The sequence below is a fragment of the Balaenoptera ricei genome, chromosome 13 (assembly GCF_028023285.1).
Source record: "Balaenoptera ricei isolate mBalRic1 chromosome 13, mBalRic1.hap2, whole genome shotgun sequence".
NCBI classification, from domain to species: domain Eukaryota; kingdom Metazoa; phylum Chordata; class Mammalia; order Artiodactyla; family Balaenopteridae; genus Balaenoptera; species Balaenoptera ricei.
Window position 1 is genome coordinate 73,970,209 of NC_082651.1, and position 72,089 is coordinate 74,042,297.

A 72,089-nucleotide genomic window follows, 5' to 3' on the forward strand; every position below is an offset into this window, starting at 1 on the left:
TTGCCTTGGAAGACTGGGCTATTATCGGAAGGAACATGTCTCTCCTGGGAAAAGCCGACACCACTGAAATACTCAAGGACCAACTAATGCTGCTTCCTTAAGCCTGGTGCTCATTCAGGGGGAGAGCCCTCTTTGAAGTCAGTTGGAACTGTGCCAGAGAGCAATGTGAGTGTGGGAGGTGTGACCAGAGGGGATCAGAAAAGTCACATTCAGGCACATCCAATAAATTAGTTAATTAATGAAATTTTATAATAATTTGTTTAGAGACAAGCAAAACTTTAGTACATGATAAAGGAACAGATCCAAGCTTTCCCCTCCTGTATTAAGGTGGACCCAGTTGTAGCACTGAGGTTGGAAACAGTGTGCAAGGAGACTTCTAGCTGATTGGTACCCAGCAGTGTGTCTGAGAGTGGGGAAGGAGAGAATTCTACTCTAAAGCATCATGACCATATGTGTTTGCACAGAAAGCTTTCTACTACAGACTTCATCATACATGTGATGACATGAGTTAAATGAGTGTCAGAAGAGAGATTTTTTTGTTTTGTTTTGTCTTTTTTTTTTTTTTGGCTGAGCTGCATGGCTTGCGGGATTTTATTTCCCTGACCAGTGATCAAATCCTGGACCCCTGCAGTGAAAGTGCCGAGTCCTAACCACTGGATCATCAGGGAATGCCCCTGAGATTTTTAATCTTTTTTTTTTTTTTTTGACATATATCATTTTACTGAAGTTACAGATTCTCTCTCCAAGAAGAATGTAACTAGGCATACACATGAAAAATTTCCATACCATGCCAAGGATTCGTGGACCTCCGGAAACTCATCTGTAGACCCCAAGCAAAGAATGTCTGCTCTAGAATAAATATGGCAGGACCTGGAGATGGAAGTCAAGGAAAGATAGGTAATTCAATAAAAATCAGGCTTTGGTTGAATAAAGCATTGACTTCACTCTAGCCTCTCTCTGGAGCCAGACTACTTGGTTCAAATCTTGCCTCCTTCCCCATTCCTCAGCTGTCACACTTGAGGTAGTGGGCTTCCCTCCCTTCACCGTGGCATGGTTCCACATTTCTAAAATGAGGGTGATGACACAGATATGGTTACTGTGAAAGTAAATGAATGAATATGTGTAAAGTCTTTACCTGGCACATAAAGGTTTGCTGATGCTATTATTTAATTCCCTCTCTCAACAAATGATATCAACATCAACCACTTATCTCGCTTAGTGTTATCACTTAAATTCTTACGCTTCCATACGTGCTGTATTTTGTTAAATAGAATAAAGGCTTGAAGAGGATTGATTTTAACATTTTAGGCACTGCGTTTCATACAGAGTACATACTTTATAAAAATTGTTGAAATAAATGAATTTGTGGAATGAATTTTACTAGGTCTCTAAAAGTTCCTCTAATCTTTCCCTTCCTTTACACCTTCATTGCCACAGCTTTAATTCAGGACTTCTTCATCACCTATCTTCTCAAAGCAGCCATTGCCTAAAAGCATTTCTGAAACCTGCCTATACATTAGAATCACCTGGGGAGATTTTAACTATGGATTCCTGGCCTCTATGAGGTATATAGGATTAGCAGCTCTGAAGTGATAGTATTGAGGAAAGTGGACTATGTTCAAAAGTTTCTCATATGATTCTTTTTTTAAAAAATTTTTAAATTGGAGTATAGTTGATTTACAATGTTGTGTTAGTTTCAGTTGTACAGCAAAGTGAATCAGTATACATATACATATATCCACTCTTTTTTAGATTCTTTTCTCATATAGGCCATTACAGAATATTGAGTAGAGTTCCCTGTGCTATATAGTAGGTCCTTATTAGTTATCTGTTTTGTATATAGTAGTGTGTATATGTCAATCCCAATCTCCCAATTTATCTCTCCCCCACTTCCGCTGGTAACCATAAGTTTGTTTTCTACATCTGTGACTCTACTTCTGTTTTATAAATAAGTTCATTTGTACCATTTTTTTAGATTCCACATATAAGCAACATCATATGATATTTGTCTTTCTCTGTCTGACTTACTTCACTCAGTATGACAATCTCTAGGTCCATCCATGTTGCAGCAGATGGCATTATTTTGTTCTCTTTTATGGCTGAGTAATACTCCATCGTATATATGTACCACATCTTCTTTATCCATTCCTCTGTTATGGACATTTAGGTTGCTTCCATGTCCTGGCTATTGTAAATAGTGCTGCAATGAACATTGGGGTGTATGTATCTTTTCGAACACTCTTTGGCATAAATCGCAGCAAGGTCTTTTTTGATCCACCTCCTAGAGTAATGAAAATAAAAACAAAAAAACAAATGGGATCTAATTAAACTTAAAAGCTTTTGCCCAGCAAAGGAAACTGTAAACAAAACAAAAAGACAACCCTCAGAATGGGAGAGAATATTTGCAAATGAAACAATGGACAAGGGATTAATCTCCAGAATATACAAACTGCTCATGCAGCTCAATATCAAAAAACAAACGACCCAATCAAAAAATGGGCAGAAGATCTAAATAGACATTTCTCTAAAGAAGACATACAGATGGCCAAAAAGCACATGAAATATGCTCAGCATCACTAATTATTAGAGAAGTGCAAATCAAAACTACAATGAGGTATCACCTCACACAAGTTATAATGGCCATCATTAAAAAATTTACAAACAATAAGTGCTGGAGAGGATGAGGAGAAAATGGAACCCTCCTACACTGTTGGTGGGAATGTAAATTTGTACAGCCACTATGGAGAACAGTATGGAGGTTACTTAGGAAACTAAAAATAGAGCTACCATATGACCCAGCAATCCCACTCCTAGGCATATACCCGGAGAAAACCATAATTCTCCTGTGATTCTTAAGTAATGCTAGTTTTTGGAACTACTTGGTCTATGTTAAAAAAAACAACTAAATTCCTTGTCCTTTCATGAAAGACCATTCACTCACTTCCATGTCTTTCCTCAAGTATTGCCCCCCCCCCACATTTGTATCCTATACTCCAACCATGCAAAACACCTGCCTTGTTTCCTAGTGCGCCATTCTCTCATGGATGTGCTTTGTGCACCTCTGAACTTTGAATAGAGGCCAATTTTTGTTTGTTTTGGTTGAAGTCAGATGTTAAAAAATATTTTCTTTCCCAGATTCATACCCCTTTAGTAATCTCCAACAAAGTTGCAGTTTTTGGGCTCAACAAAGTTTGCAGTTTTAAATTTTGGGCTCATCTGGTAAAGCAAAGATGATTTTCATCCCCTGAACCAAGTGAATCATTTCCTTTCCAATTGAGATATAATTCATACACCATATAATTCACTTTATTAAAGTATAAAATTTACTTGTTTTTAGTATATTCTCAAATTTGTAAAACCATTACCATTATCTAATTTCCAGATAATGGTAAGGTTTTTATCATTTATCATTTTTATCATCCCCAAAAGAACAATTTATATTAATATATTTTATATATTTTATATTAATATATTGCAAATCACTCCCCATTCCTCATCCCCACCTTGAAAACCTCTGACAACCACTAATCTACTTTTTGTCTCCATGGATTTGCTATTCGGACAGTTCATATAAATGGAATTGTACAATATGTGGCCTTTTTTTGTATGGCCTCTTTCACTTAGCATAATGTTTTCAAGAGTCATCCATGTTGTAGGATTATCAGTATTTCATTTGCTTCAATTGGCAAATAATATTCAAGTATGTGGATATACCACATTTTGTGTATCCATTCTCCTATTGATAGACATTTTGGGTTATTTCCGCCTTTGACCATTATGAATAATGTTGTTATGAACATTGTGTACAAGTTTTTGTGAAGATATATGTTTTTGATTCTCTCTGGTATACACCTAGGAATGGAAATGCTGGGCCATATGGTAACTCTATGTTTAACTTTCTGAGGAATTGCCAAACTGTTTTTCCAAGTAGCCCTATCATTTTACATTCCCACCAGAAATGTATGAGGGTTCCAACTTCTCCACATCCTATGGACACTTGTTATTTCTATCTTTTTTTTTTTTTTACAGTCATCCTAGCAGATGTGAAGTGATATCTCATTGTGGTTTTGAGTTGCATTTTTTAAATGACTAATCATATTGAGCATCTTTTCATGTATTTATTGGCCATTTGTAAATATTCTTTGGAAAATATTCAAATTCTTTGCTAAATTTTAAATTGGGTTATAAAATGTTTTTTTTATTATTGAGTTGTAAGAGTTTTTCGTATATTTTGAATACACATTGCTAATCAGATATATGATTTGCAAATATTCTCTGATTCTGTGGATTGTCTTTTTACTTTTTCAATAGTGTCTTTCAACTCACAAAATTTTTAAAGTTTGATAAAGTCTAATTTATTTTTCTTTTGTTGCTTGTGCCTTTGGTGTCATATCTAAGAAACCATTGTCTAATCCAAGGCCATGATGATTTTGCTTATGTTTTCTTCTAAGTGTTTTATAGTTTTAGCTCTTACACTTAGGTCTTTGATCAATTTTGAGTTAATTTTTGTACATGTATGAGGTAAGAGTTATTCATTATTTTGCATGTGGTAGTGTACCAGGACCATTTATTCAGAACACTATTATTTCCCGATTGAATTGTCTTGGCATCCTTACTGAAAATCAATTGGTCATAAATAAAGGAGGATTTATCTGAATACTCAATTCCATTCCATTGATCTATGTCTAAACTTATACTGGTATTATACTGTCCTGATACTACTTATAGTAAGTTTTGAAAACTTGAAGTGTGAAGGGGTTTTTTTTTTCAAAATTGTTTTGGCTATTCTGAGTCATTTGCTTTTCCATATGAATTTTAGTATCATCTTTTCAATTTCTGCAAAAAAGGCAGTCAGGATTTTGGTAGGGATTGCACTGAATCTGTAGATAAATTTGAGGAGTATTGTCCTCTTAATATTACTGTCTTTTCATGAACATGGACAGGCTTCTCCATTCATCTAGATCTTCTTTAATCAATTTCAATAATGTTTTTTATATCCAGTGTATAAATTTGGCACTCTTTCTGTTAAATTTATTCCTGAATATTTTATTCTTTTTGATGTTGTTGAAAATAGAAGTGTTTTCTGAATTTCATTTTTGGATTGTTTATTATGAGTGTATAGATTGATTTTGTATATACAAATTGTATATACAATTGTATATACAATTGATTTTTGTATATTGATTTATCCTGCAACTTTCCTGAATTCATTTATTAGTGAATTCCTTAGTATTTTCCATATACAAGATTCTGCCACCTGTGAAACATGGGCTTTTAATTCACGTGGAGTTTTGGATAACATGGGTTCTGTATCATTAATTGTTTTACTGTCTTGATCAAACCAATTAACTTTCATGAGAATAATTTTCTTTGTAAAATGACAATAATAATTCCAAAATCCATAGTTACTGTGAGGAATACGTGTGCTGACACTGGTCAAATAACCATTATTTCAATTATTTAATACGTGAATCAAAAGAATTGGCTCTTTTTAGCTAAGAATGAATAAATCATTTTCCAAATCATTTTCTCAATCCTTTTCACATTTGGGGTATTTTAGTTAGATATGGAGCTGAGAAAGAGTATATTAGGTATTGTCAAACCTTTTAGGGTGATTAGAACAACTGGAAATGAAGCTTCAAAAATAGATTGAAATTCTGTTTAAATACTTTGCCAGATATGATGAACATTATTCTATGGGAACAAAAAAACTCTTAAAGGATTTTTGTTGGAGAATAATAAAATCAATGTAGAGATATAGTGAAGGATTGAGAAATTAGGAGTAGGGGGGAAAAGGTGGGAGGCTATTATAAGAGATCAGTAGAGAATTGATGAAAACCTCAACTAAGGCAATATCTGGGAAGATAAGGGAGAAATAATATACTTTGGAAATATTTAGTATGTTCTGGTTGGAGGATAAGAATCATAACTTGCAGGATTCTGGACTGTAAACATATTTCCTTTCTTGGAAGTGTTGCCTAAGGTACCTACAGAGTACCCACATAGATATGCCAATAGGGTAATAGAGAATCAATTTGGAATTTATGAGAGAGAGTTGTTGAGGATTCTAGAAACAAAATTAAAAAATTTTCTTTGTATGACAACTTCTGGTCTTCACTTCTATTCTGCCTTTGAAGATTCTATGATTCATAATTATCAAAACTTCCTTGTAAATAACCCCCGAACCTCAACTCTTCTCTCTGTCTCTCTCTTGATAACTTAGTTGTCTAGCAAAACAAAACCCCTACTCTAGTAAAACCTAAACTCTTTTCATTCCTCACATCTGTACCTCAGACCTCCTTCTCCCATAACCTTTCTTCTTCTGCTCCAGTCTGAACTGATGTGCTCTCCAGGACACTTGTTGTCTTGGAATTTCTACTTGCTTTCTTCTTGTTGGATCTCCTGTTTCTTGGATCACATATATTCTTCTTTCTTAAAATAGCATGGAAAGTGAATTTTTAAATCTTTGCTTGTGTGAAAATGACTATTTTACCACCATGATATTTTGACTTGGTTTAGAATTATAGGCTGAAAATCAGTTTTCCTCAGAATTTTGAAGGCATTTTAGGATCTAGGATTATAGTTGAAAAACCTGATATCATTCTGATATCTGTTTCACTGTTTATGCCCTGTAATTCTATGAAGGGCGACTGAAGTTCTTTTGAAGATCTAAGGATCTTCTCTTAATTCCTTGTCTTCTAAAATTTTACATTGATATGTAGATCTTTTAGAATTTATTCTCTTGGGCATTCGGTGGTCCTTTCAAACTGGAAACCCATTTCCAACACTTTTGGGAAATTATCATGTATTATTTATTTGATAATATCTTCTGTTCCATTTTCACTTTTGTCTTTTTCTGAAACTCTAGTAATATGGAAGAAAGACATCTTTGAATAATCTTCTAATTCTTTTATCTTTTTTCCTATCGCCTTTTTATTATAATGTCTGAAAGATTATTTTGACCTTATCCTCCATTCATTTAATTAATTTTTCCCATATGATTAATTTTACATTTTTTGAATATTTTTCATTTCAAAAGCTCTTTCATGTTAAAAAAATTTTTAATAGCATCTTGTTCCTTTTTATGGACGTAATACTTTTCTTATCTTTCCACTTATGTTAATTAGATTTTTTAAGTGATTATTTTTCTTTTTATATTATTCATGACTTCCAACTTCTTTCTTCTGTTTGTTTATTTTATCTCTGACATACATATTGAGTCTGACCCTCAATTTTGTTTGGCTTGTATGATATTTATAAAACAACATATTTCACATTATTAAAAAATCAGTAATTTTGGCTTCTTTTGAAAAATTGAAAGATCTGGCAATACTGGGGCCGTGATTTTTTCCTGGTGAGTAGACATTGTACATTTCAGATAGGACATGTATTCTAATGCTATCCTGTTTTATTCATTTATCCTTCAGGTCCTATAAGCATTTAGGTATACCACATTCTCCCTCTGTGACTCATAAGACTACAGTCCACTCAGAAATCCTCTGACTTATACTTCTGGACACAGGGCTTATCTTTGAAGGTAATAATATTTTTTCTGTTTTTCTGTTTTTCTGTAAATCCTCTTCTGTCACCAAATCCTTTTGGAATGTAGTTGTTCTTTTAACAGAACAGTGAGAACAAGTTTTACAACCATTGATATCCACGACAGACAGTTATTATTTGATATATTCCAACGACTCTCATTAGTAGGGATAATTTAGAGTGTTCTATCTTGTAAATGTACTCTTGGACAAATTAAAGAAAATTTAAAGCTTTAAGTTTCTCATGTATCATTCTGTGAAGTTTGAGTCAATTAACACTTTCTAAAGGCAGGGTTCTCTTTTTATACATGGATATTATGACTTAATTAAATGTTGACAATTTGGTGTTTCTTTATAATATGGTAAATGAATTTTTCTTTAGTTTTTTTAAATGGAAGAATTGATGTAATTCAGTCAATGTCCATCATGGTTAAATAAAACAGTTTGCCATATCTTATGGGGAGATCACTTGGCTGATCTAGTCACAAGAGCTAGTTTTTAGTTCATTGACTCATCATACAACCACCAATATTAATTGAGTACCTACTATATGTCAAGCACTCTTCAAGGAATGTAAGCAATTAGTCAACCAAATAAAGTTTCTGTTTTCAGGAAGCTATAACCTAGTGGGGAGAAAATAGGTAGTAAACTATACAAACAAATATGTTAACTTACATTAATTTCATGGCTTTGGGAGAATTATTTTATATTTCTGAGACTCAGTTTTTCTATGTGTAAGATTAGTATGTTGAGCTTTAATTTTTATAGCCATAAATTAATGTTCTGATTTAAATTTTAATTTTTTTAATCATCTAAGAGTCTGAATGTTGCATAAGGATAACATATAGTGGAAAAAATAACCTCTTGTTGTGATCTGTTTGAGAAGGTATCCTGAGAAACAGAAGAGTCTCATCTATTTTTAAATTGTCTGAGACAGTATGATGGAAGTAGCTTCGTAGTCCTCTAGGATATTCTATATTTTTAAAAAATGTAAGAAACAGGGACTTCCCTGGCAGTCCAGTGGTTAAGACTCCGAGCTTCCAGTGCAGGGGCACGGGTTCAATCCCTGGTCGGAGAACTAAGATCCCACATGCGGCGTGACCAAAAAATAAAGTTAAAAAAATGTAAGGAAGAAACAGGTTATGTTCATTTTAACATAACTGTGTGCCTTTCATTCAACCATTCAATACATATATTTTAGCATCAATTACATGCTGGGCATTGGGAATAGGGTTTAATAAAAGAGAAATATTTTGTCCTTATGAAATCTACATTTTTAGATAGAAAGATTTTTCCATAAACATTACAATTAAACAATTAAGTAATATTTCAGGGAGTGATAAGTGTTATGAAGAAAAACAAGGTAGGGTAGGAAATTAGAGAGCAACAGAAGAAGAAAAGGGTCTATTTGACAGAGAGTACCAGGAGGACCTCTCTGAAGAGCTAATAGTAAGGTTGGCAGATCAAATACAGGATGACCAATTACATTTGAACTTCAGATAAATGGCAAATAATATTTTAGTATAAGTATGTCCCATGCAATACTTGGGACATAATTAGAGTATAAAATTCATTGTTTATCTGAAACTCAGATTTAACTGGGAATCTTGCAGTTTTATTTTCTAATCTGCAACCTTACATTTAAGCCAAAATCTGAAAATAGTGAGGAAACTGTCTATATATTGGATCCAAAGGGATAGATTTCAAGATAAAAGAAGCAGCAAGTTCAAAGTTTTGTAGCAGGAATTAGCAAGACTGTTCAAGAAACAGCAGGAAAGCCAATGTGGCTGAGTAGGATTGAGGAGGAAGTGAATGGCTGGCTGTGTTGGAGATAGAGGCAGAAGTCAGATCATAGGGTTACTTTAAGCCATGGTAAATAATATGGGTTTCACTTGATGGAAAGCCATTAGAAAGTTTTGGGTGAGGAATGATGATATCTAATTTAAGTTTAAGGAGACCATTTGACTGCTATATGAACAGATTCTATAAGGGCAAGAGATGAAGCAGGAAGACTTGTTGAAACAGACCATGGCAGAGATGATGGTTTGGAACATGGCGTTAGCAGTGGGGATGGTGCACAGAGGTCTGAATTGGGTTACATTTTAAAGGAGGAACCACAGGACTTGCTGGTGAGTTGTGAGGTATGTGAGAAAGATAAATCAGGGATGCATTCTTCATCTTTGGCCTGAGCAACAGGATAACTGATCATAATAAGCAAGATTTAAGACAATTAAAAGGAAGTAAATAAAATTTGCTTAAGCAGTTGTTTATTGAAACACACGCAAACATACACTCACCTCCCTTGCCTATCCCTTGCCAGGGTTATCAAGTCAACTTACTGTTCTAATGCATCAGCAGTAGCAGCAGCATTTTCACGTGCATATTATACCAGGTAATATTACTAGCCCATTATATCTATTACTCAGTTAAGTATGATAGAGGTACTATTATTATAAGCATTCTTATGTTACAGATGAGGAAAATGAAGCCCACAGAGGTTAAATAACTTGCCCCAAGGGATACAGATAGGAAATGGTGAAATATGGCTCTAAAGACAACCTGGTAGACTCCAAAACATTTTCACTTAACAGATGAGTTTTGCAAAAACAAAGGAAAAGAAAAATAAATGATGTTTTGAGTCATTCTAAATATTAAAAAATTCATTCAACTTTTAGACTTCTAGTCAAAGTCTCCAAAAAACTTAAAATTTTAAATAAGAAAAGTGAGGAACAAATATAAAAAAAAAAAAACTTTACTAAGTGACAAAACAGAAGATTTGGCAAATTAAGGATCAGGTCTTTGTTCTTGGATGAGAAGATTGAAATTATAAAGAAGTCAGTTTTCCAAATTAATTTATAGTTTAATTCCCATCAAAATCATGTATACACACAACACACACCCTTACAGACATAGGTATATACATATATGTATGTATGTATACATACGTATATACAACATATGTGCTTATTGGTGTTATTTCAATAAATCATAAAACAGATAAACCACAATCTAACTTTATCAAGAATAAGAAAAAGCACAAATATAAAACACAGGAAATAAAGGAGAAGTATTCTGAGGAACAGTGGAAATTAGATGACTCATAAGAGACTAATTTTTCCCCCAAACTTATTCACATATATATGAAAATGCTGTTGGTATGAAAAGATTATCACGATATGTGTTTATTGATGAAAGCAAGGTGAAGAACTGAAAAAAATATAATTTTTGGTTTGTAAAAGGCAGAAAAAACAAGACTGTATATTCATATTCACCTTTTTTTTTTTTACATTTTATGGAATAGCATTTAATTTAATTTAATTAATTTATTTAACATCTTAATGGAGTATAATTGCTTTACAATGGTGTGTTAATTTCTGCTTTATAACAGAGTGAATCAGCTACACATATACATATATCCCCATATCTCCTCCCTCTTGTGTCTTCCTCCCACCCTCCCTATCCCACCCTCTAGGTGGTCACAAAGCACTGAGCTGATCTCCCTGTGCTATGCGGCTGCTTCCCACTAACTATCTATTTTACATTTGGTAGTATATCTGATAACTCTGAAAGGATACTTTTATTTGAAACTCTGAGAGGATATACAGGATACTCATAAAAGTTGTACCTTGGTGAGAGACAGCCATGGTAGGAAGAATTTTCACTAATATAGCTTTCATATTGAACAATGTGAATGTATCACCAATTCAAAATTTTAAGAAATAGTATAAACATGCTATATTTTGGAAACTGAAAGGCAGTTACTTCTGTGGTGAAAAAGGCATGCTTTGAGCACTGACCGTATAAAATTTGACTAGTTTTACTATAAAGCTGCCTTGGTAAGGAAGCATATGGTTTCAATCAAATAAATCTCTGGATGATTTTTATGTCTTTCATCACCTATTGATTCTGAAGAAAAACTCCTTTTGACATCATAGTCTACGTTTGGTCCAATTCCATATTACTAACTAGATTTCCTTTCTCATAATCTCTGAAGCAATTTGCTTCCAGGCCTGAGCAGGGATTCAGTTCAGAGATAAAATAGAAAAATTATTAGCTAAATCTGATGAATTATTTATTCTATTCGGCTTCTTAATCTCTGAATCTCCAGTTCTGTGTTTGATTTAGTTTTTAAAAAAAGGAATATAAGTACTCCTAGGCTTAATGCTTTGAAGACTGAATTTGAGACAGTTTTACATGTTTAATTATTTTTTTCAACTCCATAACGAGCTGCAAAATAGGTTTGAATAGGTTTTTAACAAACTTGATAATATTGTTCTCCTCCAGAGCTGTTATATTTTACATAATTCTCTCTGTAATTCTGATATCTGACTAGTATCTGTAATTTATTCCAGACAGTTTCACTTTTATGCATATTTATTAACAATATTTTTTTATCTTATACCTTCTCATTTTAGTTCTTCAGTACTTCATTTTGCAGAATTTGGAGATTGCATACTTTATCTTATTTATTTTTACTTTTATTATCCATTCAACGAAAGCTGATAGTTTGGGAGATGATTATTATTTTTAATCTCTTGCAACATTATAGCATCACCATTAGAGTTGTTTCTTTCTTTGAATAACAGAGAAATCATTCTTTATTGTGTTCCAAATCCTTCTTTCCTATAGGGTTTCTTTTCCCTGAACTCCATTTCCAACATGCTAGCTCATAATGCTTCTAAAGTTCATCTGGGGCTAACACACTCACTACTTGCAGAAAGCTGATAGCATTTGTGAGACATGGGGAAAAAATCAAAGCAGTTGATTAAACTGACATAGAGAACTATTTCTCTTAAGGAAGTGAGTTCTACAGTTCATTTCAAATACTGATGGCATTATAAGTCTTCTCTGCTTAATATCAGCAATAACCTAAAAATTGTTTTTAGATGTTATAATATAAAATGCCTTTCTGAGACCTCTCTTTGGTGGAAAATGTAGGATCCCAGTGGTTTTTATCTCACATAGATACGATGAGAATTATAATGAAATAAGGCTTTGCTAACTAACTATGATTTTCTGAGAAATTTGTCTCTATTGAAAGACAATGTAGTGAGGTCATTTAAGAAAATCCTCAGGGTATTCAGATTTGGACTATATGGTTGCCATTAAAGAGACAGATATAAAGCATAGTGTGAATATTAGAGGCATCTCTCCTACACTGGAGGAGAACAATGTCAAGAGAGGCTTTGCAGAGAAGGTGACCTGAATGGATCATAAAAGGATGTGGAGGAGTTTGCCAAGTGGAGAAGGTATGAAGGGCAATGAAGTATATACAGAGGAAAGCACTGTGTATAAAAACATGGAAGCATGAAAGACTCTGGTACTTTCGGGCAAATGAATGGAAATATGATGAGATACTGGGGAGAATAATTGAAGATGAAGGAATTCAGCCTCATAAGGGACAAATCAAAGAGGTTCTTGTAATCCATTCTAAAGATTTTTAAAGTATGTTTGTAACCACTTTTTGCTAAATAAAAATAATAGTAGATCTGCATGAATTTTAACCTTAGATTGGGATTTATACTGTCTTAGAGAAACAACTAACTCTGGATTAGAGTCTACAACATAGACTCTAGAAAAAGTATGGATACATCAGTTGAAAATCATGTCCACTTGAGTGTCTGCTTTCTTACCTTCCATTCACTCCTCCAGTGTGGTTTAGCTCTGCTTTCCCTACATCATCACAGTCATTTAGGTCACTGTTACAGACTGAATTCTTGTGGTCCCCCCAACTTCATATATTGAAATCCTAACCCTCAATGTTATGGCATTAGGAGGTAGGACCGCTGTGAGGTAATTAGGTCATGAGAGTGGAGCCCTCATGAATGGGATTAGTACCCTTTGTAAGAAAAGGCACAAGAGAGTTTGCTTCCCTCTCTCTGCTGTTCTCCATATGAAGAAGTAAGAAGATGGCCATCTGCAAACCGGGAGGAGGGCCCACACCAGAATCCAACCTTCCCAGACTCCAGAACTGTGAGAAATAAATGTTTGTTGTGTCTGCCTTTGGTAGTTTGTTATGATAGCCTAAACTGACTAAGAGAGTCATCAATGACCTTTATTTATAAATTAAACACATATATTTCAGCTCTGTTCTTGTTTGGTCATTTGGGAGCGTTTAACGTTATATGCCACTATCTACTTCTTTAAACTCTCTCTTATGTCTTCCCAAATGCCCTACTTCACTGATTTTCCTTGTGTCTATGGTCGCTCATTTCAGTCTACTTTGAGAAACCCTATTCTATTCAAATTTTTAATTTTGATCTTCTTGGGTTTCTAGGTCTTTTTCTCTTTTCACTATGTCCTCTCTATTCACTTCCATGATTTTAGTTACAGTTAATATCTGTATGCAGGTATTTCCAAATCTTTATCTCCATCAAAAATTTTCCTCTTGAGATTCGGATTGTCTTTTTTCTCAGCATTTCTACTTGGACATTCAATAGTTCAGGCTCAACAGGATCATGAGGTCATGAAGTCATCATCTTCCTCCCCATATCTATTCTTTTTGTTTTTTCATAAATGTTATGTTCCTCCACTCAGCTGTTCAAGCTTAAAAACTGCATGCTGTCTAAGATTCCTGTTCTTATGTCCAGGGCTGTGCCTGTTGATTATACATCTCGAATGTTTATCTGATTTCTTTGCCTCTTTCCATTCCCACGGCCGTTAGCCAAGTCCAGGCCACCAAAAATTCTAGCGTGGCCTATTGCTGTAGCTTCTCCATCTCCACCAATGCCCACAGTAGTTTTTAAAAATGTGACCTAATCACATCTGTCTCATGGATAAAACCCATCAGTCGTTCTGTATTTTCTCTGTGATAATGTCCATGCTTCACCCTAAAAGTATTATCAAACACATCGTAATTGCTCATTTCATTGGATCTTTATCCTACCAGACTATAAATTATTGTTTATAGAATAGAAACCAAATAAGATAGTATCCTGTGTACAGTGGTAGTGATGGATATATTCCTGTCTCCTATTCAATGTGTATATATTCAAACTGCAATATTCTCTCCACTGTAATGGTTTCTGTAGATAGAGGACTAGAAACTCTAACCTTTTCCCTCTTTAATTTTATTGTCTGGTTGGGAGCAAGACAACTACTAAGGTATTAATTAAACAAAAACCATTCAGGAATAAATTATGTAGCACTGCCTGTGCGTGAAGAGATGAAGAGAGAGAAATCCAAGCTAAAATATTTGAAGAAATTTCGCCAGAGATGGGATTGGAGTTAGGTCTTAGAAGATAAGTAGAATTTGAGAACATGAAAGAAGAATAGAATCTATTTCACAGAAGGAGAATATTGTATAAAAATTAAAAGAAAAAAAATTTAAAACAAATATTTTTTTGGATAAAAAAGCAGTAAACTTGCAGAAGCTTTAACCTTGCTTGGGGTTTCAACTGCCTTAGAGAGACAAGGTAACATTTATTTGTAAAATTTTCCCCCTAGTAACTATTACTTAACTTGGTTACTAGTGGTGGTTAGGGGCAGCTGATGAAACCAGTGTCTTCATTTCGATCTCTGTGCAGTCTGCATTAGTTCCATGGGCCAAAACCATGCCTCCCACATACTCCGCCTGCTCTATTGCAAAGGCGTGCCCTTCTTCAGAGGTGGGGTACTGGATGCTGGTTGAAAGACATAGGCAGATAGATGGGTGGAGTGTTTGGTTTTCTTATGACTTTACAGAAGCATCTCTCTGGTTCTGTCCTGTTAATCAAGTAGGGCCCTATGGTTTAAACCTTCTGTTGTCAACTACTGCAAGTCAGGAACAGGATCTACTTACTTTTCCTTGAGAAATGTCATGTGCTAGTAGGCGATTGTATAGACTGAATTGAATTGTGTCTTTTCCCACCCCAAATTGTATGCTGAGGTCCTAATCCCAGTACTCCAGAATGTTCACTGTATTTGAAAACAGAGTCTTTAAATAGGTAATTAAAATGATGTCATTAGAGGGAACCCTAATCCAATATGACTAGTATCCTTATAGGAAGAGGAAATTTGGATACAGACAGGTATAGAGGGAAGACCATGTGAAGACACAGGGAGAAGACAGCCATCTTCAAGCCAGGGAGAGAGGCCTTAGAAAAAATCAACCCTGATGACACCTTGATCTCAGACTTCTAGCCTCCAGAATTGTGAAATACATTTCTGTTGTTTATGCCTCCCGGTCTGTGGTATTTTATTGTGGCAGTCCTAGAAAACTGATAACTGATAAAGAGTAGAAATTAATCTTTCAAATCAAATCTCTAACCAATAGCTAGGATAATGCTCTCACTACACATCTTTAGGATAATAATCTTTAAATAACTTTAAAATAAATAATATTAATTTTTGATAGTCAATAAAATAAAAATGTGATATTTAATGCTAACTTATACTTTCACATGAACTTTAAGATGCTGCTTTCCTGAAGGACTATTAATATAGTAAAATACATCCTAATGTAAGTGATGTGATGTGGTCTTGTACATATGTATATGTTATTACATATTCTGGTACAATCTAGAATTCATTTTTCAAAAAGAGATCAGAAAAATGCAGTTTGAAATAGATATAAGCCACAGATGATAAAGTTCTTTTATGTTACCCACGGATGTTAAATGGATTGTACAGTAATGTGAAAGTGCCAATCCTATATTTAAGGTTGAAAAAGGCATTTCCATTTAAAACTTCTATTTTCTCTTCCTCATATATTTTTTTAAACTCCCATTCACTGAATTCTCATGCTTCATCTCAATTTCAGCCATATATTGTGAAGTTACACAAAAATTCATTTGGCCGATTCTGAGACATCCAAATGTGAAAGGGTATTTTTCAGTTAGAGGAAGTTTTTGAAACAGATTAATTTTAGGATTTTGATTGTTCAAAATGGGTTTGGAAATGCTTTTACTTGAAATAATTTGGATTGGAAGAGGCAAATATATCGCCTTTTGAAAACCATGTCCTGACCATGGGGGTGGGCACTGGCTCATGCGTGGTGCTGTCCCAGTGGCCTCCCCAGTGTTTCTCCTTGGGAGATGTGCACCAGCAGCTGTGAAACACCCATCCATGGGCGATGGCAACTCAAATGCCCTTCCTATGGCCAACAGTTCCCTGAAGCAGCTCAGTTCTTCTCCCTGTAGCTCATTCAGGGCTTTCTAACTTTTGTCCAGTTTTCTCCAGCATCACCTATGGCAACAGTTCTCACTCACAATTTCCATTGTACCACACAAAAAAATTTGGTTGAGTTATCCTGTGGAAATGAAGGCATGTAGACATAAACACACACACACTCATGGCCACAGCATTTGGAATCATCTAGGCACCTAAGTCAAAGGCTACAGTATAAGCATTGTCCCGTGATACAGGGAACAGGTACCTAGAGGCTGGCTGGACAAAATGGGGGTGAGGTGGGAGAAGCACTTCCCAAATAGTTTCCAGTTGACAGTAGCCTAAGAGGGATTTGGCACTGAGCTTGATACAGTTTACATATTTACATTCATTCATTCATGTTAATGTAGATCTATCTTTCCCTCCTTCTCTTGCTTTCTCACTTGCTTTCACTCCATCTCTTCTTTCTCCAAAAATGTAATATGTACTTATAACAGTAAATAATTATGAAAATACAGAGTATAGGGTAGAAAATATACCTATTTGTACATATCTATTCCTATCTTTTAATCTTACTAAATCTATCTATCTATCTATAATATAATTTGTCTCAAACTAAATATATCTAGTTTTATATTATGATGTCTAAAAATGTATTATAAGCATTTGACATTTTATTAAATAATCTTTAAGAATTAAGTATTTAATGATCATGTATTATTTTTATCATTTTATCACTTTTTACTGTGAAATAAGTTGTTTAGGTTTAATTTTGTTTTGCTATTATAATTAACTCTGAATAATAATAATAATAACTTGTTGTAACAACATCATAAGTGCCTGAAAAATTCACTGCTTGAACTGGCAGGTGTCTGGATATGACTGCACAGGAATTTTAGTGGGACAACTCTGAGATGTGACGTCAACTCCAGAGTTTCCCTGAGGGATTAGCTGCAGCTTGCCTGAAGCTTTACCTGCAATTGCACCCTTGCTTTGCTTCCTCTCTTTTCCTGCTCCTGCTTCTTTCACTTGCTGACCACTTTCCCTTGGGTGCACTTACTTAATAAATCACTTGCAATAAATCCTTGTTTTGTTATCTACTTATGAAGAACTTGACCTAAGATATCTTTTCATAAATCTATGCTTACTCTCATATGATAATGTCTTAGAAATTTTCAATTATACAGTATATAACTTTTTAAAGTGTTGACAGGTACTGTTAAATTGCCATCTAGAAAATTTGTATAGAATTAAGTTCCAACCGTCAATGAATACATGCATGCTCCTTCCAGTACATCCTCTGGAATATTATCAATTATCATTTGAACAAATCTTTGTCTTGTTGATAAGCAAAGAATATTTCATTGCCGTAATTATTTGGGGGCTCTTTGGTGAGCTGTTTCTGAAAAGAATTTAGTCAAACTCTTTTATACTTGCATATGGCTATAGTATCATGCTTCTGACTATTCCTAGCGCAGTAAGCACTGGGCCAGCTCCCTTTCTCACAAGTTTTACCTTCTCTGGAGGTAGAGGTAGACCCCTAGTGGCCATATTCATGCTATGTATAGACCCTGATCCTACCACAGATGATGGAACTTAGAGTAGGTATCTGATTGATTTGGGCCCATTAGATTCTCTTTCTTATGAATATAAAACTGGGTTTAAAGCCAGAAAATCTAAAAATCTAAAAAGCCGAAGAGACTAAAAGAAGAGACTTCTTTTTTAGAAGTGGGACTATGCTTGTAGCAGCACCCTAAAAAGGTGATCCATTAGCTCAAATAGAACAAAGGAACAGAATATTGGGCTTAAAAATTGACTCATACTCATATGTGGAAATCTGATAATCAAAGAAGTTGGTGTTGTTGTAAAACAGAGAAGAAAATAAAGGACTACTCAATAAATGGTGCTGGGAAAACTGTTTATCCATATGGAAAAGTGAAAATGGATCTCTACCTCCTATCATATACAAAAACCAAATCCAGTTGGAACAAGGACTTAAATGCGAAAGGTAAAATTATAAAAATTTTAGACAGAAGTATGAAAGAAGGAACTTACACTCTTGGGATTTAGAAGGATTTTAAAGCAAGACACCAGTAGCTCTCATCGCAAAAGAGCTGAGTAAAGACTGAGAAATTTGATTACATTCAGTTTAACAACTTCCATTCTTCAAAAGCAACCATTAAGAAGAGAAAAAGAAAAGTCACAAAGTGGGAGAAGCTATTTGATAAGCATCATAATAAAGAGATTATTAGTATCCATACTATATAAAAGTTCCTACAAATCAACAAGAGGAAGGCAAGATAATAGAAAAAAATGACGAATAGGTATATAGAGACATTTTGCAGCAGGGGAAATACATGTGGCTCACAAACATGAAAATATGCTCAACTTCATTTGTAATGAGGAAAAGGCAAATTAAGCATAATGAAATAACATTTCACCCACCAGAATGACTATAATTTATAAGTCTGGCAGTACTAAATATTGATAAGTATATCAAGCAATGGTAACTCTCACAGTCTGCATTTTGGAGTGTATATTGGAACAGACTCTTTGGAAAACTATTTGAAATTATCTTTTAGATTTTAACATTTCCATCCAAAGACCTCAAAAATTCTACTTCTAGAAAAATTCTACTTCTACCTTTTAAGACTTATACATGTATACACCTGAAGACATGTGTAAGATCATCCTGAGCAGTCTTGTAAGAGCAAAAAATGTGAGCAGCCCAAATGTTCATCAGCAGTAATATAGGTAATTATATTCTAGTGTATTCAAATGTTGGTGTATTATAGAAAATGAAATCATAGATATGTGAATCAGCTCAAAAATAGTACTTAGTAGAAAAAGAAAATCCCAGACCACATACAGTAAATATTTCAGTTCAAAATCAGAAAAAAATACATATAAGTATTTTTGTATAATGCACAAAACTAGGAAGAAAAACAAAAGAATAATTAACACAAAAAATTAGAATTGTTGTTAAATCTACTTAGGGGAGGGGAAAGGTGATGAAATCGGGAAGGACACACATGGGTCCTCAAAGTTAATGGTAATGTGTAGTTTCATAATTTGGGTAGCAGGTTAATAGGTTTGGTTTTATTATTATTTTTGTAACTATACAAAATACTGTATGCACTAGTATACATGCATCCATATTCATAAGTATGATGTATTTTATAATAAACAGATCAGCTTGGGATGTGGCAAACAATGGATGACATAAATAGACTCTACAAGGATACTGCTACTACTCGGCATTTTACTGAGCAAGTATTTTACTAAGAATATATAAAGTGAGATTATAGAATTTGTTCACTCATTCTGTGAATAATTTTTTTGAGAACCTCATATATGTTAGTTACTACTCTACATGCAGTGTTTAGAGTATCAAACAATAATCAAAATCTTAGCTCTCTTAGTGCTTTCAATCAAGATGGCATGGGGATGTTTGGATTATTTTAAAACTTTAAGTAAATAGTATTATACTGTACAGATATTTATGCATGTTTTTTCTCTCCATGTTTTTTCAAGATCTTTTTCTTGATGATATCAATAATCTTATTTCATGAATATTGATTACCATATAATATTCCTTTGTGAACATGCGAAATATAGTTATCCATTTCCTATTGATTACCATTTAGATTGTTTCCAATTTTTCTTTCTAAAAAGTGCTGAATAAATAGTCTAGTATGGGCCTCTTTGTGAAAATGTGGACGAATATTACCAGAGTATGTATTTTGATAGAGAATTATTGGTAAATTGCTCTGCAGAGGTTAATAATGACGATCCTATGAGCAGTGTATGTGAAATCCAATTGCTTCAACATTAGATGCTGTCAGTTTTAAATTCTTATCAAACTAGTAGGAGAGAAATGATGTCTTTTTTTTTTTATTTGTTCCTTCCTGGTTGCTAATGAATTTGAACATCTTTCTACACGGTCATTGGCAATTCGAATTTCTTCCCCTGTGAATTGACTATTCATAACATTTACTCATTTGTTTATTTGATTGCCTTTTCTTAGTGATTCATAAAAGATGTCTATAAATTTCAGCTTTCTCAATTATATGTGCATGAAATTAAAAAAAAGATGGCATGGGGAAAGACTCATAAGGAGCAAATAAATTAACAGATATATGATATGTCAAGGGCTGACAGCTATTACGAGAAAAAATAACAAAGTTGCTGCCTTTTCAGTAAATAACTATAAAATTGAACAAAACATATGAAGTAACTGTTTTTAATCATTGAGCAAAAGACAATGTAGGACTATGATCCTTTGGATAAGGTAAGCACACATGAGCCCAGTGATTAACAAAGATATCCCTGGATTTCTACCTAGGATACTTTGCTATTGTAGAGCAGGGAGATGGAGCCCAAGCAAAAGCGTGGGTTGAACTTCTGGGCTGAGGAAGTAGAAGATCAAGGTTCCAAGCTGCTGAAACAGTTGAAATTTGTGGGGCAGCATACCTAACAAGAGGCAGTTGAACAGAGAGGGAACCCAGAAGTCTGTGTGGGAGTTTCTCACGTATAGTTGGCCAAGCACTGAGCTGCCTGTATGACTGCTGAAAAGCTGAGAAGTGAAAGAGGTCAGCTGATATTAGAGGTCATGCGGTTCTGGAAGACATTGGAGTTGCAGCCCAGTCAGAGTGGAGAGACCATGGTAAGCAGCTGTAGCTTGCAATGATACAGAACTTAGAGTGCCTACACTTTATGAAAATTGTCACAAGTTACAGTAGAGGACACACCACAGTTCTAAATTCAAAACCAAAAGAAATCTTCCACAACAAATAATAGAATAGAGTCTGATAGAACCAAAATAACCCTTCAGTAATTTGACTGCTTGCCAGAACAAAAGTCAACATACTTTAAAGGATGAAGTCATAATTTAGACACCTACAGCCCATTATCCACAATCTAATGCATACAATAAAAATTACTAGACCTGAGAAGAAATAGGAATATATCACCCATAGTCAAGAAAAATAGTCATTCAAAACTAAATCCAAGAATTTACAAAGATTTTAAAGTACTATTATATATATATTCAAGGACTGAAAGGAAAATATGGTTATAATGAATGTACAGCTAGGGGATGTCAAAAGAGAATAAAAACTCCAAAAAAAAGAGAAAAATTTAGAACTAAAATACAGTATCTGAGAAGAAAAATTTATATTGCACAGAAAAGCATCAGTGAGCTTCAGGATTGATCACTAGAATTTATCCAATCTGAAGAAGAGAGAGAAAGATGATTAAAATAATAAACAGATCCTCAGTGACCCATAGGATATATTCATTAGTCAAATATATGTGTAGTTGGACAAGAAAGAGAGGAAATAAATAATGGAGCAGAAAAAATTTAAAGAAACAATGGCCAAAATTTTCCCCAATAGGGTGAAAGGCATAAAATTAGACACTCAAGAAGCTCAGCAAACCCCAATCAAAGTAAAACAAAGAAAACCACGCCTAGAAATATAATATGTAAACTAACAGAAATCTAAGATGAAGAGAAAAGCTTGAAAGCCGCCAGAGAGAAAATTATCCATTACTTACAAAATGATGGCAAACTTCTCATCAGAAACAGTAAAGGTCAGAATCAGTGGGATGATATCTTTAAAGTGTTGAAAGAAAAAAAAGAAAAACTGTCAACTGAAATGCTATATCCATCAAAAATATTCTTCAAGAATAAAGGCAACCAAAGAAATTTTCAGGTAAGTAAAACATAAAGAATTCATTTCCAGCTGACCTGCACTACAAGAAACGCTAAGATAAGTTCTTTACACTTAAGGAAAATGACATCAAGTGGAAACTTCAAACTACAGCAAGTAATGAAGAGTATCATACGTGGTAATCATGTGAATAAATATATAATACTATATGTTTCCCTTTATTTTCTTAATTTCTTAAAAGACACATGACAGTTTTGAGCAAAAATTATACCATGTTGTGGGATTTGTAGAATCTACAGATATATATGTAAAGCATAAGACAAAGCATAAAGGCAGGGAGTAAATGGAACCATACTGTTGAAAATGTATCATGTTTTATATGCAGTAAAACAATATTAACTCAAAGCAAATTATGATAACTAAATGATAAATATTGTAAATCCTAGAACAATCATTAAAAAAAGGAAAAGAAAGAAAATACAAAGTATAGCTAAAAAGCTAATAGAGGAATCAAAACTAAATACTAATAATATTTGGTTAACCACAAAGGAGGCAGGAAAAGAGAAATGGAGGAACAAAAGCCAAACTGGACACAAAGAAAGCAAAAACAAAATGATAAATCAAAATCCAATCATATCAATAATAACATTAAATGAAAATGGACTAAAATTGAAGACACAATTTAAAGATAACAGATTGTCAGACTGGGTAAAACCCACAACTCTATGTTGTCTACAAGAGAAATATTTGTTTAAACTAAAAACTCAAACAGTTTTATTTATTCTGTTGTACAGTCTCTGCTTTCAAGATGCTGCCTTAAAGTGTAAATCATCTTTACCTACCCTTAGCTATATTAATGATGACTTCAAAAGTTATGCCTCTAGCTCCGTCCTCTTTTTATGCTGTGGTACTCCCAAATTGTGGTACTCCCAAATGCACACTTCTAGTCTCTTGTCACCTCAGAAGGAACATTTCTAAGGTTGACTTAATCATTCTGTTGCCCCAAGCAAATTTTCCTTTCCATTCTCCCTTGTCTATTAATGGAATTATCACTTTTGCCAATAGTGTAGCTTCAAAAAACCTTGAAATCAACTTAGATTCTATCATCTTTTAATAACTATATCACATTACTTTTTTTTTTTTCAAGATGTCTCATTCCACTGACATACCAGTTAGGTCATCATTATCTGATATATTTTGTAAAAAGACCACAGAGTATTTAAGCAGAGAAGATAGATGTCACCTGTATGTGCTTCTCCAATTTCTGCACACATTTTAATTTTTACAATTTTACTCATGTTCTTCATAACTTCTTTTTCTATGTTATGAATGGAAGTCATTAAAACAGTCCCTGATAGCTGTTCTTAGGTATTTAATTGATTTCTGTTGAATTTCAAACTTAGGGATTTTGTAGTTACTTGGTACTAGAACTTCCTTCAAAATGTTATTTATTGTGGAAAGCCATTTTAATAACATTGAAAGAAACACAAATGTATCTAGCCACTGCACCTAAAAATTACATTAAGTCATAAACTTTCAGGGATACATTTTTGTACTCTGCCTTTAAACCTCACATTTTTCATTTCTGTTGAAAAGTCTTGAAATTAGGAGGAGTGATGTTAGCAAAATGATGGCATAGAAATTTCTAATGCTTGTCCTCCATCAGAAACAATCATTTGAACAACTATATATGCACAAAAACACCTTCATAAGAACCAGAGATTCAGGTGAGGTATTACAGCACCTGGATGAAGCACAGAAATAAGAAAGATATATTGAGGAAGGTAGGAATAATAGATCCACATACCTCCATTATCCATCCTCTAAACATGAGTACCCTGCAGAGACACATACCCCCCTGGTGAAGGAGGAGAGTGAAGTGAGCCTCAACTTCACCACAGACCTTAGAGCCAGCCCACCCCGGCACCAGGCTGATTTCCATGGCCTAAGGCAGCTCCCCACAGGCTCCCACAAACCCAGGCCCAGGGCTCACCCTGGCAGCCTGCTGGCTCCAGGCCCTAGGAGGATCCCATGGCCCTCAGGCTCCAGGCTGGACCCAGCAAAAGAAACAGATGAAACAGAATAAAAACTACATACAGTTTAACACTATTATTTAAAATTATTTTAATAATATATATCATATCTTTTTTAATAATATATATCATATCTTCTTTATTAACATATATTGTATTTTCAAATCTTTTCTTTCTGGGAATTGATGAAATCCTTAATCATAGGTGGCTGAAAGCAGTATCTTGGTCCTGATTTGTCCTGGTTTCTTCTTTCTGAGATCAGTGTATGTTTTATCTGTTTGCTTTTTTGAACACATCCACACTGGTACATTAGGGGAATTCTCAGCCACATGGTCTGCAGTCAGAGAGCATCCAGACCTTGAAAGAGAATCCTTATCACTATATATCCTGGGCTTTATTATGAAGAATTTAAGGAAGTTCTGTCTTTCTACAAAACACTTTACCAAAAGTTTGCCATTTTTTTTCTCCTCCCCTTCCTCTTCTTCCTACTCCACCTTTTTTCTTCTTCCTCTTTGTAATTAAAGCAATGCAATTTATTTCGAAGGACTATTCTTGCCTGCTCTTTCTCTGGCTAGAAAATGAAAAAAGTTGCCCTATTGCTGCCAAAATCTTTGGGCTTATTAATCCTTTCTGTGCAGTACAGTAAGCATAGTTCTTGGATTAAGACTCAGAGTTTTGCATCTTGGCTCTGGTAGAAGCTACATCCACCACATGAAGCTAGGGTACGTACCTTCTGACAAATTTGGGATGCCAGGGTATTCTTAAAATCAGGGACTGGAAACTTGTCTGTAAATGTGTGGTCTGCATTTTCCTGAATAATTTTCTTGTTGAATTCCCCTAATATATGGTAGAGTTATGTGTGACAAAAAGCCAGCCTGTCACAGTTGTGGCAAGGGGAGCCAAGGAAAGGGACTTTGTGTGAGTTGGCTCCATTGTTTTATCCAGTGAGCAGCCCACCCTTGGAGAGGCTGTGGAACCAGTGAGAGCCCGAATGAGAAGGAGAAACTCTATATGCAGAGTCAGGGTCTGGTTTGCTTTTCAGTTTTCAACTAAAGGCAGGGCATGGTCCATGTAAAGAGAGTCCTTACAGGGCCATGTCTTAAAATATTTATTTATTTATTCATTTATTATTTATTTTGGCTGTGCCAGATCTTAGTTGCAGCACGTGGGATCCTCGTTGCAGCATGAGGGATCTTTAGTTGTGGCATGCATGCGGGATCTAGTTCCCTGACCAGGGATCAAACCCAGGCCCCCTGCATTGGGAGCATGGAGTCTTACCCACTGGGCCACCAGGGAAGTCCCAGGGCCATGTATTAAATAAATATGTCTGAAAATAGCTTTCCATTTTCCATAGGAGCTCCAGGTCTCCAATATACATTTTTGATTTTATAGGACTCCCAGAGACAGGCCTTAGTTCTTTCTTACTGTTCCCCTCCAACTAGATTTAAATCCCAAGAGACAACTTTCCCTATACAAAATAGCAGGGGTATAACCAGACCTAGAGCTAGAGGTTAAAGTGGGAGGAGAGGGCTTGGAGAGAAAATGAGAGGAAGAGATAAGATTAAAAACCAACATCCTAGGCAAAAAAGGAAAGAGCCTGGAGCAAAGGGCCTAAATCTCTGTTTCCTCCACTTCTCCATCACACCACCAGGCTAATTCCTGCATCCCAGCTGCCAAGTGCTTTACAGCTGAGCTGGTCTTCCTGCAGAGAAATCTTTGCATTTGAGAGAGAGTCTTTGAACAATAATATATGCTTTTTTTTGAGTTATGTTATTACTTTTATGTAATGGGGAACTGAGTGCCATTAATTCAGTCCTGGATAGGAGAGTTATTAATACCGAATGCGATTCTGGTCTTTTATTTATGACCACTTTTCTTTTAACTTTGCACTAGAATGAACTCAGCACTGCATTTCAGGTACTGATTTGGAATCTGAAAGTTTAATTTATTGCCTTAATCGGAATCTAGGGTATTTAGACAGCATTTGCTTTTCCCCTGTGGAATGTCTCTGTGTGGCTGTCCTCTGGCATCTCTCTTCTTTTCCTTTGCTTGCCTTTCTTCGGGTGTTTAACAGCTCCCTCAGGGCATTGCCAATTATTTATGACATACTTCTCCTTGTAAGATCTAGTTAGAAAACCTGTTCCTATGGAAACTGCTGTTTTCAAACAGGATGGTTCCAACTTCAAAACAATATCATCGAATATGCAACAGCACATAGCTCTTTTAATGGTAAGTGTATTTTAATGATCTGTACAACCAAGTCTGAAAACCTGAACATTTGAAAAAAAAAGGGCAAAATGTGTGGAAAGCCCATCTGATTGAGTGGGAGATGAAGTGATTCTCTGCAGAAAACTTCTGGGAATCAGTTTGACTTGAAATATTTAGGAAAGCCTGGTGAGAAGAGCTAGGCTTTGAAATTATGCTTAGCAGAGACCTGTGACCTACGTGATCTAGATTTAACAGAGATGGACTAAACCTGGGTTTTGACATTTCTCTGTTTTTAAATAGTACATCTTTAACATTAAACCCCTACTGAAATCTACTCATTCAAAGTACAGTGCACTGGCAAAACAGCACCAAACACTACATTTTCTTTCCAGAGTATTTATTGGCTTATTACCCAGCTATAGTTTGTTTTCTTTGTCCCACTGTTCATTCATTTCAATGCAGAAGAAATGAAGGACGATATTACCACTGAATGATACTCCTTACAGAGAGCTTTGTTAATCAGGTTACTAAGGCAAAATCACTCTACGTATATTCTGGACTGACATATTTTCTTTTGTTTGTTGAGAGACAGCCATTTTCTTTCACTGCATTCAAATCCAGATTTTGCTAGTTACCATGGCAATATTTTTGAAGCCAGTATCACTCTAATGTTCCACTGTGACCTATTATGATACAGTTAGGATTTGTTGTAGACTTCATTTTTGCATCAGTCATACCGGAGAATTCTGAGGGTGAGGAGTGGGAAAAGAGGGAGAGAGAGAAAGAGACAGAGGGAGAGAAAGTGATACAGAAAATTATAATATTGCATAAGAATATAAAAACGAGCCTATATAACTTCAAAATAGCATGTTTTGTTGAGGGGGACAAGTTGTTCTTTTAATCCTTGTTCATTTGTAATGCAATTTAAATCCAGGCACAATTAAGTCCATTGTCAGGAATATGCTTGTTCCTTGATTTTGAGCCAATTTACTACCCAAGATGTGCATAAATACTTAGGGAAAAAATCATCATGTTCAGATTAAAGATGCCATGTTAGAATCCCTGCTGAGAATTTCACGTTTAAAGATTTTGGCTTGCTCACTCCAGGACCTGATTCATGATTGGAAGTTTCTCCTTTAATGTGCATCATTTCTGAGTGAGGGTTAGAAGCACATGGGCCTCTGGGAGACAGATGGCACAAAATGGAAAGCAACACAGTAAGAAGATTTCTACCTGTACCCTGATCCCTGGTCAAAAGGCAGTGTCCAGGTTTAGACTAGAAGGAGTCTGATTATATGTAGTCAGACTAAGTTTCGTCTTTGCCCTGATGCTATAATTTTCACTATCAGTCACCTCTTATGAGCCTCACACAGCTCTGCACTTCCCTGAAGACTAAAGCATCATTTGCACTAATTTGTAAAACTTAGGAAATTATGTAATTACAATATTTTGTACCTGGAATAAACATCAACCATGGAATGTATTACTTTGAGTGATGTTGATTCTTGGAGGGGAAAAAAAATCGTAATCTTTTTATGTATAAAATACAGATTTATATGTGTATATATACATATATATATTAGATCAACAAATATACATTCAAAATGTGGTAAAATTTCTTGGGAGAGTGACTATTACAAAATATGCAAAAGGGTTTCCCTCGTGGAGCAGTGGTCGAGAATCCGCCTGCCAATGCAGGGGACACGGGTTCAATCCCTGGTCCGGGAAGATCCCACATGCCGCAGAGCAACTAAGCCCGTGCACCACAACTACTGAGCCTGTGCTCTAGAGCCCACAAACCACAACTACTGAGCCTGCGTGCTGCAACTACTGAAGCCCATGCGCCTAGAGCCCGTGCTCTGCAACAAGAGAAGCCACCACAGTGAGAAGCCCACGCACCGCAATGAAGAGTAGCCCCCACTCGCCGCAACTAGAGAAAGCCCACGTGCAGCAACGAAGACCCAATGCAGCCAAAAATAAATAAATAAAATAAATTTATATTAAAAAAAAAGCTTTTAAAAAAATATGCTCAAATAGCTCCTTAGGGAAATAATAATGAAAAAAAGGCTGAAAAACACTGATCCAATGCAAGTCCTGGGTAGGTTAACTGACCTGACCAATTTCCACGGCTAGTTAGTGCAGATATAGCTCTTGGTCTCAAATCTCTAGACTTACTCAAAAAATTCTAAATTTATTCAGCAAACATCACATATCTGTGATGTGTTACAAACTGTGTTAAAATTTGAGACACAAAACCAAAAATGTCATAGTCTCTAACGTCAAGGAGACACTGAAAAGTGTCTGGTGATTACAGAACAATATGGTAAGGGCTGTGATGGCAGTAAAACATCATACAGATCCTTTGCTCTATCTAGTACTGTGGAAGAACTAATTAAATTCACATATATATATTTTTTGGAGTACAGTTGCTTTACAATATTGTGTTAGTTTATACTGTACAGCAAAGTGAATCAGCTACATATATACATATATCCCCTCTTTTTTGGATTTCCTTCTCATTTAGGTCACCACAGAGCACTGAGTAGAGTTCCCTGTGCTATACAGTAGGTTCTCATTAGTTATCTATTTTATACATAGTATCAATAGTGTATATATGTTAATCCCAACCTCCCAATTCATCCCTCCATCACCTCTTTCCCCCTTGGTATCCATACATTTGTTCTCTATGTCTGTGTCTCTATTTCTGCTTTGTAAATAAGATCATCTATACCAATTTTTTTAGATTCCACATATATGCGTTAATACACAATATTTGTTTTTCTCTTTCTGACTTACTTCAGTCTGTATGACAGTCTCTAGGTCCATCCATGTCTCTAAAAATGACCCAATTTCATTCCTTTTTATGGCTGAGTAATATTCCATTGTATATATGTACCACATCTTCTTTATCCATTCCTCTGTTGATGGACATTTAGGTTGCTTCCATGTCCTGGCTATTGTAAGTAGTGCTGCAATGAACATTGGGGTGCATGTGTCTTTTTGAATTATGGCTTTCTCTGGGTATATGCCCAGTAGTGGGATTGCTGGGTCATATGGTAGTTCTTTTTTGTTTGTTTTTTGAAAATTTTTATTTATTTATTTATGGCTGCTTTAGGTCTTTGTTGCTACATGTGGGCTTTCTCTAGTTGTGGTGAGCGGGGGCTACTCTTCACTGTGGTGCGTGGGCTTCTCATTGCGGTGGCTTCTTTTGTTGTGGAGCACGGGCTCTAGGTGCCCAGGCTTCAGTAGTTGTGGCACGTGCGCTCAGTAGTTGTGGCTCGCAGGCTTAGTTGCTCAGTGGCATGTGGGATCTTCCTGGACCAGGGCTTGAACCTGTGTCCCCTGCATCGGCAGGTAGATTCTTAACCACTGTGCCACTAGGGAAGTCCATATGGTAGTTCTATTTTTAGTTTTTTAAGGAATCTCCATGATGTTCTCCATAGTGGCGCTATCAATTTACATTCCTACCAACAATGCATGAGGGTTCCCTTTTCTCCACACCCTCTCCAGCATTTATTGTTTGTAGATTTTTTGATGATGGCCATTCTGACCATGTGAGGTGATACCTCATTGTAATTTTGATCTGCATTTCTCTGATAATTAGTGATGTTGAGCATCTTTTCATGTGTTTGTTGGCCATCTGTATGTCTTCTGCTTTACCTTAATATGTCCACATTTCTATGAGCTTGACCTTGGCTTCTCATGTGAAATTGTTCTTTGGGAAACACATTATGTACTTTGTTAGGGTATAACAGAAAAAGCATTAGACTTAGAATCAGACAATTTGGACTTGAACCCCTGGTTTTTGTCTTTAGTAATCATCCAGATAAGTTTTAGTTGGCTGTGGATATACTCATGTATTTGAAAATTTCAGTTTTCTCATCTATTGATGTCATAAGATTTCTTTGAGAATTAATCTAATAAAAATATCTATTCAAGCCTAAGAAGGCACTTGGGTGTTCCTCTGGCCAACTAAAATGGGGACATAAATCAGGTGTGTTGTCATAAAACTTAGGGCCTGACTTTTAGAAGCAGGGGATGGACTGTTCTATTTCATCAGCTAAATTTCCACCTACTTGTGCTCTGATGCCTGAGGCCTGCTCCTTGGAGATATGTTTTTGGTCTCAAGGGCATCCATCAGTGGGACTTCAACATGAACTTTGCTGATTGGGATGATGAAGAAAGCCTTGCATGTTAATCACTCACTTCAGGTGAGATCCAGTGGGGAGGAATATGGCTTGTCCCTGTTGAGTGCAGTCAGGTCAATGAAAGATGGAAGGACAAGAGAGAATTAGGGGTTAACACTTGAGTGATCTGTTTAGTCAGTGGCTCTTTGGAAGTAACTGGGGGCTCTGGATTTTATAGAAGGCTTATTGTATAGTAATAAATGAAGACCCCCTAAATGAGAACAAGCAGAGGCTATTTATTCAGAGCTTGCTATATCAAGGGAGTCACTTTGTCTGGCAGAAACTCAAAGACAGGCTGGGGACTGGGAAAGCATTATAGTTAAAAAAAAGGTGGGGGGACTTTAGGTGTGCTCTGATGGGAGGTTTTTGGCATGGGACGTGGGTAAATTAGAAGCGTGGCATCCATATGATTGGTTTAGGGATCATATTTGGCTTTCTTTGGTTCTGATTTGGGGAAAGGCAAAAATTAGGTAAACTGGCAGTCATTAACTAAGTCCTGATTAGTTGGGGCAGAGAATTATTAGAGAATTCTAATAATTTGGGGCAGAGAATTATTAGAGAATTTGTAGTTTGGCTTCCTGAACTGGTTGCTGTAATTTGATTGGTTCTGATTTGGGGAAAGGCAAAAATTTGGTAAACTGGCAGTCATTAACTAAGTCCTGATTAGTTGGGGCAGAGAATTATTAGAGAATTCTAATAATTTGGGGCAGAGAATTATTAGAGAATTTGTAATTTGGCTTCCTGAACTGGTTGCTGTAGAGGTTGTAGGTCAGATTTCTATTGTCATATATGGTCTGGTCACTGTTTATTTGTATATTCAATCTCTCAGCTGGTATGCACATTCCCCTGCTACAGGTAACATATTAAGCTGTTATCAGTAACTTTAAAAAAATATGTGAATAAAATCTCCTTGGAACACTTTCGAGAAATGAGCTGGCCAGGATAAATAAAAGGAAGGCCTAGGCTGAGTGTTTCAATAAATCTGGGAATAACTATGACACGAATTTCCTGAGCTATCTGGAACTTGTACAACTTCCTCATGTCTATTTCCCCCAAGGTGATTAGAACTAAGAGTTTAAAATGAAAAGATCTCATGTACTTATTTCCCCCAACATCCAGTAAAAGAGCAGTTGGGAAGGTTGTGTCATTAGTTACAGCAGACCTAACTAATGTTAGCTCTTCCCAATGTTAGTTGGGAAGCAGGGAAGTGGATAGAGGAACTCTTGGGTTAGATTTAAAAGCTGACTGAACCAGAAGGGTACAAAAGGGAACCCTTATTCACTGTTGCTGGGAATGTAAATCAGTGCAGTGACTATGAAAAACAGTATGGAAGTTCCTCAAAAAATTAAAAATAGAACTACCATATGATTCAGCAATTCTACTTCTGGGTATACATTTGAAGGAAATGAAATCACTATTGTGAAGAGATATCTGCACCTCCATGTTCAATGCAGCATTATTTACAATAGACAAGACATGGAAACAACCTGAGTGTCTATCAATAGATGGAGAGATAAAGAAATGTGGTATATATATATATGTACACAATGGAATATTATTCAGCCCCAAAAGAAGGAAATCCTGCTACTTATGACAACATGGATAAAACTTGAGGGAATTATGCTAAATAAAATAAGTCAGACAGAGAAAGACAAATGCTGAACAATCTCATCTACATGTGGAATCTAAAAAACTGAACTCATAGAAACAGAGAGTCGAATGATGGTTGCCAGGGGCAGGCGTGGTGAAGGGGGAAATAAGTGAAGGTGGCCAAAGGGTACAAGCTTACAGTTTTATAAAAAATAAAATACAAAAAGTAAATAAAACTGGTTGAATTCTTGGAACCAGAGTAGAGAAACTAGGGAAGAGGGAAGGAAAATTAGTATTTGTTGAAGACTTGTTTTATGTCAGGTACTATGTTAGTACCTTAACAAATATCTCATATAGTCATCACAAACAAACTGAAAGGCAAATAGTATTCCCATTTTACAGATGGGGAAAATGAGACATAGAGAGCAAATGAATCAGAGTGTAAGTAAGTTGCCAGATTACAGAAATTGTAAATGTAGGATCTAGTATTCTTACTGTCTATATCAATATGACTTTACTATTCCAGAAGATTCTTTCCCAGAGATATAAAAGTTGCAAATAACTTTATTACTCATTCAGGAATTTCTTGAAAGATTCATTAACTCTTCAATAGAAAGTATCAGTGAACTACTAACTCCCTAACACTCTTTGAACCCTCATCTCAAAATCCTCACCTTGGTCTTTCTACCACTCCTAGACTATTATACCAAGATCTTTACTCAATCCTAATCAATCCCCTCTGCCCCCATCCACACACCCACTGAAAGACCTGCCTTTAAAACAGACTTGAAAATCTTAGTAAATCAGACTTTGCTCCTCTCTTTTCAAGACTCTTAGTAGAATTATCAGGCTTTTAGTGCAGTAAGCAATAAATTCCACTTCATCTTATTTGGTTGATTCCTTCATTCATTACTCATTCAACATATATGTGGGGCTAAATTGTATATGTCCTCTCCTTTCCATGCTTAATTGATACATCCTTTATTGATATATCCTTTATCCTCTACTTTCTTTGTCACTTGAATCCACTTAGATGTGCCCACACTGACGCATAGACACATAGTCAGACAGACAGGCACACACATACACAGAATCCAAACCCTCATCTGCATCTCAGTGTAACTTCAATTATGAAAGTCCCATGCCATTGCTCTCTCTTTTTCCTGGTTTGTGTGGGTGAAGTTTTAAACAACAATGCACCACAGCCTTGGTCTTAAAATAATCCATCTGAGAAGGGGATTATTAAAAAATACATACACTCTATTATTTTATCTTTGATAGAACAGAACATTACTACAAAGAGACATCCAAATTGCAAAGTGGTATTAACACACATCTATTCTGATTATTCATTCTGAGGACAAAATAAATGTGTATACTGAGGTAAACAGTGGAGGGGAGTGAGAAGGTAGCAAGTCTTGATGAGGAAACTCTAGATGAACTTAGAAGGACCTTTCAAATTAGTCCATGAATGACTACTTGAAGACCAGATCAGGTGAGGTAGAATGGGAACAAAAAGCAGCAGAGGAAGAAAAAAAGTGACAATTTGTATCCTAGCTTTTGATGTTTTATATAATAAGTGAAACAGCCCCAGTTCTGTTGTCTGGTACCTTTATTCTCAATAATAAAGAGTGGGAAATTGAGTGGATGTGTGGGAAGTTGGAAACTACAGACAAATGTGGATTAGAACCATGAAAATTACTGGGAGGTGAAAGGTTTTAGAAGTCTAAAGGTGTTTTCCGAGGAAATTGAATGTGTAAACCAAAGAAAAAGTTTCTATATTCCAATAAAATCTATAGTGCTACAGGCTGCATATCTCCGTAAAGTCAGACAAATTAGTCACAGCCTTCAGGCAACAGTGGGCTACTCTTTGCAAGGAAGAAATAGAATATTTGCCTCTCTGGGGGCAGCCTTAAAGAGCCATATTGAATCAGAACAATTGAATCTGAGTTATAACCAATTCCACAGTGTGCAAGTAGATGTGAGTATTGGAAGTGGTTTGTTTATGCTAAGAAATTAAGGACATAAAATTACATTTTGGGTGGAAGGAAATCAGTGGTAAATATCAGGTAATGAGATTCTAATATCACAATATTTCAAAGTTGTTTTGAAATCCATTATGGGCAATGCATAATCCAAACAAGAAGGCAAGAAATTAAGTGTTATAAGGCAGGACATTTCCTTTGAGGCATGTATTGAGATGAGAGAGTAGCCTTCTCCAATTTGCAGTTGGAGAATATTGTTTCCTTAGAGGGATGAAAAAGGGAAAGGAATAGTAAATGACAATCCAAATGTCAACAGAATTGCACAGCTTTGAATCCCTTGTATTTTAATCCTTAACAATTTCAGGATTCTGAACTCAAGAGTAAGTCATGGCATTAACTTCCCATCTATTCAGTTTCTGCTTTCAGCATGAAATTATGCAGTTTGTTTTGAAAATTAGAGTATTTTCCTTTGCATTTTTCAACTTGATATTCACAAACAGTATTGAATATTTGGGGTCCTAGGATAACATATATATTTTTAATACTGTTGTATACTATTTATACTGTTTTTCATTGCAATTAGTAGGCAATTTTTGCAGCTCTACATCTTCTGTCCTTATTCCAACCTCTTCCCTTTCAAAATCAGTATTTTATGAGAAAGATAGATGAGTAAGCTAAAATATACCTGCTAATAACCAAACAGGATGATATTTGACAAACTGATTTCATAATACAATTGGCATTTTAATAAGTTAAATAACTGGGAATACCTACCTAATTTATATTAAAAATATTCCAGTCAGATGTATGATTTATTCATGGTAGAGCTATGAATATTAAACCATTACAAGTACTTTTTGCTCTATTATTTTAAATAATGATAATTATATCACTAGCAACCCAAGAAATCTTCCAAACTAAAATTTACAGACACAATTTGGTTATGCCATGAAAATATGGATTTACTGTAGTACTACAAAAAAGGAAGAATACACTTTTAAACCTTGACCCATATTTGTAAAATTTTTATGAAAAAAAATGAGAAAATCTTACTGAATGTAATTACAGAATTTTCAGGCTTATTTCTCTCTAGAAAATACAACATGATGTCCTTCTCCCTTATTGGAGTTTCTGCAGTATTTTTAGGGTTTATGGATAACTTGGGCACATAAACAGAGGTGGTGATTATAAATCCAATGTCACATCCCATAATTTCCTTTAGCAAAGTAATGGAGGAAGAAAGCTGGAGAAACTTTGCGTTACACCCAAGAGAATTTCTGGTGTATTCAATGTCTACATTCCCAGAGGAAAGGGAAGAGGAAGTTAAAAGGAGAGAATGCAACAATTCAATTCAACTCAGCAGTTCTACATATAATTATTGAGCTGCCTTCAATTCAAAGCATGTACGAAGAATGAAAATGAGTAAGTTTAGTCAGTGCCCTCAAGGAATCCTCTTTTTTCTCCCTAATATGATATAGTTTTCCTTTTGGGACACTCCCCTCTTTCATAATGTAGCAACCATATGGTTTGGTATTGACCCTAAACCCAGTTTCAAGGATTGGTCTAAAATGGTCTACATCAAGGATTACCAAAGTTTTCCTGTAAAGGGCCATGATGTAAATATTTTAGGCTTTGTGGAACCATACGGCCTCTGTCACAACCACTCACCTCTGCCCTTGTACCAGCCACAGGGAAAGAGTAAACAAATGGGTGTGTCTGTGTTCCTATAAAACTTTTCTTTTTAACTTCTTTATTGGAGTATAATTGCTTTACAATGGTGTGTTAGTTTCTGCTGTATAACAAAGTGAATCAGCTATACATATACATATATCCCCATATCTCCTCCCTCTTGCTTCTCCCTCCCACCCTCCCTATCCCACCCCTCTAGGTGGTCATAAAGCACCGAGCTGATCTCCCTGTGCTATGCGGCTGCTTCCCAATAGCTATCTATTTTATATTTGGTAGTGTATATATGTCAATGCCACTCTCTCACTTCGTCCCAGCTTACCCTTCCCCCTCCCCATGTCCTCAAGTTCATTCTCTACGTCTGCGTCTTTATTCCTGTCCTGCCGCTAGGTTCTTCAGAACCATTTTTTTTTTTTTTTTAGATTCCTAAACCCACGCACATATGGTCACCTTATTTTTGATAAAGGAGGCAAGAATATACAATGGAGAAAAGACAGCCTCTTCAATAAGTGGTGCTGGGAAAACTGGACAGCTACATGTCAAAGAATGAAATTAGAACACTCCCTAATGCCATACACAGAAATAAACTCAAAATGGATTAAAGGCCTAAATGTAAGGCCAGACACTATAAAACTCTCAGAGGAAAACATAGGCAGAACACTCTTTGACATAAATCACAGCAAGATCCTTTTTGACCCATGTCCTAGAGAAATGGAAATAAAAACAAAAATAAACAAATGGGACCTAATGAAACTTAAAAGCTTTTTGAACAGCAAATGAAACCATAAACAAGATGAAAAGACAACCCTCAAAATAGGAGAAAATGTTTGCAAATGAAGCAACTGACAAAGGATTAATCTCCAAAATTTACAAGCAGCTCATGCAGCTCAATATCAGAAAAACAAACAACCCAATCCAAAAATGAGCCGAAGACCTAAATAGACATTTGTCCTATAAAACTTTATTTACAAAAACAGGCTGTGGGCCCAGTTTGCCCTCTGTGCTACAGTTTGTGGCAGTGCCTACCCCTGGTCTAAACCAAGCTGCAGTGCTATTACTATTGATTCAGGCATCAGGCAATCAATGCATATTTCCTTAGTTAAAGGGATTCTTGAGAAATGGGGTCAGTCAGCAGGAAACGCAAGATTTCTCTTCTCAGTTATTATGGGATATTGTATTCCTGTGTCTGCCATGTGTGAAGGAGAAAGTTATGGTGGCTGCCAGCTGCCACCTTACCACCATGAAGGAAGCCAGCTCTGAGGATGAAACCAACACATGGAGGAGAGCAGAGTCAAAAAACTAAAGAGTCACAGATATTTGGAACTCAAGTTCTTCTTTAACCATGCCGGAAGTCTGTCCTACTTCATGACTTCTCAGTTAAATATTTTGTTCTCTTAGCCAGTTTGAGTTCAATGTTACGTGTAACTGAAAGATCCCAACTGATACAGACTCACAGGTACTTGGAGTAAAATAGCATGAGTGTTACAAAAGAACTGCCAAATATCATAGAGGCTCAGAAAAGAGTCATAATTGGTTCTGAAAAACTTCTATTAAATGATGGCATTTGAAGCAAACTTCTTAGTTATAATTTTGTAGCAGAGGTGGAAGATAAGAGCCAGCATGATAAAGTGTTCATGGATGGCATATAGTGGGCTGACTTTCTGTATAGTCAAATACCACAGTATGAAAGAGGCATAGGGTTTTCAAAGAAGAACAGTGGGGGATTTTTCTGGAATCAGTGTGAAGAATCTGAGTAAAGCCTCAGGTTGGAAAACTTGAAGGTGAACAGAAGGATTGGCAATAAAATTGAGATTTCCAGTAGGAACTAGGAAATGTCTGAGATACTGCCATACAGTGTGATGATACTGACAATTAATCAGGAAAATAAGGTGGATTCAGAGATGTGCCAGCCACAGGGTACCAATCTATGCAGGGCACATGTAAATCCCTGGGGAACTATGGAAAGGTAAAATAGGGATCCAGTTTTATCTCCCATAGTCCCTTTGAGGGAAAATACAAATGCAATTAGTAGGAATATTAATAAAGTACTTAGGAATGGTTCAGGTGACATTGCCAGCAACAAGCTTAAATGATGACAGATTACCACTAAAACTACTTTGAGAAGGGCGGACTGGCTAACTGAAGGGCTTTTATTTTGCAAAATGTCATATGCAAAATTGAGTCCAGAACTGATTTGTTCATATACTGGAAAAAAACTAGATTACTACCACTGGCTCTTCTCTGTCCTGTCCTTTCCCCAGCAGAGCCTTTGACCTCTCCTCTAAACAATGTCCAGCCCATATTTAAAGTGGCCAGCCCACATAAAAGTGTCTATTTTAAGCTGCAACAAATTATTACCCAGTCCCATGTGCCCATGTCCTCCAGCCTTGTCTGGAGCTGCTTACTTAAAGGATACTGGTTTTCAGGAGGAAAACCCTCTAGAATCTAGATGCATCAGACAAGCCCAGACAAAAAGAAGTTTATCCTGACAATTCAGTCCCATGTGGTAGTTATTGTGAACCCACTCGGTGCAGATTCTTGCTTTGTTAAGTGAGGGGAATTCAAAGATGAATAAGACACAGTACTTGCTCTCAGGAGTTGGGGTACTTCCCTCTTCCTGACTCCCACCCACCTCCTTACACCCCTCATTCTGTTCCATTCTTCTCAGCCTCTGCAATCTGTCCCTTTATAAATTAGCACTCAGCTGTGATCTCGAAAAATACAGTAAGACAAAGCCTGGGGTTAATTCTCCATTTCAGTTGCCTTGTTTAGCCACTAATTAAATGTTTTGTTAGAAAATCGCCCTTAATAAGCAACTAGATTATATTAATTATCTGTTCCTTGGATCTTCTAGAACACTCATTCTCACCCTTGGCTGCATATTACAATTACCCGAGAGGATTTAATAATGCCCAGGCCAACCCCCATGGTCAGAGGTTCTGATTTAATTAGTTTGAGGTGAACCTGAGCACTAGTATTGTTTTAAAGCTCCCCCAGGTGATTCAAATGTGCAACCATGGTGCAGAGGGACTCCTCGACTTCTATTCCATACTGTCAAGAAGTCTCTTGGAGACAGCTTACTTTTCTCTAGTGCCACTCTGAGAAGGTGGTTATCATTATGTGCCAGGAATAGTTTAGAATTTAGCCAAACCTCTTGGCTCATGACGCTACCCATGATCCTCTGGTTTCTGCACCAGGTTTCTTGAATGAAGAGTTGGTGGGTGAGCTGTGTGACGTCTATGGGGGAACTGGAAAGACTGAAGGGTTTCCCTGTATTGCTCTCTTTTCTGAATTACTATCTACTTAGAGTCCCTCTCAAAGCCAGAGTCCAAGGGAAAGGTAAGTGAACTAATACCTTCTGTATGAACAGAAATGAAAACTGCTGAAAACAGGTTATTCATGGAGTGTGGGTGAAGGGGAGCAGTAAAAATGAAGAACTTTTGTTGACAGTTGCATTAAGTTCTAAATTTTATGACAACCTCCTTTGGATTCCAAGGGACATATATTTTTGAAGGGTATGACTATTTCCCATGTTTTATTTATTTTTTAAATAGTCACTTAAAAAGTTAAACCTGTTGGTGAATTTCCTAAAGGTGTAAGTTCTTCCTGCAAAGAAAAACGCTCCTTGTTGGCAGAAAGTCTCTGTTGTCTGGCTTTCTGGTTCCTTTTGCCTCAGTCTTTGTTCTTTCCATATACTTTTCGGGGTTCAACCCTAGGCTTAATTTGAGGGGCCTCCTCATTTCCCTGGGGTTTCTTCCTTCTCTGTCTCATTTCCCGCTTGAACCATACATACAATTGTCATTATGCTAATATTCTTGGTAGCTGATTATAAAAAGAAAATCAAACTGATCATTTAACAACCACCTGTGACACCTTATAAGTTAAACTAAACCCAGCTGGCCCAACATTTTGTTTCAGTTGGCATTTTTTTTTATCTATCACTCCTAGCTCTCTTGGTTGAAAGCAGTCATTTATGGTGCTTTGCCCTTTAATAGAGCCCTCACAGAACACTTTTATAAAAACCATGGAATGTGACATTTTGGCACAAATTTGTACCAAGGACTTAACAACTTTGATATCTGAGTTCTTTATGTAGTCAGATCAAGTGATGTGGTGTATAATAAATTGATATTCCTTGTAGTGAAATAATGCCATTTGCAGCAACATGGATGGGCCTAGAGATTATCATACTAAGTGAAGTAAGTCAGACAGAGAAAGAAAAATATCATATGATATCACCTATATGTAGAATCTTTAAAAATGATACAAATGGGGGCTTCCCTGGTGGTGCAGTGGTTGAGAATCCGCCTGCCAATGCAGGGGACACGGGTTCGAGCCCTGGTCCGGGAAGATCCCACATGCCACAGAGCAACTAAGCCCGTGTGCCACAACTACTGAGCCTGCACTCTAGAGCCCATGAGCCACAACTACTGAGCCTGCGTGCCGCAACTACTGAAGCCTGAGTGTATAGAGCCCGTGCTCCACAACAAGAGAAGCCACCGCAATGAGAAGCCCGCACACCGCAACGAAGAGTAACCCCCGCTCACCACAACTAGAGAAAGTCCACGTGCAGCAACGAAGACCCAACACAGCCAAAAATAAATAACTAAAATAAATTTATATAAAAAATGATACAAATGAACTTATTTATAAAGTGGAAACAGATTCGCAGACATAAAAAACAAATTTATGGTTACCAAAGGGGAAAGGCGGGGGAAAGGAAAAATTAAGAGTTTGGGATTGGAAGATACAAACTACTGTATATAAGATAGATAAACAAAAAGGTCCTACTGTATAGCACAGGGAACTATATTCAATATCTTGTAATAAACTATAATGGAAAAGAATCTGAAAAAAAAATATAAGTGAATCACTTTGCTGTAAACTAACACAACACAAACACAAAAACTAACACAACATTGTAAATCAACTACACTTCAATAAAAATTTAAAAATATATATTTCTAAAATATTTATTAGATTTTTTTGTGTTCTTATTATACAAAAGTACTCTTTTTTTTTTCCTGCTCTGGGGACTCCTAATAAACCTAAAAGGAAAGGGAGACTCAGTTCTTACTGACTTTTCCTAGGAGTTCAACATGTCCACGTTTTCTCAAGAGCAAGAAAGTGTTTGCTGAGAAAGCCAACTTCAATTGACCACTCTTACGCTTTTGTTTCTAGGATCTGGGAATGGCATCACCCTTGTCCACGCACCTAAGCACAATAGGATAAGGATAATTTTGTAGGCAGCAGAGTGTCTAGAGACTGGTAGTCTTGGTGGCAGCAGTCAACCTCTGTATTAGGTTATTTACATGAAATATCTGGAGAATATTCCTTCCATGTCTGAAACATCAGCCAGAATTGCAGAGATGTGCTGCTTTTGTCACTTAATCCGGTTTTACATTCTGATTATCCACACTTAACTCAAACTCTGTTAAAAACGGGAACAAACTTCATTTTAAGCAGAACATTTCTTTTAAGTATAAACAGTAGCTTTGATTATAACAAGCTTCTTTGTTATGAGAAGTAATCACTTATTAATAACCTGTCTTATGACTTGTAATATGATTAAATGCCTTTTGAGAGTACCCTGCCACATTGGAATTCACTGGGAGTAAGAAATGTGATAAAGAATTTACTTTGCTGATTGGAGTGAGGGCCAGCATTAAAGGGAAAACATTTATATTCCAAATATGTCAATGCCAGACTATTCCTTAGGCTACTACTAGAGGCTTCCAAAACTTTGAATTTCTAACTTTATAAGAAGCATGCAGGACTGAACCTACTAAATTCTCAACTATTTTTAACTGAGAGCAAAAGAGCATAAACGTCTAGCAATAGAGAGAAACTAAGAACATTTCTAGGACATGTTTCTAACACCAAAATGTCTGATAAATTATTAAAATATATGAGTAATAATATTTGCAATGCCCTGAGTTTTTATAGCAGTTTGTATCTTTCAAAAGGCACGGTATGTATTATTTTATTTGTTCTTTTCATTTACCCTAGAATATGGATAAAGTATTATTATTGTAAACCTAAAAATAGTCTGTAAAAAATAATAATAGCAAAAAACTTACTACTCCAGTAGAGGTATATCGATACATAAAAAATTGCTTAACAGAGAGAGAGAGAGAGATATGAAGAGAGAGAGAGGAAGAGACAGTGGAGACAGGGAGAAGGAGGGGGAGAGAGGAATGGTGAATATAGGTGAAGGGTAGTCAGGTGTTGATTGTATTAGATTTTTAACCTTTCTGTCAGTTTGAAAAACTTCAAAAAATGAATCTGGGAATAAAAATATATGAACTAGTGCCATTTGCAGCAGCGTGGATGGACCTAGAGATTTTCATACTAAGTGAAGTAAGTAAATATCATACGATATCACTCATGTGTGGAATCTAATTTAAAAAAAGAGATACAAGTGAACTTATTTACAAAACAGAAACAGACTTACAGATATCAAAAACAAACTTATGTTTACCAAAGGAGAAATGTGGATGGGAGGGATAAATCAGAAACTTGGAATGAACACACACACACACACACACACACACACACACTACTATACACACACTACTATATATAAGATAGATAACCAGGAAGGATCTACTGTATAGCACAGGGAACTCTACTCAATATTCTGTGATAACCTATATGGGAAAAGAATCCAAGAAAGAATGAATATATGTATACGTATAACTGAATCACCTTGCTGTACACCTGAAACTAACATAACATTGTAAATCAACTATACTCCAATAAAATTAAAATTAAAAAATATATATATATAGCCAGAGGCAGATGTAATGAGGAAGACATTTGACGAGATGTATTGGCCCAAACTGTTGACTGACACACCTGTTGAACTTATCCAATTCAGAATTGCTCAGCAGGAGGGGTGATTAGAAGCTTTCAAATACATTCCCTGTGCTGTGAAGAGGGTTCCCAGGATATCAAAGAAATGACTTTAGCCTGACCACTAGTAAATGCATCACGACCTTTCCACCCCTTCTTGTTTACCTTCAGTTGGAGTTTAGAAAGCTAGAGAAACTTATGCTCTCATTCATTCTAATATTAGAACCTGAGTAAGGACTCACACGCCACTTTGAAGAGGAGGCTTTCTCACCGCGTCTCTTGGGTGAATAGCACTAGCTTCCTTTCTCCATCCCACTTCATTGCTCTTTTTAAATTCAGCTCCGCTTTGACCACTTCGTATATAATTTGTTATCAACTATTCCAAATTAGAGGGTTAACTTTTCTTTCATCCAAAATTTTTTGGCTGTGGCGGTGGATATGCAAACCTACCCATGTGGCACACATGACAAATTCCCACTGGACTAAACACACACACGGTGAGCACAAGTACAATGAAAGAAATCTAAATAAATGGATTATCTCCATGTCTAAACAAACAAACAAATAAATAAATAAATAACTTTAGCTCCGTAACCCCATCTGTTTCCATTTCCTTCTTTTTCACTTCTTACTCTGGCTCTGCCTCCAAGATTGCAGGAAATTCCTTAAAAAAATCTCTTATCAGGCAGTAGAATTCTCATTATATTTTAGGTTTTTACCATTTAGTACTTACATCAGACTACGCCACCAGCACTATTTGGCTGATTTTTCCCCAAGTTTTAGTGGGAGGCTAACCAAGCTTAAATTAATCACTTACACTTACTCTCTTTATTAGAGAAATATCAGGAGTAAGTGGGATACAAAATGTGAGACTCCGGTGTTCTACGAAGTATCAACATAGGAAACTGCTCGTCCACTTGAATTGTAGAGGATAACTACCCTTCACTAGAAAAGGCTTTTAAAAAATAAAACATAAATTCCTTCTTCTAGACCTTCTACGCTGCCCCAAGTTTTGCTAATGGGACAAAACTTGTTCAAGGATTAATAGACACATACCTTCTTAAGTGACTAGTGGAAGAAGATGATAAAGATACAAGTCATTTGGATCTAGAAATCAGCTATAAGAAGTAACACTAAAAATGATAGGAAAAGAATTGGAAAAAAATGGAATCATCTACTTAGGAACTTTAACACGATGGGACTTAGGCTGGCTAAAGTATGGAAGCAACTTATCTACAAAAAATTTAAATCAACATTGGAATAAGCTTCACTCTTCCATCATTTTTCATTTGAAGGAAAATATGGGAGAGCACATTTGTAATAGTGAGAGAAAGAAATGGACATCAATTTTGTGTGCTTTCTGTTGATTGTTGTATGTGGGTATTCCCCTTGTGAGCATGCTGCCTCAGGCATTTTCATTATGTAATTTATTTAGTGTTTCTTGGGATTTAATTTGACTAGTAATACATTTAAAATCCATTTAATGTCAGATTATGTTCACTTAAGAGTCTAGTGAGTCCTGGCATATAAGTATAAACATGGAACTCCATCTATTTAGTTCCTAGTTTGATACTCTGGAGAAGAAAAATTCTTACTTTCCTGTACCCTGAAATAACAAGATAGTGATACAAATGCTTTATTCTTCCTATACGTAACTATACATTGATTATTTTTCACTGCAAGTATTGCATGTTATTTTAATCTAATTAAAATAAACAACCATGTTTGAAAGCAGCTGTGGGAAAGACCATGTGTTGGTTTATGCAACACATAGTCTATGTGTTTATGTCTTATGTTAGTTTATATTTTCAGAAATGAACAAGACCTAAGTTGAAACATCAAAGAACTTTCAGTCTTGTACAAGACGTGAAGTGAGCATCTTCTACCAGGCTGTGAACTCAAGCTGGGGCGTCTTCGCGTAATTCTAATTTCTGTAGGCTAGCATTAGGCAGCGATTTAGATAGAGTAACGCTTAGAAGGCAGTAAATAAATGTTTGTTGAATCAATAAATATGCATAACTAAATATAATGCATTACTATATAGAACTATAAACAAAGTGCTATTGAGAACAATAACAGAGGAAGGAAGATTATACATGATTGAGGATAAAAGGAAAGGCTTCAATGGAAAAAGTACTGCTTGAATTGAATCTTGAAAAATGAGTAGGTCTAAAATAGGTAGGGATGCTAAAGTGAGGTGGTGACATTGCCCAGGGAGATGCAAATATGCACAATGGCTAGTGGCAAATGGAATGATTCAGAATGCATTTGGCTGTGTAAGGTATGAGTGGATGAGTACTCACACAAGGTGAGTATGCAATGAATGTTTGTTGAATAAGTACACACATGTGTTCTATTATGCCATCATGCCAAAATTCAGCTTGTTCAGACATAAACAATGATCTTTCAAAAGAGTTTTTCAGTATACTGTGTGGTCTTGTGAAATAGTTTTACTGAGATATTTAAGATTAAGCTGGTTTTATGTATCTCTCCAGTATTATTTCATACTTTTTTTGCTTTTGTTTGTAGGGAATATGTGAGTAGGTTTTAATTTCTAATTGATGGCTTCCTGAGGGTGTCCAAGTACCTGTAAGAAGTGCCTCTTGATCTGAAATCTGCCTGAGGTACATTTAACGTTTCAGGGAAATATGATTTGTGGTGTTTCCTAAGAATAGAGTGATCTTTGATTTAGAAATGAGAAGTTGCTGTGGAACCAGATGAAGGCATCTCCAAAACATGGAAGAGACTGCTGTATGGCAGCCTGGTGTGTTGTAGGAAACAGAGGTTTTTAAAAAGTCAGCCAGTCCTGGCTTCAAGCTTTGATTCTGATTCCCACAAACAATGCTATTTTGAGACAGTTGCTTAAGCACTTTGAGCTTCATTTTCCCCTCCTTTGTAAAATGGTGCAATTGTTCCTGCTTCCCTAGACTGTCGTGAGGATTAAATGAGGTAATGTTTATGTGAAGCATCTGACCCCTGGTGAGTGCTCAGTACTCCCTAGTGGGCAAACTCAGAACCAATTATGTCATAACATTTCCCTTAAAAAATGGAATACAAACACACTGAATTCTTTCCATGTTGCAGTTCCGTCAGTTTATCCTTGTATACAGTATTTCTCAGAGATGTTTATAATTTATCTGTCTCTCCAGAGTCTTATTCAAGACTGTGTACCCAGGAGGAACCTAATAAGTACTTCTTAAAAATAATTTCCATCAACCCATCATTCTGAGCTTACTTTGATTCCAAACAACTCTGAACCATATCAATATCACTGACAAGTTTCATCTGAATCTTGAACTACCAATTTGAATTGATTATGTGTCAACCCTGAAAATGTTATCCCTGACAGCCTTATTAGGTAAGCAAATGCCAGTCATGTGGTTTGCTGTTTAAAAAACAAAGGGAAAAAACTTCTCCCTTAAATAGAGGCTTCTATTATTTCTCTGATTTTTGCCAGTTTGCAATTTTCGTGTGTCATTTGGGTTATCATCACATATTCCCCAAATCAGCAAGAGCAGGCAGGTATCTGCAGTACATTGAGTCTCACTTAAACTTGCTGCTGACCTACTTGCTCTCGGATCACAATGTTCTCCTTTTCTAATATGGTTAATTACTTCAACCACTTATTTTAAAGTTGCTTCTTTCTCTTGTGCTCTTTGGATATCTTTTGGAGCAGGAAACTAGTATTGCCAGAGTTTAGTTAAGCAGAAGCCAGTACATTGGAAATAGGAGCAACATTTTCCTTTACGCTGAACAAAAGGAAGCCTCTGGACTTTTAAGCCCTGAAGTGAAATTACTGGAATCTGCTCCTTTAATATATGCTAAGTAGCTGGTACCAAAAAGCAGTGTTCTCCCAGAGGATAAGTGAGCCAAGGACATTTTGTTCCATCTATAGGACAATACACTGGTTTTCCATTGTAAGACAGGGTCCTCATTTCTAAAAGATGAATAGAATGCTGCTTACAAAGGAAAAACAAACATTTTCAGCTGGTTAAATGTGAGATGTTGAGTGAAGTTCATTACAATGCCTATAGCACTTTTATTTGATCTCGAATCGGAGAGGTTTTCATATTCTCGAAGCTTTTGTTTCTCAAGGCTTTGTTGAGATATTGAAACAAATACTTAAAACTATATTTGAGACAGTACACTTAAATATTATTGTCCTTAAATATTAATTTCAGCTGTGAAATTAATATTTGTATTTGTTGATATTTAGTCAAAGATTAATTATGTGAGGAGTAGGAATGTCAATATCTTCCTACAATTTGATGTAGCTGTTTGGGGACTTGGGGTAGAAAGGAAGATATATCTTCAAGAAAGGTCTCAAAGTTGCTACTGAAGGAGTAGGAAATTAATACAGAAAAAAATACAGAAAACCAAGCCTGAGGGAAGCTAGTGCAATGGTAAATGCACACCTTCCCAAGGTAAGGAGGATAGGGTTATGCCATCCGGGTTATGCAGGTGGTTTGTCCTGATTTCCTCACCTATTTATTTGCAGCTTTTTTCTGTCTCATGTCTTATATTTTTTGGAAACCATCTTAAATTCAAAACTAAAGCAGAGATATAAATGTAGAGTTAAAAATCAGTTCCTATTGTCTATTAAAAGTAATTAACAAAGTAAGATTAAATTCTTTCCTATTTGTTATGTGAAAGCTTTTTCAACATGAACCTTTTTTTAAAATTTTTTATTTTATTTATTTTTTTATACAGCAGGTTCTTACTAGTCATCAATTTTATACACATCACTGTATATATGTCAATCCCAATCTCCCAATTCATCCCACCACTACCCCCACCCCCTGCTGCTTTCCCCCCTTGGTGTCCATACGTTTGTTCTCTACATCTGTGTCTCAATTTCTGCTCTGCAAACCGGTTCATCTGTACCATTTTTCTAGATTCCACATATATGCATTAATATACGATATTTGTTTTTCTCTTTCTGACTTACTTCGCTCTGTATGACAGTCTCTAGATCCATCCACGTCTCAACAAATGACCCAATTTCGTTCCTTTTTATGGCTGAGTAATATTCCATTGTATATATGTACCACTTCTTCTTTATCCATTTGTCTGTCGATGGGCATTTAGGTTGCTTCCATGACCTGGCTATTGTAAATAGTGCTGCAATGAACATTGGGGTGCATGTGTCTTTTTGAATTATGGTTTTCTCTCGGTATATGCCCAGTAGTGGGATTGCTGGATCATATGGTAATTCTATTTTTAGCTTTTTAAGGAACCTCCATACTGTTCTCTATAGTGGCTGTATCAATTTACATTCCCACCAACAGTGCAAGAGGGTTCCCTTTTCTCCACACCCTCTCCAGCATTTGTTGTTTGTAGATTTTCTAATGATGCCCATTCTAACTGCTGTGAGGTGATACCTCATTGTAGTTTTGATTTGCATTTCTCTAATAATTAGTGATGTTGAACATCTTTTCATGTGCTTGTTGGCCATCTGTATATCTTCTTTGGAGAAATGTCTATTTAGGTCTTCTGCCCATTTTTGGATTGGGTTGTTTGTTTCTTTAATATTGAGCTGAATGAGCTGTTTATATATTTTGGAGATTAATCCTTTGTCCGTTGATTCATTCGCAAATATTTTCTCCCATTCTGAGGGTTGTCTTTTCATCTTGTTTATGGTTTCCTTTGCTGTACAAAAGCTCTGAAGTTTCATTAGGTCCCATTTGTTTATTTTTGTTTTTATTTCCATTATTCTAGGAGGTGGATCAAAAAAGATCTTGCTGTGATTTATGTCAAAGAGTGTTCTTCCTATGTTTTCCTCTAAGAGTTTTATAGTGTCCAGTCTTATATTTAGGTCTCTAATCCATTTTGAGTTTATTTTTGTGTATGGTGTTAGGGAGTGTTCTAATTTCATTCTTTTACATGTAGCTGTCCAGTTTGCCCAGCACCACTTATTGAAGAGGCTGTCTTTTCTCCATTGTATATCCTTGCCTCCTTTGTCATAGATTAGTTGACCATAGGTGCGTGGGTTTATCTCTGGGCTTTCTATCTTGTTCCATTGATCTATGTTTCTGTTTTTGTGCCAGTGCCATATTGTCTTGATTACTGTAGCTTTGTAGTATAGTCTGAAGTCAGGGAGTCTGATTCCTCCAGCTCCGTTTTTTTCCCTCAAGACTGCTTTGGCTATTCGGGGTCTTTTGTGTCTCCATACAAATTTTAAGATGATTTGTTCTAGTTCCATAAAAAATGCCATTGGTAATTTGATAGGGATTGCATTGAATCTGTAGATTGCTTTGGGTAGTATAGTCATTTTCACAATGTTGATTCTTCCAATCCAAGAACATGGTATATCTCTCCACCTGTTTGTATCACCTTTGATTTCTTTCATCAGTGTCTTATAGTTTTCTGCATACATGTCTTTTGTCTCCTTAGGTAGGTTTATTCCTAGGTATTTTATTCTTTTTGTTGCAATGGTAAATGGGAATGTTTCCATAATTTCTCTTTCAGATTTTTATCATTAGTGTATAGGAATGCAAGAGATTTCTGTGCATTAATTTTGTATCCTGCAACTTTACCAAATTCATTGATTAGCTCTAGTAGTTTTCTGGTGGCATCTTTAGGATTCCCTATGTATAATATCATGTCATCTGCAAACAGTGACAGTTTTACTTCTTCTTTTCCAATTTGTATTCCTTTTATTTCTTTTTCTTCTTTGATTGCCATGGCTAGGACTTCCAAAACTATGTTGAATAATAGTGGCAAGAGTGGACATCCTTGTCTTGTTCCTGATCTTAGAGGAAGTGCTTTCAGTTTTTCACCATTGAGAATGATGCATACTGAGGGTTTGTCATATATGTCCTTTATTATGTTGAGGTAGGTTCTCTCTATGCCCACTTTCTGGAGAGTTTTTATCATAAATGGGTGTTGAATTTTCTCAAAAGCTTTTTCTGCATCTATTGAGATGATCATATGGTTTTTCTTCTTCAATTTGTTAATATGGTTTTTCACACTGATTGATTTGTGTATATTGAAGAATCCTTGCATCCGTGGGATAAATCCCACTTGATCATGGTGTATGATCTTTTTAATGTGTTGTTGGATTCTGCTTGCTAGTATTTTGTTGAGGATTTTTGCATCTATATTCATTAGTGATATTCGTCTGTAATTTTCTTTTTTTGCAGTATCTTTGTCTGGTTTTGGTTTCAGGGTGATGATGGATGGCCTCATAGAATGAGTTTGGGAGTGTTCCTTCCTCTGCAATTTTTTGGAAGAGTTTGAGAAGGATGGGTGTTAGCGCTTGTCTAAATGTTTGATAGAATTCACCTGTGAAGCCATCTGGTCCTGGACTTTTGTTTGTTGGAAGATTTTAAATCACAGTTTCAAATTCATTACTTGTGATTTGTCTGTTCATATTTTCTATTTCTTCCTGGTTCCGTCTTAGAAGGTTATACCTTTCTAAGAATTTGTCCATTTCTTCCAGGTTGTCCATTTTCTTAGCATAGAGTTGCTTGTAGTAGTCTCTTAGGATACTTTGTATTTCTGCAGTGTCCATTGTAACTTCTCCTTTTTCATTTCTAATTTTATTGATTTGAGTCCTCTCCCTTTTTCTTGTTGAGTCTGGCTAAAAGTTTATCAATTTTGTTTATCTTCTCAAAGAACCAGCTTTTAGTTTTATTGATCTTTGCTACTGTTTTCTTTGTTTCTATTTCATTTATTTGTCCTGTGATCTTTTGACCTCTTTCCTTCTACTAACTTTGGGTTTTGTTTGTTCTTCTGTCTCTAGTTCCTTTAGGTGTAAGGTTAGATTCTTTATTTGACATTTTTCTTGTTTCTGGATGTAGGATTGTATCGCTATAAACTTCCCTCTTAGAACTGCTTTTGCTGCATCCCATAGCTTTTGGATCATCGTGTTTTCATTGTCATTTGTCTCTAGGTATTTTTTGATTGCCTCTTTGATTTCTTCAGTGATCTCTTTGTTATTTAGTAACGTATTGTTTAGCCTCCATGTGTTTGTGTTTTTTACGTTTTTTTGCCTGTAATTGATTTCTAATCTCATAGCGTTGTAGTCAGAAAAGATGCTTGATATGATTTCAGTTTTCTTCAATTTACTGATGCTTGATTTGTGACCCAAGATGTGATCTATCCTGGAGAATGTTCTGTGCACACTTGAGAAGAAAGTGTAATCTGCTGTTTTTGGATGGAATGTCCTATAAATATCAATTAAATCTATCTGGTCTGTTGTGCCATTTAAAGCTTGTCTTTCCTTATTTGTTTTCATTTTGGATGATTTGTCCATTGGTGTAAGTGAGGTGTTAAAAGTCCCCCACTATTTTTTGTGTTACTCTCAATTTCCTCTTTTATAGCTGTTAGCAGTTGCCTTATGTATTGAGGTGCTCCTATGTTGGGTGCATATATATTTATAATTGTTATAACTTCCTCTTGGATTGATCCCTTGATCATTATGTAGTGCCCTTCCTTGTCTCTTGTAACATTCTGTATTTTAAAGTCTATTTTATCTGATATGAGTATTGCTACTCTCGCTTTCTTTTGATTTCCATTTGCATGGAATATCTTTTTCCATCCCCTCACTTTCAGTCTGTATGTGTCCCTAGGTCTGAAGTGGGTCTCTTGTAGACAGCATATAGATGGGTCTTGTTTTTGTATCCATTCAGCAAGCCTGTGTCTTTTGGTTGGAGCATTTAATCCATTGACATTTAAGGTAATTATCGATATGTATATTCCTATGACGATTTTCTGAATTGTTTTGGGTTTGTTTTTGTAGGTCCTTTTCTTGTCTTTTGTTTCCTATTTAGAGAAGTTCCTTTAGCATTTGTTGTAGAGGTGGTTTGGTGGTGCTGAATCCTCTTAGCTTTTGCTTGTCTGTAAAGCTTTTGGTTTCTCTATTGAATCTGAATGAGATCCTTGCCGGGTAGAGTAATCTTGGTTGTAGGTTCTTCTCTTACATCACTTTAAGTATATCATGCCACTCCCTTCTGGCTTGTAGGGTTTCTGCTGAGAAGTCAGCTGTTAACCTTATGGGAGTTCCCTTGTATGTTATTTGTCATTTTTCCCTTGCTGCTTTCAATAATTTTTCTTTGTCTTTAATTTTTGCCAATTTGATTATTATGTGTCTCGGCTTGTTTCTCCTTGGGTTTATCCTGTATGGGACTCTCTGCACTTCCTGGACTTGGGTGGCTATTTCCTTTCCCATGTTAGGGAAGCTTTTGACTATAATCTCTTCAAATATTTTCTCTGGTCCTTTCTCTCTCTCTTCTCCTTCTGGATCCCCTATAATGTGAATGTTGTTGCCTTTAATGTTGTCCCAGAGGTCTCTTAGGCTGTCTTCATTTCTTTTCATTCTTTTTGCTTTATTCTGTTCAGGAGCAGTGAATTCCACCGTTCTGTCTTCCAGGTCACTTATCTGTTCTTGTGCCTCAGTTATTCTGCTATTGATTCTTTCTAGTATATTTTTCATTTCAATTATTGTATTGTTCATCTCTGTTTGTTTGTTCTTTAATTCTTCTAGGTCTTTGTTACACATTTCTTGCATCTTCTCAATCTTTGCCTCCATTATTTTCCCGAGGTCTGGATCATCTTCACTATCATTATTCTGTATTCTTTTTCTGGAAGGTTGCCTATCTCCACTTCATTTAGTTGTTTTTCTGGGGTTTTATCTTGTTCCTTCATCTGGTACATAGCCCTCTGCCTTTTCATCTTGTCTGTCTTTCTGTGAATGTGGTTTTTGTTCCACAAGCTGCAGGATTGTAGTTCTCTTGCTTCTGCTGTCTGCCCTCTGGTGGATGAGGCTGTCTCAACATGAGCCTTTTAAAAGGCAACTTGGAACACATAAAATAATGGCCTCAGTTGCCCTCTCCAAGAAAAAGAAAAGTGTCATATTTAATTTGACCTTGGATAAAAGTCAAGGGCAAAATTTTAAGTCATATTATTGTAGAGTCAATTTTGCTATACTGTATCACATGAGTAGAGCCTTCTGGTGGAATGATTGGATAGATGGGTAAAATCTTGAGATTCACAATGAATGAATGTTAACATTTCTATAAGAGCAGTAGTTCTCAAAGTGTCATCCCTATGTTAGCAGCATCAGTATCATCTGGGAACATGTGAAAAATGCGAAATTTTCACTCCTGCCCCAGAACTACAGAATCATGGACATTAGGTAATTCTGACACACGCTTAAGTTGAGAATCACCATCTTAAACTATTTCCTGTAGGAAAAACCTCAGATGGGCTTTTACCTGTACCCTACTGTTTTTAATCATTTAAAGAATAATATAAGCGTATTAAATAAAACTTGGAGATTATATTGATGAAGTAGAAGATGAGAAATCAGAAGAGGAAGGGAAAGAGGAGAATGATGTTGGCATCATCCTACAAACCCAAATGCAAGAATTTTGACTATTTGTGACTTTTCTTTAAATAGTTTTTTTTTTTATGCTTAGGATTTTTCAAAATACTGATTAAAAATATATATATCTATATATTACAACCTGCATTTTAATTGTAACAACATTGTTTCATGTTGTTGCCTGGATGTTTAAATCTCATTTTCAAGTCTTCAGAAAATCTCATTCATTTAACTATCTGCCTATGGTTGGATGTTTGGGTTTCACAATTATAGATAATCCTCTGGTAAATATATGTGTGTATAAAATATTTTCTACATTTTAAAATGTGTCCTTAGTCACTAATCCTGTAAGTAGACGTCCTGGGTCAAAGTAGATGCTTATACTGTAAGATGCTTTTATTGGTTAGATTTCGAGCATTATCTTGACAAAGCCCCACTTATTTCCGAGGCATAGAACTTTAACTCAGGAGACAATCCTGTGTTAACTTTCAGTCCTTTCCTTTTTCCTTTCCTTTCCTTCCCTTTTCTTTGCCTGTTTATATTTCTACTAAAGTTTACAGCAAATTTTCCTAAAATTTGTCCCACGCCTAATCTTACTCTAAGTTGCTAGTACTGCCTGCATCATTCCCCATGTGCAGGTCTTCAAAGGTTACTTTGAAAGGAAGTTGGGTGCAACGCCAGAACCTTAGTAGTTTTTATGTGTAATTACTATTGGTCCTGAAAGTCCTCAGATTTCTTGGCAAGTCTCCCTTCAACAGTGTTCACATTTCCCTTTTTTCCCCCTATCAATTTACTTCCATGTTCATGTTGGAAGGTCACAGCCCTATTTCAACACCCAGTGGCCTCTAAGTGCCTTTCTTCAGATACAGTGAAGCTCTGCTTACCATCTTTTTTTATTACCGTCTTTGCCTTCTTTTCAAGACCTTGGATGACCCTTTTCTTTCTCTTTTTAAAGTCTGTTTGCAGAAGAGGTATATTTGTAATTAGAGGATGGCTACTCTCCTAACCTGGGTTTAATATTTTGCTAGACCTGCCTATTCATTGAGGGATTTGCAACTAACTTGGAAACCCATAATAGTCTTGTTTCCATGTATTTTACTGATTTCCTCATAACTGCTCTGTGTCCTTATTTTTCAACTTCTTTCTGCCCTATCCAGGCACCATTCCACTGTGGATGTGTTACATAGGAAAATAGGGATAGGTAAACATCATCATGCTCCATGCCATCAAATTCTTCTTAAAATTCTTTACTCAGGCTTGCCTTCTCCAGAGCTATATGACTGTAGGTTAGAAATCTGGAGCCAGAATGAGATATTCAGCAGACAAAGGGCCCTCTGCTTATTCTTTCTGTAAACAGATTCAGAAATGGTTTTGATTTTGGTTGCTGAATCAATACACTTTTTAAAAGTCATTTTTCCTTTACTTAAAGAGCATTTAAGGAAACTACATTCAGTCTCTCAGTCTAGTGGAGAAGTCCAATTTAATGAATTCCTTCCACAGAAGACTGAGAAAGTGAATGTAGCCTTGGGAGTATTTAATTTGTACCCAGGGAATAGTTTACATGCCTGCAGAAACCCTGTCAAGATCCAACGGGAACTTAGGAAACTGACTCAAAGCTAGGCTAATATTATAATAATCCAACCAGTGTTTTTATACCCTACTTCCATGTGCTTACAATGTCCTCAATACTTTACTTGCTTTGTATCACATGTCTTCAAATCATACCCCTAGAAAGAACAGTTTCAAATGTAACTACACAGGTCATTTCATTTTTTCCTCTTTAAATATGGGCTGAGAGAGCCTGTGAGTGATCAGAATTAGAGAGATGGATTCCTCAATAAAGTAAGAGATTGGTCAGTTAAATAACTCCTTGTCCAACACCTATAAAAAGTAGAAATCAATTAATTAATTAACCAATAAATGCCCATGTATTAGCACTAAGTAAAGGGAAAAACATCCATGGGCTCTAAAGTTCAGAAGAGGCCTGGAGGTGTTCTCAGAACAAAAACACGTCAAAGTAACTAAAACCCCATTCAAAAATCAGTGAATTCATTGTTTCAAAAGCAGCTTTATGTAAATCTATTTTAGAAAGGGTTCTATGAAAAAATGCGAACACTTAACTAGTTCTTTCCAATGTCCAAGCACTCTTGTGAAGTCCTGTCTTTCCAACTCACTTACAAATTGTAATGATTTTATCTTGGGGCCTTATGTTCTTTTCTGCCATGACCTTGCATGCCTATCTTGTTCCATCAGACATGTCTGTATAAGGCTTTAGCTTAACTGAAGGGTATAGGATTTGAGTTTTTCTCACTGAGCTTCTAGGTCTCAGGAAAATCAAGGGTTGTAGCCAAATATCAGTTTCTGTGTCTCTGAACATTTCAAGTATAATTATGTTGGAGGTTATCTATCCAGAGTACATAGAAGCCACTGACTGTGGAAAGGATGTGGAAGACAAAGATGACAGCTGCATAAACTTTATATGAGAGTCTCACGTTAACCCCAGTAATATGTTGTGGTACATATAAGTGACACTCTATCATATTATAAGCATCCTTTTAGTTAATGTTTGTAATTTTTTTTCCCTTTCCTTATATGAGTAAAATCTGGGAGAGATGGTAGCAGGATTCCCACGTTGTCATGTTATGACTGTCCAAACACTACTAATTTTTATGGGACTATAAAAAGTGTGAAGAATGGCGTTGTTGGTTCAGCAAATGCACGTCACTGTGAGCAGTCCAGCACGTGCTCTCTTGTTGTTGGTTGAGTGGAACTGGGTGAAGAAAAGAGACGACGAGAGTGAGAGGCAGATTTTTGCCTTTGGATCTATAAGTCTCCTTATTCCACTCTAAGGAAAAAAGAAGGTGTGTATGTTCTGGTGGTAGTGGCAGGGATTATTACACTTGTCGTCATGAGACATTCCTCATTAGAGTGAAGAGAAGGAAAAAGAAGGGTGGGGAAAAGGAGCAGAGAGATTAATAATGAACAGCAGTATTGATACATTGAAAGCCTTTATATCATTAAGCTGCTGATTTACTCATTCATAATGCATTCCTATTCAATATGGTTAGGGAATACTGGAGGGCTACTTTATTAGCCTCTGTATCGTATACTACTAGAAACTTTAGCAATCTCACTCATTTCTTTACATGCCTGTTCTTGAAGACTCTCAGGAATAGACCTTCATCCTTTCCTCAGGTAGGCTATTACTCTGCCATAGGCAAACAATAAAAGTTTCGCTACTACTCACAGCAATAAATTAAAACACCTAGATGCGAACGTAGACAAATAATTTGTTCTATCACTTTTCTTCCAGTGGGTTCGGTTAGGTAGTTTTCTAAAGGAATATGTGTTTAACAAATCTTGACATTTGGGCTTAGCGCATGAATTAGCCATTCTGACCACAGCTTTGATGTACATAGATGCTAGCTCAGCATTGAGAGGCTGTGTGAAACATGATTCACCAAGGCAGTTCTGGGCCGAGCCAATGACCTGGAAAACTCATTCTTGACCTGTCTGGCTGTGGGTATCCTCTTTTCTCATAGTGGTTACAATCACAGTGATCAGTGTTTAATAATTCTTCAAATATATATTAGAATACCCAAATCTTCATTGTCTTCAAATTGGCTCTAAATATTAGTATACAGGTTTCCAAAGGGAAAAAAAATGATTTTATAATTTAACAAATAATTAATTCAAGCCTATAAAGCAACAAAAATGATACTTTTTTTCCCAAAAAGTTTGAAATTTAGATTTGAGATCATTTTTCATTATCACAGAAATGAGTGAGAAATCTTTTCTAGATCTGATGTGTAAAATGTAGGGACATTAATGTGTGTTTGTTAAGAAGCAGTGAGCCAAGGGGTTAGAGCATGGCATTTAGAGTCAGACATACTTGGTTCAGATGCTAAGCCTTATTTTCCTCATTAGTAAGACTGGGTTACAATAGTAAAAGCATTCCGAGGATTAAATGAGAATGTGTGTGAGGCATTTGACAGAGTAACAGAGTGCCTTCCTCTATCCAGACACAACAGAGCTAGCGTCAGCATCATTACAAACATAGTGTTTACAACCTATGATGCTTCCAGACTGAAGCACTCAACAGTTTGCTACATGTTCTCCCTATAAACTCAACTTCGCAATGAATTTCTGCAGCAGGAAATAATTTTTAAAAATGAAACCACAGCATATAGCTTTGCATGGAAACCATAGGTCTGGGAGAACAGGCTCTTAGCTAAGGTTTCATCAGATCATAGAGTTATAGCATACTTACTGTTCACACCTGTTCCTCATGCCTGACCAAAGATTCAATATCAATAAAGCCTTGTGCTCTTCTTAATGTACCAGTGATGAATGCTATGAATATTAAAGACATTTTATATCTTTTATTCACTCAAACCAATAAACAGTTATGAGATTTTTTTCTAGGGATAAAGCCTAACCTTATATTAGGGGGGGCTATGAAGGCAATGGAAACAGAGTCCTGGCCTCCACTTTCCACACCCATTATCATCAGCATTTGCATGATTTTAATTTTTCTAAATATAATTATTATTTTCCAAGTGTTAACATTTGTCTTAATACTTAGAAAAATATCCTTTTATGCCATGCATAGATCTCTTCTTGGAATAAGCCAGAGTGATGATGGATATGCAGCAGATAAAGCCTCACTTATGGTTACACTAGGCCCTTCCATTGCTGAATAGAAAAGAAACACACACAAATGGGAAAACAGCTGCTATCACATAGGCAGTAAATTGCATAGCTGTCTGATCATGCTGAGGCAACAGCTTTGATTATACACTGTTTTGATAATTACGCAGTCAAACCCATTATTAATAAAGGTAACCCTTAGGGGCTAAAGTTCTAAGTTCTTTAGAAAAAAAGGTAAATGAGCCTAAAAGATATTCAACATATCAAAGATGGCAATGGTGATTTTAACCATACTCTCTTCCTATGGCTTAAGCTTATATACTATAATAATTGTGGCAAATGTCATTCTGGTATAAATTGGGATAATTTTAGCTCACTTCTTCGACCCTGAAGCAGTCATTCTAACTTGGACTGGAAATCTACACCATCAACACATCCTCTTAGTGAACTCACATACTGTCTTTAATGACATTCCAAGACAATGGTATAATTTTTCCTTCAAAAGAATGAAGTCTTATTGATCTCATTCTGAGGAACTGAGGAATTGAGTGATAGGGCAGGGAGGCTATTCCTGTCACCAGTGCTTGTGTCTGTCTGCACAGGAATCAACCATGAGAGAATGAGGTTTGAAATGCCATTTGGAAATCTTGGCTGTCTGAAAAGGTTTGTATATAAGAGGACAACTGATTCACCCATGGCATACAAGTTTCCAAAGTGGAATACATATCAACTTTTTTTTTTTTTTATGTCAAACCACATGTAGAAAATGATAATATTTCCTGGGGGTAAATCAGAAAAAATTTGGGAGTAACTATATAAGGCATGGTGATGAAAATAATTACATCTTTAATTTTTTTTTTAAGATTTTTTTGATGTGGATAATTTTTAAAGTCTTTTATTGAAACTATTACAATATTGCTTCTGTTTTTCGTTTTTCACATCTTTATTGGAGTATAATTGCTTTACATCATTGTGTTAGTTTCTGCTGTATAACAAAGTGAATCAGCTATATGTATACTTATATCCCCATATGCCCTCCCTCTTGCGTCTCCCTCCCACCCTTCCTATCCTACCCCTCTAGGTGGTCACAAAGCACCTAGCTGATCTCCCTGTGCTATGTGGCTGCTTCCCACTAGCTGTTTTACATTTGGTAGTGTATATATGTCCATGCCACTCTCTCACATCATCCCAGCTTACTCTTTGCCCACCCCGTGTCCTGAAGTCCATTCTCTATGTCTGCGTCTTTATTCCTGTCCTGCCACTATGTTCTTCAGAACCATTTTTTTTTTTTAGATTCCATATATATGTGTTAGCATATGTTATTTTTTTTTCTCTTTCTGACTTACTTCACTCTGTATGACAGATTCTAGGTCCATCCACCTCAAATACGAAACGAAATAACTCAATTTCGTTTCTTTTTATGGCTGAGTAATATTCCATTGTATATATGGGTCACATCTTATCCATTCATCTGTCAATGGACACTTAGGTTGCTTCCATGTCCTGGGTACTGTAAATAGTACTGCAGTGAACATTGGGGTACATGACTCTTTTTGAGTTATGGTTTTCTCAGGGTATATGCCCAGCAGTGGGATTGCTGGGTCGTATGGTAGTTCTATTTTTAGTTTTTTAAGGACCCTCCATACTGTTCTCCATAGTGGCTGTATCAATTTACATTCCCACCAACAGTGTAGGAGGGTTTCCTTTTCTCCATACCCTTTCCAGTATTTATTGTTTGTAGATTTTTTGATGATGGCCATTCTGACTGGTGTGAGGTGATACCTCATTGTAGTTTTGATTTGCATTTCTCTAATGATTAGTGATGTTGAGCATCCTTTCATGTGTTTGTTGGCAATCTGTATATCTTCTTTTAAGAATCTCTTTTTAGGTCTTCTGCCCATTTTTAGATTGGGTTGTTTGTTTTTTTGATATTGAGCTGCATGAGCTGCTTGTAAATTTTGGAGATGAATCGTTTGTCAGTTGCTTCATTTGCAAATATTTTCTCCCATTCTGAGGGTTGTCTTTTCGTCTGGTTTATGTTTTCCTTTGCTGTGCAAAAGCTTTGAAGTTTCATTAGGTCCCATTTGTTTATTTTTGTTTTTATTTCCATTTCTCTAGGAGGTAGGTCAAAAAGGGTTTTGCTGTGATTTATGTCATAGAGTGTTCTGCCTGTGTTTTCCTCTAAGAGTTTTATAGTGTATGGACTTACATTTAGGTCTTTAATTCATTTTGAGTTTATTTGTGTGTATGGTGTTAGGGAGTGTTCTAATTTCATTCTTTTACATGTAGCTGTCCAGTTTTCCCAGCACCACTTATTGAAGAGGCTGTCTTTTCTCCATTGTATATTCTTGCCTCCTTTATCAAAGATAAGGTGACCATATGTGCGAGGGTTTATCTCTGGGCTTTCTATCCTGTTCCATTGATCTACATTTCTGTTTCTGTGCCAGTACCATACTCTCTTGATTACTGTAGCTTTGTAGTATAGTCTGAAGTCAGGGTGCCTGATTCCTCCACCTCCGTTTTTCTTTTCAGGATTGCTTTGGCTATTCAGGGTCTTTTGTGTTTCCATACAAATTGTGAAATTTTTTTGTTTTAGTTCTGTGAAAAATGCCATTGGTAGTTTGATAGGGATTGCATTGCACTGAATCTGTAGATTGCTTTGGGTAGTATAGTCATTTTCACAATGTTGATTCTTCCAATCCAAGAACATGGTATATCTCTCCATCTGTTGGTATCACCTTTAATTTCTTTCATCAGTGTCTTATAGTTTTCTGCATACAAGTCTTTTGTCTCCTTAGGTAGGTTTATTCCTAGGTATTTTATTCTTTTTGTTGCAGTGGTAAATGGGAGTGTTTCCTTGATTTCTCTTTCAGGTTTTTCCTCATTAGTGTATAGGAATGCAAGAGGTTTCTGTGCATAAATTTTGTATCCTGCTACTTTACCAAATTCATTGATTAGCTCTAGTAGTTTTCTGGTAGCATCTTTAGGATTCTCTATGTATAGTATCATGTCATTTGCAAACAGTGACAGTTTTACTTCTTTTCTGATTTGGATTCCTTTTATTTCTTTTCTTCTCTGATTGCTGTGGCTAAAACTTCCAAAACTATGTTGAATAATGGTGGTGAGAGTGGGCAACCTTGTCTTGTTCCTGATCTTAGAAGAAATGGTTTCAGTTTTTCACCATTGAGAATGATGTGGCTGTGGGTTTGTCATATATGGCCTTTATTATGTTGAGGTAAGTTCCCTCTATGCCTACTTTCTGGAGAGTTTTTTTTATCATAAATGGGTGTTGAATTTTGTGGAAAGCTTTTTCTGCATCTCGAGATGATCATATGGTTTTTATCCTTCAATTTGTTAATATGGTGTATCACATTGATTGATTTGCATATATTGAAGAATCCTTGTATCCCTGGGATAAACCCCACTTGATCATGGTGTATGATCCTTTTAATGTGCTGTTGGATTCTGTTTGCTAGTATTTTGTTGAGGATTTTTGCATCTATGTGCATCAGTGATGTTGGCCTCTAGTTTTCTTTCTCTGTGACATCTTTGTCTGGTTTTGTTATCAGGGTGATGGTGGCCTCATAGAATGAGTTTGGGAGGGTTCCTCCCTCTGCTATATTTTGGAAGAGTTTGAGAAGGATAGGTGTTAGCTCTTCTCTAAATGTTTGATAGAATTTGCCTGTGAAGCCATCTGGTCCTGGGCTTTTGTTTGTTGGAAGATATTTATTCACAGTTTCAATTTCAGTGCTTGTGATTGGTCTGTTTATATTTTCTATTTCTTCCTGGTTCAGTGTCAGAAAGTTGTGCTTTTCTAAGAATCTGTCCATTTCTTTCAGGTTGTCCATTTTATTGGCATATAGCTGCTTGTGATAATCTCTCATGATCCTCTGTATTTCTGTGGTGTCAGTTGTTACTTTTCCTTTTTCATTTCTAATTCTGTTGATTTGAGTCTTCTCCCTTCTTTTCTTGATAAGTCTGGCTAATGGTTTTTACTTTTGTTCATCTTCTCAAAGAACCAGCTTTTAGTTTTATTGATCTTTGCTATCATTTCCTTCATTTCTTTTTTATTTATTTCTGATCTTATCGTTATGATTTCTTTCCTTCGGCTAACTTTGGGTTTTTTTGTTCTTCTTTCTCTAATTGCTTTAGGTGTAAGGTTAGGTTGTTTATTTGAGATGTTTCTTGTTTCTTGAGGTAGGATTGTATTGCTATAAACTTCCCTCTTAGAACTGTCTTTGCTGCATCCCATAGGTTTTGGGTCATTGTGTTTTCGTTGTCATTTGTTTCTAGGTATTTTTTGACTTCCTCTTTGATTTCTTCTGTGATCTCTTGGTTATTTAGTAGTGTATTGTTTAGCCTCCATGTGTTTGTAGTTTTGTACAGTTTTATTCCTGTAATTGATATCTAGTCTCATAGTGTTGTGGTCGGAAAACATACTTGATATGATTTCAATTTTATTTAATTTACCAAGGCTTGATTTGTGCTCCAAGGTATGGTCTGTCCTGGAGAATGTTCCATGAGCACTTGAGAAGAAAGTGTATTCTGTTGTTTTTGGATGGAATTTCCTATAAATATCAAATCCATATTGTTTAATGTATCATTTAAAGCTTGTGTTTCCTTATTTATTTTCATTTTGGTTGATATGCCCATTGATGAAAGTGGGGTGTTAAATCCCCTGCTATTATTGTGTTACTCTTGATTTCCCCTTTTACGGCTGTTAGCATTTGCCTTATGTGTTGAGGTGCTCCTATGTTTGGTGCATAAATATTTACACCAAATAATATTTATTTGGGGATTCCCTTGTATGTTATTTGTTGCTTTTCCTTTGTTGCTTTTAATATTTTTTCATTGTATTCAATTTTTGATAGATTGATTAATATGTGTCTTGGCATGTTTCTCCTTGGATTTATCCTGTGTGGGACTCTCTGTCCTTCCTGGACTTGGTTGACTCCTTCCTTTCCCATATTAGGGAAGTTTTCAACTATAATCTCTTCAAATATTTTTTCAGTTCCTTTCTTTTTCTCTTCCTCTTCTGGGACCCCTATAATTCGAATGTTGTTGTGTTTAATATTGTCCCAGAAGTCTCTGAGACTGTCCTCCATTCTTTTCATTCTTTTTTCTTTATTCTGCACTGCGGTAGTTATTTCCACTATTTTACCTTCCAGGTCACTTATCTGTTCTTCTGCCTCAGTTATTCTGCTATTGATTCCTTCTAGAGAATTTTTAATTTTATTTGTTGTGTTGTTCATCATTGTTTGTTTGCTCTTTAGTTCTTCTAAGTCCTTATTAATCATTTCTTGTATTTTCCCATTCTATTTCCAAGATTTTGGATCATCTTTACTATCATTAATCTCAATTCTTTTTCAGGTAGACTGCCTATTTCCTTTTCATTTGTTTGATCTGGTGGGTTTTTACTTTGCTCCTTCATCTGCTGTGTATTTCTCTGTCTTCTCGTTTTGCTTAATTTACTGTGTTTGGGGTCTCCTTTTCACAGGCTGTAGGTTTGTAGTTCCCGTTGTTTTTTGTGTCTGCCCTCAGTGGGTAAGGTTGGTTCAGTGTGTTGTGTAGGCTTCCTGGTGGAGGGGACTGGTGCCTATGTTCTGGTGGATGAGGCTAGATCTTGTCTTTTTGGTGGGCAGGACTGCATCTGGTGGTGTGTTTTGGGGTGTCTGTGACCTTATAATGATTTTAGGTAGCCTCTCTGCTAATGGGTGGGGTTGTGTTCCTGTCTTGCTAGTTGTTTGGCATAGGGTGTCCAACACTGGAGCTTGCTGGTCGTTTAGTGGAGCTGGATCTTAGCGTTGAGACGGAGATCTCCTGGAGAGCTCTTGCTGATCGATATTACGTGGGGCTGGGAGGTCTCTGGTGGTCCAATGTCCTGAACTCGGTTCTCCCACCTCAGAGGCTCAGGCATGACAGCTGGCTGGAGAACGAAGACCCTGTCAGCCACACAGCTTTTGGGAAGTCTGAGGTCTTCTGCCAACGTTCAGTAGGTATTCTGTAAGAGTTGTTCCACATGTAGATGTATTTCTGATGTATTTGTGGGGAGGAAGGTGATCTCCACGTGTTACTCCTCTGCCATCCTGAAGGTCCTCTGCTTCTGTTTTATTTGTTGGTTTTTTGGCTGCGAGACATGTGGGATCTTAGCACCCTGACCAGAGATTGAACCCACACCCCCTGCATTGGAAGGTGAAGTCTCAACCACTGGCCCGCCAGGGAAGTCCCGATTACATCTTTTTATAAAGCAGAATGTTAGAAAAAATACTAGATCTTTAATTGGAAGAAAACATTCATGTAAAATCTTGAAATTTCAAATGAGAAACTTGATCTTGTTTCAGTGAACATAACTATAATTTTTATTAAGATTTTATACTTGAAATGACCAATAATTTGTGATTAAGACTTTAAATGATGATGTCTTCAAAGTTTTGATAGTCATTATCAACAAGAAAATTTCTTCCCACAAATATGTAATAAATTTTAAACCATTGTTACAGCAATTCAAAAATTTATAACAGTTAAAATTAGATTTACAGTATATAACCAGTATTTCTTTCTTTCATTGAAAAATGCAATGCTGAAATTTTTGTGATAATGAAAAATGATCTCAAATCTAAATATTTAAAAATAATGATGGAGCTCTCACTTGCAGAATGTGCATACATTGTTAGAGCGGCCTATGTGAGCCTGGACATCACTAGAAAGGCACGAACAGTCAGAAATACCTGGATTTTATGAAGACTTCAGCTATTAGCCACTGCATGGACCTGTACTCACGAGGAGTTCCCCCAATTGGCTGTAGGTTGGGTTGCTGTTGTGTGTGGTTCTCTTTAAGTGCCTCTAGCAGTAATACCTCCCTTTTGTCCAGGTTGCAGAGTTACTCCTGGGCTCCACACAAGAGCATTAGGGCACAACAGTAAGTGCTGGGAGTGCTCACCACCTGAGAAGACCATGTGGAATACTGTCATACCCCACTCCTCTTGGGCTGCTCTTGGAAGAGCCCAGAAGAACAGTCTAATGACCGGAGGCAATTGGCTTTGGGACCCCAACCAGCCCCACACTTCCCTCAAAGCCTGCCCAAATCCAGAGGGGATCCATATCACATAGTACCCTATAACTCTGTTTTATGAAGATTTGCCCTAGAGTCTGGAATAACTGATTGAATATCTATATAGACTAAACATAGGATGACAGTGAAGTATCCCTCCTTCCCTAAGAGCTGGGAGATGATTATAGGAGAGTGGAAAACATTTATCTTATTAATTATTGTATTTTCAGTTCCTAATTCATAGAAGGAACTCAGTAAATGTATTTTGAAAGACTGAGTGAATGATGAAAGAAGTGAGTTTTCCCCCTGATGGTTTAAACTAGTCAAGGTAACACACTTGGGAGGATAATGAACCTCTAAGGCCAGTAATGCTATTGGAATAGTAGCTTAATTTATTTAGTCAGCAAATAATTTTTGAATTCTTACTATGTGCCAGACACTCTTCTGAGTGCTGGGGATCTAGTAGTGAACTTAAAGAGTCATAAATCTCTCATGGAAAATAAAGGATACAGAAATATATAATATAAATAAGTTCAATATATATATGTTACATGATTGTGAGAAAATTGAAGAGGAATAGAGATTTTAATTTTAAAAAGGGAATTATGGGAAAGTGACATTTGAACAAAGTCCTAAAAGAAGTGAGGGAACAAGCCCTACAGATATGTGGGAGAAGTGTATGCCTGGTAGAGGGAACAGCAAATGCAAAGACCCTGAGACTGGAATGTACTGTTACGTTTGAGAAATAATGAGGAGGACAGTCTGGCTGGAATCAAGTGAGTGAAGAGGAGAGTAACAGGAGACAGTGGTGGTCCAGATCACATAGAAACCTGTAGGCTTATTAAGGACATTTCCTTTTAATCTGAGTGAGATGAGATTATTGGCTGTAGGTTTGTGCCACGGCAGTGGCAGAGGTGATAAGCAAAGGAATGACCTGACCGAGGTTCAACAGAACCCTTCAGGCTGCTCTGTTGAGAATAAACCAAAAGAGCAGAAAGATAGAAGCAGCTATGCCAATTAGGAAGTTTTTGTAATAATTAGAGGAGAGGACAGTGTAACTTGGAAAAAGATGTTACCAACCCTTTCCAGTTGGGCCGCAACAAGTGTCCTCTGCCTGATGCCCTTCAAGGCAATCAAGTGAGACTGAGTTCGGTTCAGAAGCAAAGGAAAGTTTTATTCTTTGATCAAAGAATGGAGAGGGGGGCTTCCCTGGTGGCGCAGTGGTTGAGAATCTGCCTGCCAATGCAGGGGACACGGGTTCGGGCCCTGGTCTGGGAAGATCCCACGTGCCGCGGAGCAACTGGGCCCGTGAGCCACAACTACTGAGCCTGTGCGTATGGAGACTGTGCTCCCAACAGGAGAGGCCGCGATAGTGAGAGGCCCGCGCACCGCGATGAAGAGTGGCCCCCACTTGCCGCAACTAGAGAAGGCCCTCGCACAGAAACGAAGACCCAACACAGCCAAAAATAAATAAATCAATTAATTAAAAAATAAATAAATAAAGAATGGAGAGGTACAAGCTCTGGCTCTACAGTACCTGCTCTCCCCAAGGGCCATGGGTGGGGCTGCTTTACGGGGATCTCTGCAGCCGAAAAGGGGCGGGTTCTTAAGAGTCCCGCGCAGCCGCGCTGCTCAGGCTCCAGATTGCAGTACTGGGTACAGTGTCTCTGCGCACAGCCCGCTGCTGCCATGAAGAAATGAGGTGTCTTGCGTGGGTGGCACTTGTGCACACGCCCCATGGCTGCCGTCTTGAACTAAGGTGTCGTGTGCAGCGCTTCTGCACACCGCCCATGGAGCTGAAGGGCTGGGGCAGCCATTTCTCACTAGGAGCTCTGGTCTGAAGTAACGGGTGCTAGGCCTCTGCACGCAGCACCCTGTGGGCAAGTGAAACAAGAATAAGCACAAAGGGAAAAAAAAAGGTTAGACTTTATATTATTACCCAGATTCTATTTTTATTTCCTGGGAATTGTTAATGGGCTTTGCTGGTGACAAAGACAGATGCAGTGCGTGGGAGGAGGAGTAGAGCCAAGATTTGTGGATGGAGTTGATGTGGGGCATGAAAGAATAAATGGAGTCAAGGACGATCTCTAGGTTCTTGTCCTGAGCAGCTGAAAGAATTACACTGCCATGAAGAGCTTAATCCGTATAAACCTACCTAACGAAATTATTTATCGAAATAGAACTCAGAGAAACAACTGTGGCTATGTGTCTCTAGTAGTTTCTTCTTTTAAAAAACATTTTATGAAGAATGACATACACAAAAGTATAAGTAAGATAATAAACTGATGTCACTAATGATCAACATTTTGCCAGTTCTGATCCTTCTATTCCCCGTTTACACATTTCTAATTTTTCTGGAGTATTTTAGAGCATGCTAGCCATCATGATATTGTTGGAGGAGGTCATTGAGAAGACGTGACCACGCATTGACTGGCGAGCAGGAGGCTCAATTGGAGCCTCTTCATGCCCTGCCTTGACCTTGGAGTGTATGTTCTGCCCACCACGCCTACACTAGGAGGACTAAATACATGACTAAACCAGTTAAGGCTTCTATATAAACTTAAGATTCTGGCAGGTGGGTGTGTAGATCTACCCATCTTGAGGTCGCCCAAGACAAGCCTCGTATGTACGTTCCCTTGCTTATTAAAATCACCACCTACCAATCTGGAGTGGCCTCTTTCTTTTGTCTCTTCTTGTCCAGGTCCAGTTTTATATTTCTATGTACCAGGTCCAGTTTTATATTTCACAGAGGAAACTACCCAAGTTGTGACCCAACAGTTAGTTCCCTCCTAAATCATTCAGTATGCTTCACTAATTGACAATGAATTTTTTTTTTTAAATCAACGAACTTTTTTTTTTTTTTGAATGCTATTCTTGTCTGCTTACATTCTTTTTATGTATGTATGTATGTATGTATGTATGGCTGTGTTGGATCTTCATTTCTGTGCGAGGGCTTTCTCTAGTTGTGGCAGGCGGGGGCCACTCTTCATCACGGTGCACGGGCCTCTCACTATCGCGGCCTCTTGTTGCCGAGCACAGGCTCCAGACGCACAGGCTCAGTAATTGTGGCTCACGGGCCGAGCTGCTCCGCGGCATGTGGGATCCGCCCAGACCAGGGCTCGAACCCGCGTCTCCTGCATTGGCAGGCAGACTCTCAACCACTGCGCCACCAGGGAAGCCCGACAATGAATTTTTATGTACTCATCATGACATTATTATTCCTGAAAAAGTTAGCAACTATTTCTTAATATTAATACACAAGCCATTTTCAAGTTTCCCTGTCTGAAAATTATCTAACAATGGGTTTGTTCAAAACAAGATGCAAACAAGAGCCTCACATCACATTTGATTGTTAAGCCTTTTAATTCTCTTTTATTCAGTAATAGTCTTTTTCCTTTTCTCTCTCTGTTTCTGATTTTTTATTTATCTGTTTTTTACCGAAACCAGGTCATTTGTCCTATAGAATGCCCCACATTATGAATTTGGCTGATTATCTTTTCCTGAGAGGACTTTTAAAAATCGCTATCTACCTTCCTATTTTTTTGTAAATGAATTTTTTCTTAAGACTTGATTTGATTTAACTTCAGTATTTTAGTTCAAAATATACATAGGTGGTGCTGCTTATTTTCTACTGCACCATTAGGTTTTTGAATCCTCTGATGAATATTGCTTAGATCCATTATTAATAAAATTGGAATTGCAAAATGGTGATTTTTTAAATTTTATCACTTCTCTACTTTTGTCAGGCATTCAGTGGAAAAGAACTTACCCTTATCAAATATTTGGTAACCCTGAAATAAAGTTTTAGAGGAAAATCAGGATAAATATTTGATATTTTTCTTTTATTTGTTAATTTGCAGAATATTGAGTTGGTCCATTATAGTAAACAATGACGTTTACTTTTAAAAATCATCATGGGGCTTCCCTGGTGGCGTAGTGGTTGAGAATCTGCCTGCCAATGCAGGGGACACGGGTTCGAGCCCTGGTCTGGGAAGATCCCACGTGCTGCGGAGCAGCTGGGCCTGTGAGCCACAGTTACTGAGCTTGCGCGTCTGGAGCCTGTGCGCAACAACAAGAGAGGTCGCGATAGTGAGAGGCCCGCGCACCGTGATGAAGAGTGGCCCCCGCTTGCCACAACTAGAGAAAGCCCTCTCACAGAAACGGAGACCCAACACAGCCATAAATAAATAAATAAAAACTCTATTAAAAAAAATCATCATGAATTTATAGGTTCTTATATATTTGATGTGTTGCAATCCATTGTAATTACTTTTTCCTTTTTTTTTTTTTGTCATTCATTTACTCTATCCTAGGCCAGTGGAAGCCCCTTTAGTTTGGCTCCTCTGTACCTTTGGCATGAGTTCATTAGTCTTTGATAGTTTTCTTGCTCTCTGGCACAAGATAGTCAAGATTAATCTTGTTCATTTCCTGCACCAGATATGAAATCAGCCATTTCTCTTAGGACCTCTAGTTTCTGTTAATATAAAATGATATTCACAGACCACAAGCTGTGTGCTAGGGGTCTTCATTCTTTGTAGATTGTCATTGCCTCTCAGGCCAGCATTATAAGGAAAAAAGGACACTGATCTTGGGATTTGTGCATTCTGACAGGCCTCACTACTGACTAAGTATTTATTTGTATTTCATTCAGGACAGACCTAAGTGTTTCTCAATGAACAGCCTGCTAAGTCCTGGTCACTAAGCCCCAGTAATACCCCATGAACACTGCCAGTCACTGTTCAGTTTAAATACTTTCAGGAGGAATTACTGTCTTTGGTTGAGAACCTTTGAAGATTATGCCATCCCTTAGCTTCATTCCATGCTCTCAAAAAAAAAAAAAGTACTATTTTGTCATTACAGTTGTATTAATATTGGGAAAGAGATGCCCTGAGCAGAGAACTTGACCATCTGGAAATTAGATGAATGGAGTTATTCATTACAAAATTGGTATTAGATTTCATATATTAGCCTTGTGTGAATTTGTTTGATGTTGATGCTCATTGAAAGACTGATTATTTTGGGATATACTGATACATTTTATTTCATTTTCTAGATATCCAAGAATGAGAACTAGAACCTCGATTTTGGTGAATTTAACAAGGTAATTTCACTTTTGAAGACTAAATGTATTTTCCCTAATGATTCCCCAATTAACTTGCTTTGTACATATTTTTATTCACTTCATTCCTGGTGAAGAGGTACTGGTGATACATAAACATTCCAGAAAAGATAGAAAGAATAACATGGTGTTTGGAATTTCCCATTTGTCTATTTGTAATGAAGATCTAATTCTACAACAATTGTTCATTGGATCAATGACAGATTTCTCTCAGGTTCTAGTTAGTATTCAGTTGGCTCCTGGCCAAAGAAATTTAACGGAGCCAGCCTAAACAGAAAGGGGAATTTATTGGGTCATGTAACTGACAGTCTAGGATTAAGACGAACTTCCTTCCAACATGGCTTAATTCAGATGCTTAAATAAAGTTATTAGGATCAGATTCTCTGAGTCTGTTGTCTCTGCTTTCCTCAGTGAGTTGCTGGCATTTTTAGGTCGGTTCCATTTGACATTGTGAGATGGATGCAGTTGGGCTGAGTTTTACCTCTTACAAATCCCAGTTGTAGAGGAGGAAAAAAAAATAAGATTTCTGGAAGCCTGAGCAAACATACCTGTGTATCTAATTAGCCCTCATTGGGTTACCTACCCATTCTTGAACAGATCATTTTGGCCAAGGGGACTGGTTCCTGTGATTTATTTAAATCTATCAGAGCCTATTCATGGAGAAAATCACAAGGGATCTGAGGGAAAAAGGAATGGAGAAGGGGTGGTTTGGGTGGATGGTTACCATTTCTAACAGGGTGATGGGTTCTGGAAGCAAACAGTAGCTAACCACTTAACTTCCTGCAATGGGTTTTTAAAAGCCTTGAGAATAAAACTAAACAAAACCAAAACCAAACCAAAACAAAACCCCGCAACAATGGAGTCTTGTGTTTGAAAAAGTCAGTTTACTTCAGTTTCAAAATTAAGAACATTTATGGTCTATAGAGTCAAAGATTTTAATAAGAATTTGATATCTTTATTCAAAGCAGAATAAGAACTACGCTTTTTTGTCAGTATTTAAAAAAACTTTTAATCATTGTAGTAGGTAAAAGTGGTATCTCGTTGTGATATTAATTTGAATTTCTCTGATAACTAATGAGGTTGTCCATTTTTCAAGCATTTATTTACCATTTATATATCTTGCCTATTTTTATATTGAGTTGAATTTTTGTTTATGTTTTTGTGTGTGTATGTCTGTGTGTATCTGTGTTTCCATGTACATGTATTCTGGATACAAGTTCCTTGTTAGATATATGTGCTATAATTTATTTTCCCCAGACAATGGCTTATCTATTCATATTCTTAATGGAGCCAAAATGTTAAATTTTGATAATGTGCAATTTATCTTTTTTTTAAAAGTATTACGGTTTGTGTTTATTGTGGCCTGTTCAAGAAACCTTTGCCTACTTTGAGGTTACAAAGGTAGTTTTCTATGTTTCCTTTGGGAAGCTTTATGGTTCTGAGTTTTAAATTTAGGTCTATGATCTATCTCAAATTGTTCTTTCTGCATATGGAGTGAGAGAGGGGTCTTGGTTCACTTTTTTTTCATATTGATATTCAGTTGTTCCAACACAATTTGTTGAAAAGACTTTCCTTTCCACATTCAACTGATTTGCCAGTTTCATTAAAAATCAAATGACCATATCTGTTGGTCTATCTCCGGGCTCTCTATTCTGTTCTATCGATTTGTTTTCCTGGCATTATATGAATACCACACTGTAGCTGTAGTTTATCTTAAGTATAGAAATCATATGGTACAAGTCCTCCAACAGTGTTCCTTTTAAAAATTGGTTTGATTTTAAATCCTCTGAATTACAGTATAAATAAATAAATTAATTGAAGTATAGTTGATTTACACTGTTGTGTTAGTTTCAGGTATACAGCAAAGTGATTCAGATACATTTTTTTCAGATTCTTTTCCATTATAGGTTATTACAAGATACTGAATATAGTTCCCTGTGTATACAGTAGGTCCTTGTTGTTTATCTATTGTATATAGTAATGTGTATCTGTTAATTCCAAACTCCTAATTTATCCCTCCCCCCTTTTCCCCTTTTGAAACCATTAGTTTGTTTTCTATGTCTGTGAGTCTGTTTCTGTTTTGTAAATAAGTTCATTTGTA